This window comes from Phocoena sinus, chromosome 2 (assembly GCF_008692025.1).
Source record: "Phocoena sinus isolate mPhoSin1 chromosome 2, mPhoSin1.pri, whole genome shotgun sequence".
Taxonomy (NCBI): domain Eukaryota; kingdom Metazoa; phylum Chordata; class Mammalia; order Artiodactyla; family Phocoenidae; genus Phocoena; species Phocoena sinus.
Genome location: NC_045764.1, coordinates 89,357,623 through 89,428,152, shown reverse-complemented (window position 1 = coordinate 89,428,152; position 70,530 = coordinate 89,357,623). Strand labels below are relative to the sequence as shown.

At 42.2% G+C, this 70,530-nt stretch overlaps 3 protein-coding genes and 2 non-coding genes across 10 annotated transcripts in view; 4 read left to right on the top strand and 1 right to left on the bottom strand.

The window, feature by feature from the left end:
- The window catches only part of GATM (glycine amidinotransferase), a 15,426-nt gene extending 6,527 nt beyond the window's left edge, over positions 1-8,899 (bottom strand). Inside the window, exons 1-3 of one of the 2 annotated variants that reach the window (XM_032623976.1) lie at positions 8,719-8,899; positions 7,014-7,232; positions 823-1,018 (exon numbers count right to left, since the gene is read on the bottom strand). In XM_032623976.1, coding sequence (XP_032479867.1) covers positions 823-1,018; positions 7,014-7,232; positions 8,719-8,787 — 484 coding nt within the window. In that variant the 5' untranslated portion in view covers positions 8,788-8,899. Of the gene's footprint in view, positions 1-822; positions 1,019-1,112; positions 1,250-7,013; positions 7,233-8,718 lie in introns of those variants that run through there. The other variant, XM_032623978.1, reaches the window with a different exon arrangement.
- An 8,343-nt stretch (positions 8,900-17,242) lies between these two features.
- Positions 17,243-17,346, top strand: LOC116750037. The gene has a single exon (XR_004348783.1). It is a non-coding gene; the product is annotated as a U6 spliceosomal RNA (small nuclear RNA).
- A 12,460-nt stretch (positions 17,347-29,806) lies between these two features.
- On the top strand, positions 29,807-48,664 carry SPATA5L1 (spermatogenesis associated 5 like 1). Of its 4 annotated transcripts, none has more exons than XM_032623470.1 (8): positions 29,811-31,353; positions 32,355-32,540; positions 37,846-38,004; positions 41,528-41,737; positions 42,587-42,811; positions 44,154-44,288; positions 45,178-45,303; positions 46,765-47,118. In XM_032623470.1, the coding sequence occupies exons 1-8, from the start codon at positions 30,259-30,261 to the stop codon at positions 46,930-46,932; spliced, it is 2,304 nt and encodes a 767-aa protein (XP_032479361.1). In that variant the 5' UTR covers positions 29,811-30,258; the 3' UTR covers positions 46,933-47,118. The 4 variants fall into 4 exon arrangements, 3 of the variants coding, with proteins under 3 accessions (XP_032479364.1, XP_032479361.1, XP_032479362.1); XM_032623471.1 differs by having other exon boundaries at positions 30,259-31,353; positions 42,587-42,779; positions 44,200-44,288; positions 46,765-48,664; XM_032623473.1 differs by lacking the exon at positions 41,528-41,737 and having other exon boundaries at positions 29,807-31,353; positions 46,765-48,664.
- Positions 48,665-52,001: 3,337 nt separating this feature from the next.
- Positions 52,002-55,203, top strand: C2H15orf48 (chromosome 2 C15orf48 homolog). 2 transcript variants are annotated; one of them, XM_032623474.1, is made up of 5 exons: positions 52,002-52,100; positions 52,238-52,299; positions 52,740-52,825; positions 53,750-53,810; positions 54,799-55,203. In XM_032623474.1, the coding sequence occupies exons 2-5, from the start codon at positions 52,264-52,266 to the stop codon at positions 54,865-54,867; spliced, it is 252 nt and encodes an 83-aa protein (XP_032479365.1). In that variant the 5' UTR covers positions 52,002-52,100; positions 52,238-52,263; the 3' UTR covers positions 54,868-55,203. The 2 variants fall into 2 exon arrangements, with proteins under 2 accessions (XP_032479365.1, XP_032479366.1); XM_032623475.1 differs by having other exon boundaries at positions 52,059-52,127; positions 54,799-55,194.
- A 4,080-nt stretch (positions 55,204-59,283) lies between these two features.
- LOC116750251 lies at positions 59,284-59,399 on the top strand. The gene has a single exon (XR_004348949.1). It is a non-coding gene; the product is annotated as a small nucleolar RNA SNORA22 (small nucleolar RNA).
- The last annotated feature ends 11,131 nt before the right edge of the window (positions 59,400-70,530 follow it).

Here is a 70,530-nt window from a genome sequence, read left to right as displayed (position 1 = left end):
GCAACTTCAGTGATGCTAATTTCCAAGACAGAAGAGTCTATATCATGTGATTTCATTCTTTGGCAAAAAAAATAAAAATTACAGAAAACCTATACGTGTATATGTACATAATTATACGCAAATGAAAAAATATTAAATGATACATGCTAGACTGTTAACATGAATTCTGTGTGGGGATGATGAAGCCAGGCCAAATAGAAAAAAAAAAAAAAGAAAAGAAAAGAGAAAAAGAAGCATCTCTTGTTCAAAGACATCTTGAACCACCAAGTTTTCACCTTTTGTAACTCCTAACAGAGTTTTTCAGGGAATATCAGTACCACAAGATGAAAATTGGGCCAAGGATCACTTATACAACTGTAAATTAGAACACACCGAACTCCGCAACTAAGGAGCCCACCTGCCACAACTAAGACCCAGCACAACCAAATAAATAAATATTAAAAGAAAAACACACACTGAACTCAGGCACAAAAACAATCCAGCAGCAGTGTCAGTTAAAAATAAGATGGGAATGTTTCTGTTCCTCTTTTAATTTCTGTTCTTGAGGAAAATTAAATGGAATCCACTGGTCTTATGTAAGGAAATGCTCATGAAGTTTAGAAAAAACTGCTTCTTTCAAGGAAATTCTAGATTTACAATGGAGTTTAAAATGTGTACATCTAAGTCTTACCAAAAAGAACCAAACTGTTCCTAAATAATCTTTAAAGTTTTGAAGGATTATTAAAACAAAGGGATCTCTGAGAAATAATCAGAGCTTTCTCCTTACAGATTGAGAGAAATAAAATTAAGACCCTAGCAGTTTAAGTATCCAGTATCACTTACCCGTAGACTCAAAATCAGGAGTTTTATACTTCAAGGACCAGTCAATGGTGTCAGGCCTCCTCACTGTCACTCCTTCCATTTTTAAAATATTGCACATTTCTTCAATTTCGGCAACAGCCTTTTTCAAATGATCTTTGGGAAAATGATGGCCCCCATACTTTTGGTAAAAAGTCCAGTACTTTTCATATGTGTTGGCCTAGAACCAGAAGAAAGTAAGTGAAATACTTACAGGAAAAAATTACAGCTCAAGATAGGTTCATAGGTTGTGAACAATTACTTGTATAACTTACTGGAATTGAGACTGAGACCACATCTGGTGCAGTGTTCGTCCCCAGAACCAAGCACACTGACTCTGGGAAGACACTCAATATTTGTTGAATGAAGATCTCTAAATTCTCTGGATGTTTTGAGACCTTTTGTTCCTTCTGCCTGAGATCTCATGCCTTACCACACACAGCATGTCTGCCCTCACGTGGGCTTGGAACGCTCTTGGGCCACTTTTTACATGCTTCATAGACAAAATAGGACATGGATGCTCCCATTAGACAGTCTCAATGAAATCAAATAAGAGAACAAACAAAACAGCTTAAGAGAATAAAAGTACACCTAAACGAAGATAAAACCATGGGCTACCCAGGCATCCCAGAATTCTGTCTAAAAAACAGCACTTCAAGATACTTTGTAGGAAAATAGGACACTGCTCCCTTAAAGGTTAGGGACATACTCTCAACTATGCTTTGTTTCTCTTAAAAAGCCATTATTGATTATTTTCTCATTCAACAGAATCACCACTTGGCAAACCTGTGCAGCGGTACAAGTCTACCTTTAGTGCTTCCTACACTTCCCTGCCAAAGTGTCTCTCCTCACCAACCTCTCTTCTCCCCAATTCATCTAAGCTTTCATAGTGCTTCAGGTCCTTTCACCATAAAAAGAAGTGATTTGAGGGCTTCCCTGGTGGCGCAGTGGTTGAGAGTCCGCCTGCTGATGCAGGAGACATGGGTTCGTGCCCCGGTCCGGGAAGATCCCACATGCCGTGGAGCAGCTAGGCCCGTGAGCCATGGCCGCTGAGCCTGCACATCCAGAGCCTGTGCTCCGCAACGGGAGAGGCCACAACAGTGAGAGGCCCACGTACCGCAAAAAAAAAAAAAAAAAGTGATTTGATAAGCAAATCCCCAAATTTTTAAGTAGCTGAAAAAAAAATCTTAACATTTAGGAAGTGTCCAAGGGTTATACGCATTTTAAAAGACAACTGAATGGAAAGCGGTTGAATGCTTTAAAAAGTCTCAATCAATTTGCTAAAAATTACTATTGAGTTAAGGTAGGTACAACAACTATAAAATACTGGTTTTCAAAAGTGGAAAAGTCTGGAAGGATTCTTCATTCAGATTGTTTTCCATGTGCAAATTTCTCAAATTAAAAAATACATTGGGAAATGTAGGAGACACACGTGGATATAATTTATTAAGACACATAAAGCAGAATTCCAATCAGAAGATCCAAATGCTAAGAAAAAGCCTTGGACCTTCATCAAAAGATTGGCAAAGCAACGTACATTTATATGTTTTAAGTTTTTAAAAAATGTTTAAAGCAGGTATTTTTATTTTATTCTTATTTTTAACATTATTGAAGTATAATTGCTTTACAATGGTGTGTTAGTTTCTGCTTTATAACAAAGTGAATCAGTTATACATATACATATGTCCCCATATCTCGTCCCTATTGCATCTCCCTCCCACCCTCCCTATCCCACTGCTCTAGGTGGTAACAAAGTACCAAGCTGATCTCCCCGTGCTATGCGGCTGCTTCCCACTAGCTAGCTATTTTACATTTGGTAGTGTATATATGTCCATGACACTCTCTCACTTTGTCCCAGCTTACCCTTCCCCCTCCCTGTATCCTCAAGTCCATTCTCTAGCAGGTCTGTGTTAAAGCAGGTGTTTTTAAAGTGTTTCCTTATATCATTGATTAACCAACCACTAGCCCTAATCATGTCCGATAAGGTTTCCATTATTACAAATCAGATAACTTCAGACAGACTATGGTAAGTGCCATAAAGAAGGGGAAACTGGGTAATGAGACAGGCTATCTAGATGTCTAGCTCTTTAATGTCAAAGACCATGTCTCTCCCAGATTATATGTCTCTACTTCCACTTTCACCTCAGCCTGATAAATATCAAACATATGGAAGCAGACCTGCCTCTTGTTAGTTCAATACCTAGGTTCACATCAATTAGGCTGGAGCTGAGCCTGCTGGGGAGGGAATAAGAATCTGAAAAACAGGTCTTCAGCAAACAGGGAGATGCCAGTGAAGCTCTAAAACAGGGGCTGGCAAACTAAAGTCCATGGGCCAAATCTGGACTGCTGACTGTTTATGCAAATAAAGTTTTATGGAACATAGAAATACTCATTTACATATGGCCTGTGGTGGTTTTGCACTACAGTGGCAGAGTTGAGAGTGGAGTAGTTGTGACAGAGACCTATGGTCTGCAAAGCCTGAAACATTAATTATCTGGCCCTGTAAAGAAAAACCTTGCCAAACCCTGTCTAAATGATCAGTTAGTTGCTTTACTTTTGAAGATCTATAGGTAAACAATAAGCTCGATTTCTGGCCCATGAAAAATGTTATCAGAATTAAAAATTTGATTGCTTGTTAAGATCAATCCACTCTTTTAAAAAGCAGAACAAAACAAGAGCACTCTACTGTTTTCTACTCCTAGGAGGTCCTGCAGTAGCAACCAGAGGAGAGGATAATAATGACTCTTTATATTCCTCTCAGACACATCCTGGTACTACTCATCCATTCACCACTTCCTCCTTCTCATGCCAGGCACATCTCTAACAGTCCACGAGGGGACAAGAAGTCTTTGAAAATTTAACACTGGGTGAAATAGTTTCTGCTGCACAGCCATGTTTTCTTGCTGGACACATTCCAAAGTATCCCATGTGACTATTTGTGAAGCTTGCTTGATAAATATAAACTTCCCTGGGAGAAAAAAGTTATTTGAACAAGTGTGAATTCTCTTGTATAGTTCATACTCTGGCTAAGGGTGGACAAAGTCTGAGTGATCAGGCCAGACTACATTTTCCAAGAGATAGTTGGAAATTATTTACACTTCCTTTACAACCCTGCTAAGTAAGTTAGCAATCATTTACCAAGTGTCTGCAAGATAAAAAAACACTATATTAAATGCTTAGCATGGGATGTTTTTAATAATCTGTTGCAGACATGTGGCTGCACTCCTAGAAACCTGATAGTCTTTCAGAGCCTAAAATCCTTTAGGGGTGTTTGCCAAATGAATTTTAAATACTGTCTTTGGAAGGCTAGGAAATCTCAATAGAAACATTATTTATCCAGCTGCAAACTGATATTACCTTAATGTTGATCGACTTTGTATTTTTTTTATTAATTTTTATTTGAGTATAGTTGCTTTACAATGTTGGGTTAGTTTCTGCTGTACAGAAAGTGAATCAGCTATACGTATACACATATCCCCTCTTTTTTGGATTTCCTTCCCATTTAGGTCACCACGGAGCACTGAGTAGAATTCCCTGTGCTGTACAGTAGGTTCTCATTAGTTATCTATTTTATATATAGTAGTGTGTATATGTCAATCCCAATCTCCCAATTCATCCCACTCGACTTTGTATTTTTAAAAGGTCCTTTTATCAAGGGCTTTAGAAAAAAAAGACAAAAGCAAAACAAAAAGCACGTATTTGATGGAAAGTATTCACCATGTTTGCAGAATAAAAAGCCACATAGCTTTCAAAAGTTGTGCTTCCTGATGACTATGTTCCTCATTCCCATAAAATTTTTCTAGCACTTACGTCTTCCAACATATCTTATGCTCTAATTGCCTATAAATGGTTTACTACACTATTTTATATTTCATTGGTCCCAAACTGATTAATATATCTGTGTCATTTTTCTCCAACTAGAAGGTAAGACCTTCTAGTTGGCCATGCGTGTCTTAGATTTAATTTCCTCTCCCTCGATACCTAGTTTCTTATGTGTCATAAAGCAGAAATAACCAGACAAATGAATGAAAGCAATACTGCTAAAGCTACTATTATCTACAATTATTATACCCTCAAGAGACTTGGCAAATTGCATCCATACAACTATAATGAGTTGTAGTTTTGTCCTTTAAAAATAAGTAACATGTAACTTTTACCTTCCTATTTAATCTCATTAGGTAGATAGCAACCCTCTTAATATCTTCATTTTAGTGAGGCCCAGAAATCTGTGGAATCAAGATCACAAGGTCAAATAGCTGATTAACTGAGATTAGCTAATAAGCTTTTATCAAATACCTAATTCAGTCCTGATCTCCTGACTTCAGCCTGGCACACCTTCCAAAAGTCCATGAAATTTCAAAATCTAAAATCATAAATCAAGTGACAAAGAATTCAAAATAATGTCTTAGAATTCTGATTCCGTAAGATCACATGATATAAAAGTCAATTATTCTCAAGACAAATAGAAGGATAAACTATTGTCTGAATTTGAAATTTAATTCCACCCAACTAAAATGGTTCGGGGATGGGACTTCCTTTCAAGAAAAGACTTCAGGGCTTCCCTGGTGGCGCAGTGGTTAAGAATCCGCTTGCCAATGCAGGGGACACGGGTTCGATCCCTGGTCTGGGAAGATCCTACATGCCACGGAGCAGCTAAGCCCGTGCGCCACAACTGCTGAGCCTGCCCTCTAGAGCCCGCGAGCCACAACTACTGAAGCCCACGCACCTAGGGCCCGTGCTCCACAGCAGGAGAGGCCACCGCAATGGGAGGCCTGCGCACCATAATGAAGAGCGGCCCCTGTTCACCACAACTAGAGGAAGCCTGCGCCCAGCAACGAAGACTCAACACAGCCAAAAATAAACGAATAAAATAAACTTATTAAAAAAAAAAGACTTTAAAAAGATCATGCCTTTTTAAAACATGTGGATGATACATAAATTAATCTGTTCATCAAATTTCAAATATCAAAACCAAAGGTAGTTTCAGAACAACTAGAAGAAGTTATGACTTTTTCTATTACCTTCTCTTCAAGGTCTAACTCAAGAATTATTTTCTTCGTTTAGGAAGAAGACTTCCTAACTATTCAGCATTTGGTCATTGCTTTTCCCTTAGCTCGCCTGGTATTTGAATTCAACTGCCTTGCCAGCTAGTTGCCATAAGATACTTAGTATTAGTCTTCATTTCTACGTAATAAACATCATCCCTCTCCAAATGGAAAACAAGTTCTTTTGTGCTAATAACTCTGGAGCCCTGAGCCCACGTGCCGCAACTACTGAAGCCTGCGTGCCTAGAGCCCATGCTCCGCAACAGGAGAAACCATCACAATGAGAAGCCCATGCACCACGCGAAGAGTAGCCCCTGCTCACCGCAACTAGAGAAAGCCCACATGTAGCAATGAAGACCCAATGCACCAAAAAATAAATAAATAAGTAAATTTATAAAAAAAAAATTACTCTGATAGAAGCTAGAGGTGGTTTAGAGAGTGCAGCAAATAGGGGAGACCAGTTAGGAGTTCACTGCAATAGTCCAGGCAGTAGATGAGATCCTGACCTAAGGCAGTAGCAGAGGGATGGAGGTAAGGTTCATTTTGATAAAAGACTTGTTCGATCTTAGAGAATGGATGTGGAGGATGTGACTGAAGGAGAAATAAATAAAAGTTTTAGCTTGAATAAATAAGAATGCCCAAAACTGAAAGGAAGGAATGAAGAACGTCCCAGTTTTGCAGAGTGGCTGGCACCTGAACTCAAATGTGCCATGTTTGAGGTCCAGTGGCAATATCCAGCAAGGAATTTAACGTGTTCATGTGGACAGAATTCAGGAGAGAGATCTGGACCAGAGTGTAGGGGTGGGAGGAAGCTATGAGAACAGCTACAGTGAAATTCTGTTCAGCCCAACATTACAGACCGTAAAGGAAGAAGATGTGAGGAATAGGGAAAGAACTAATATCCCCCCACCCCCCCCGAAACGGTCTCCCCAAACCTGAAGGAGGGAGTAATCATTGGTGTAGATAGTGTCAAATACTGCAGAGATGCCAAGTAAGATATCATCAGCCACTGGATCTGGGTAGTCTTGGGTAAGCTAAAGTGAACACAGTTACAGAGGAGAGTGGGAGCAGAAGCCAGACTGCAGACCATGAGGAATGAACCCGCTCAGACATGTGAAACCCTGGCTTTACCTTCACCTCCACAGTGAATGGTGGAACACAGGCATTTTCTGCTCTGCCCACTATCACTTCCTCTAAGGGGTCCCATTCGTTGTAAGAGGAGACAGGGCAGTCCTTGGGCAGAGGATCAGTGGCCTTGTCGTCAGCTGCACAGGAATTCCGGGAGGAAGCCGTAGCTGCCTGGGTGCTCTGGAAAGTTCGCTGCACCCATCCCCTTACAGTTCTTCCAAGCTTCCAAGAACAAAGAAAAGATTATTGTGTGGTCCTGCACAGTACTTGGGGGAGGGGGAAGTAGAGGTAGGATGAAAACCCAGGATAACACAGCCAGGCATTTAAAATCTTTTAGGAGAATGTAAACCGAGATGTTAGTGGATAGGTGGGTAGTGGGGTTACAGATTTTACTTCTGTGTTTATTTATACATTATCTTTTTATGTATTATGTTAATTGGTATAACTCTTTAAAACTTCTCAGAAGATTTTGTCCCCAAAGACCATACACCCCCATTTATATCTCGGAATGGTTTTCTGCAATCAAGCCTTAAGCAAGTTTCTGCAGATGATGGGTCACCCTTCTTCCCAGAAAACCACAGAAAGTGGCTCCGGATCTCCCTGCCAAGTCCAGCTGGGGGAGGGAGCCTCCTGTCCCTTTCAGTACCAAAGGTTACTAGTATTAGGATCCTCTTCCCCCGCCCCACGCAAATGAAACTATAGAAGCATTTTAAATGACTTTCTCTTTCAGAATAATCAGCTTCAAACCATCAATTTGTCCTCACTGACACACACTTCACATTATTTGGCACTGCAATTATGAGAGAGTGACCAAGTGCCATAGGCTTATTTTACAGATGGTCCACAGTACCCTAGGCAAGATAAGGATTAACTAACCCAGGTACAAACTTAAACAACTAGGAAGGAGATCTAAGAACTTCAAAAAAGGCTTTTGAAAATCTAGAGCCCATAAACTCTAGATCAGGGAGAGTCCCTCATACACTGGGCAAACCTCAACCCCACAAATCTCTATCCGGTTCTGTTAAAAGCCTTAGGAAGGAGGCAGGAGGGGAGCCAGGGTGGAAACTAAAAAGCAGGAGGGAGTGACAGCTGTTCTGAAGCCAGTTGCTGGCGGAAGCCAAACTGCCTGGCTATTCCCGTCCCAGGAGCTAGGGAGGGTTTGCTGCAGGCGCGTGCTTGCATACCAGGAAAGCGGAGGGCAGGACCGGGCAGAAATCTGGGTACAGACCGAACTCGCTCCAACTCCTCTCGCGACTCAGGACTCCACGTTACACTTGGAATGAGCCTGCTCGCTCCCCCTCCGTCCCCGAGTCCCATTTCGCCCCTTCTCCCGTCTATCCACGGTACACGCAAGCCCAACTCTCTGCCCACCCATAGCGATGAGCCGCCAAAAGGCCGCCCTTTTTCACTAAGCGGTGTTGCTTGTCGCCCTCGCCCCCTCCGGCTGGGGAGGGCCGCGCCCCCCGCGCTGACGGCCAACGCAACCCGAGGCGCGTAGACCGCAGCTGTGCCCACTGGGTGTGGCCCCAACGCACGCCCCCTTCCCCTGGAACACCGCCAAGCTTTCGGCAGCCGGCAAAGGCTCCTGAAGCCGAGCTTCCAAGGGGGCCCAGAAAGGACAGGGTCGTGCAAGGCTGGCGGGGGAAAGCCAGGAAAGGAGAGGGGGAAGAGAGCACGCGGCTGCCCGATGAGGCGGCGGCGCACGCACCCGAGACCCGATGTAGTGCACCGCTTCGGCGCCGCGGCTCCCGCCGCGCAGACACCGCACCCGCAGCATCGTCTCGTGCCCGCCTGGTCCACAAGCCGACTGTGCCCAGCGCTCGGCCACCTCCTTCCGAGTGCCCCGAGAGCGCGCCCGCAGCAGGGTGTCCCGGTGCTCGGCCTTTTGTAGACTCGCCCCGCCCCGGCCGCCCCCTCCTCCTCCCGCGCGCCCCCCCCTCCTCCCGCGCGCCCCATTGGCTGCCGGGAGCAGGTGGCGGGGCCGCGGAGCGCACGGCTGCGCGCGGGGCCGCCCGGGAGTTAGGAACGGCAGGGAGAGCGGGGGACGCGGGGTCAAGTCCCCCGGGCTGGCCCTCTGTTAGTTTGTCAGTCCGCCCACTGGTTTCTGCAGAGCTCCGCCAGCCCCGCCCGGGTCCGCCGAACCAGGCCCCCAGTCTCAGGGACGGGGAGGAGGACGCGATTTCTGACGAGTCAAGTAATGATATATACATGTATGGTTTTAAATTTACATTTATAGATTTAAATATGCAAAGCGTGAGTAGAGTCTCACGTTTAAATTCATCTCTGTGCACTGATCCACTCCCCTCATTTTGCAGTGAACGAAACCACCTCAAGTTTAGGTGGCTTCTTAGGGCAACACTGGGATGGAGGCTGGAGGGGACCAAGTCTGGAACTCAGGTCATCCGCTCCCCGGGGTGCTGCGTGGTCCACCCACTAGCCTGTTACGTGTTCTTCGGAATACTTGTCGTTTCATTGTCTTCGGCCATGTGTCCCTGGCTTGAGAAACTCAGTCATGAAAACAGAGATAAATGTGGGCCAGAAATGAGGGAGGACTACAGGGAATTTTTTCCCTTCTATCTCATGTATTTAAATTTTTGTTTCAATTTGATAAAGATACATTTGTTAGAAAAGTAGTTCCCAAACAGTGCAAAGTTTTAATTGCTGCAGATTTGTGCAAAACTAGAGAACTCGGTTTAACATTTATATTGTTAGAAGGAGAGGGGACAGAGAGTATTTCATGTCTGTGCCTACAATATATGTAATTACTTATTTTTAATAAGTAATTCAGAGCTGTCATTTTTTTTCAGATGGGTTCTTTTTTTTTTTTACACCTTTATTAGAGTACAATTGCTTTACAATGATGTGTTAGTTTCTGCTTTATCACAAAGTGAATCAGTTATACATATACATATGTTCCCATATCTCTTCCCTCTTGCATCTCCCTCCCTCCCACCCGCCCTATCCCACCCCTCCAGGCGGTTAGGAAGCACCAAGCTGATCTCCCTGTGCTATGCGGCTGCTTCCCACTAGCTATCTATTTTACGTTTGGTAGTGTATATATGTCCATGCCTCTCTCTCGCTTTGTCACAGCTTACCCTTCCCCCTCCCCATATCCTCAAGCCCGTTCTCTAGTAGGTCTGTGTCTTTATTCCTGTCTTACCCCTAGGTTCTTCATGACATTTTTTTCCTTAAATTCCATATATGTGTGTTAGCATACGGTATTTGTCTTTCTCTTTCTGACTTACTTCACTCTGTATGACAGACTCTAGGTCCATCCACCTCATTACAAATAGCTCAATTTCGTTTCTTTTTATGGCTGAGTAATATTCCATTGAATACATGTGCCACATCTTCTTTATCCATTCATCTGTTGATGGACACTTAGGTTGCTTCCATGTCTGGGCTATTGTAAATAGAGCTGCAGTGAACATTTTGGTACATGACTCTTTTTGAATTATGGTTTTCTCAGGGTATATGCCCAGTAGTGGGATTACTGGGTCATATGGTAGTTCTATTTGTAGTTTTTTAAGGAACCTCCATACTGTTCTCCATAGTGGCTGTATCAATTCACATTCCCACCAGCAGTGCAAGAGTGTTCCCTTTTCTCCACACCCTCTCCAGCATTTATTGTTTGTAGATTTTTTGATGGTGGCCATTCTGAAAGGTGTGAGATGATATCTCATTGTAGTTTTGATTTGCATTTCTCTAATGATTAACGATGTTGAGCATTCTTTCATGGGTTTGTTGGCAGTCTGTATATCTTCTTTGGAGAAATGTCTATTTAGGTCTTCTGTCCATTTTTGGATTGGGTTGTTTGTTGTTTTCATATTGAGCTGCATGAGCTGCTTATAAGTTTTGGAGATTAATCCTTTGTCAGTTGCTTCATTTGCAAATATTTTCTCCCATTCTGAGGGTTGTCTTTTCATCTTGTTTATGGTTTCCTTTGCTGTGCAAAAGCTTTGAAGTTTCATTGGGTCCCATTTTTTTTTTTTGTTTTTATTTCCATTTCTCTAGGAGGTGGGTCAAAAAGGATCTTGATGTGATTTATGTCATAGAGTGCTCTGCCTATATTTTCCTCTAAGAGTTTGATAGTTTCTGGCCTTACATTTAGGTCTTTAATCCATTTTGAGCTTATTTTTGTGTATGGTGTTAGGGAGTGATCTAATCTCATACTTTTACATGTACCTGTCCAGTTTTCCCAGCACCACTTATTGAACAGGCTGTCCTTTCTCCACCGTACATTCCTGCCTCCTTTATCAAAGATAAGGTGACCATATGTGCGTGGGTTTATCTCTGGGCTTTCTATCTTGTTCCATTGATCTATCTTTCTGTTTTTGTGCCAGTACCATACTGTCTTGATTACTGTAGCTTTGTAGTATAGTCTGAAGTCAGGAAGCCTGATTCCTCCAGCTCCTTTTTTCGTTCTCAAGATTGCTTTGGCTATTCGGGGTCTTTTGTGTTTCCATACAAATTGTGAAATTTTTTGTTCTAGTTCTGTGAAAAATGCCAGTGGTAGTTTGTTAGGGATTGCATTGAATCTGTATATTGCTTTGGGTAGTAGAGTCATTTTCACAATATTGATTCTTCCAATCCAAGAACATGGTATATCTCTCCATCTATTTGTATCATCTTTAATTTCTTTCATCAGTGTCTTATAATTTTCTGCATACAGGTCTTTTGTCTCCTTAGGTAGGTTAATTCCTAGATATTTTATTCTTTTTGCTGCAACCATAAATGGGAGTGTTTTCTTGATTTCACTTTCAGATTTGTCATCATTCGTGTATAGGAATGCCAGAGATTTCTGTGCATTAATTTTGTATCCTGCTACTTTACCAAATTCATTGATTAGCTCTAGTAGTTTTCTGGTAGCATCTTTAGGATTCTCTATGTATAGTATCATGTTATCTGCAAACAGTGACAGCTTTATTTCTTCTTTTCTGATTTGAATTCCTTTTATTTCCTTTTCTTCTCTGATTGCTGTGGCTAAAACTTCCAAAACTATGTTGAATAAGAGCAGTGAGAGTGGGCAACCTTGTCTTGTTCCTGGTCTTAGTGGAAATGCTTTCAGTTTTTCACCATTGAGGACGATGTTGGCTGTGGATTTGTCATATATGGCCTTTATTATGTTGAGGAAAGTTCCCTCTATGCCTACTTTCTGCAGGGTTTTTATCATAAATTGGTGTTGAATTTTGTCAAAAGCTTTCTCTGCATCTATTGAGATGATCATATGGTTTTTCTCCTTCAATTTGTTAATATGGTGTATCACGTTGATTGATTTACATATATTGAAGAATCCTTGCATTCCTGGAATAAACCCCACTTGATCATGGTGTATGATCCTTTTAATGTGCTGTTGGATTCTGTTTGCTAGTATTTTGTGGAGGATTTTTGCATCTATGTTCATCAGTGATATTGGCCTGTAGTTTTTTTACTTTGTGACATCCTTGTCTGGTTTTGGTATCAGGGTGATGGTGGCCTCGTAGAATGAGTTTGGGAGTGTTCCTCCCTCTGCTATATTTTGGAAGAGTTTGAGAAGGATAGGTGTTAGCTCTTCTCTAAATGTTTGATAGAATTCACCTGTGAAGCCATCTGGTCCTGGGATTTTGTCTGTTGGAAGATTTTTAATCACAGTTTCAATTTCAGTGCTTGTGATTGGTCTGTTCATATTTTCTATTTCTTCCTGATTCAGTCTTGGCAGGTTGTGCATTTCTAAGAATTTGTCCATTTCTTCCAGGTTGTCCATTTTATTGGCATAGAGTTGCTTGTAGTAATCTCTCATGATCTTTTGTATTTCTTCAGTGTCAGTTGTTACTTCTCCTTTTTCATTTCTAATTCTATTAATTTGAGTCTTCTCCCTTTTTTTCTTGATGAGTCTGGCTAATGGTTTATCAGTTTTGTTTATCTTCTCAAAGAACCATCTTTTAGTTTTATTGATCTTAGCTATTGTTTCCTTCATTTCTTTTTCATTTATTTCTGATCTGATTTTTATGATTTCTTTCCTTCTGCTGACTTTGGGGGGTTTTTTGTTCTTCTCTCTCTAATTGTGTTAGGTGCAAGGTTAGGTTTTTTATTCGAGATGTTTCCTGTTTCTTAAGGTAGGATGGTATTGCTATAAACTTCCCTCTTAGAACTTCCCTCTTAGAACAGCTTTTGCTGCATCCCATAGGTTTTGGGTCATCGTGTCTCCATTGTCATTTGTTTTTAGGTATTTTTAATTTCCTCTTTGATTTCTTCAGTGATCACTTCGTTATTAAGTAGTGTATTGTTTAGCCTCCATGTGTTTGTATTTTTTACAGGTCTTTTCCTGTAATTGATATCTAGTCTCATAGCATTGTGGTCGGAAAAGATACTTGATACAATTTCAATTTTCTTAAATTTACCAAGGCTTGATTTGTGACCCAAGATATGATCTATCCTGGAGAATGTTCCATGAACACTTGAGAAAAAGTGGATTCTGTTGTTTTTGGATGGAATGTCCTATAAATATCAATTAAGTCCATCTTGTTTAATGTATCATTTAAAGCTTGTGTTTCCTGATTTATTTTCATTTTGGATGATCTGTCCATTGGTGAAAGTGGGGTGTTAAAGTCCCCTACTATGAATGTGTTACTGTCAATTTCCCCTTTTATGGCTTTTAGTATTTGCCCTATGTATTGAGGTGCTCCTATGTTGGGTGCATAAATATTTACAATTGTTATATCTTCTTCTTGGATCGATCCCTTGATCATTATGTAGTGTCCTTCTTTGTCTCTTCTAATAGTCTTTATTTAAAAGTCTACTTGGGGACTTCCCTGGTGGCACAGTGGTTGAGAGTCCGCCTGCCGATGCAGGGGACACGGGTTCGTGCCCCGGTCTGGGAGGATCCCACATGCCACAGAGCGGCTGCGCCCATGAGCCATGGCCACTGAGGCTGCGTGTCCAGAGTCTGTTGCTCCGCAACGGGAGAGGCCACAACAGTGAGAGGCCCACGTACCGCAAAAAAAAAAAAAAAAAAGTCTATTTTGTCTGATATGAGAATGGCTACTCCAGCTTTCTTTTGGTTTCCATTTGCATGGAATATCTTTTTCCAACCCCTTACTTTCAGTCTGTATGTGTCTCTAGGTCTGAAGTGGGTCTCTTGTAGACAGCATACATATGGGTCTTGTTTTTGTATCCATTCAGCCAGCCTGTGTCTTTTGGGTGGAGCCTTTAATCCATTTACATTTAAGGTAATTATTGATATGTATGTTCCTATTCCCATTTTCTTAATTGTTTTGGGTTCGTTATTGTAGGTGTTTTCCTCCTCTTGTGTTTCTTGCCTAGAGAAGTTCCCTTAGCATTTGTTGTAAAGCTGGTTTGGTGGTGCTGAACTCTCTCAGCTTTTGCTTGTCTGTAAAGGTTTTAATTTCTCCATCAAATCGGAATGAGATCCTTGCTGGGTAGAGTAATCTTGGTTGCAGTTTTTTCTCCTTCATCACTTTAAATATATCCTGCCAGTCCCTTCTGGCTTGCAGAGTTTCTGCTGAAAGATCAGCTGTTAACCTTATGGGGATTCCCTTGTGTGTTATTTGTTGTTTTTTCCTTGCTGGTTTTAATATTTTTCCTTTGTATTTAATTTTTGACAGTTTGATTAATATGTGTCTTGGTGTATTTCTCCTTGGATTTATCCTGTATGGGACGCTCTGTGCTTCCTGGACTTGATTAACTATTTCCTTTCCCATATTAGGGAAGTTTTCAACTATAATCTCTTCAAATATTTTCTCAGTCCCTTTCTTTTTCTCTTCTTCTTCTGGAACCCCTATAATTCAAATGTTGCTGTGTTTAATGTTGTCCCAGATGTCTCTGAGACTGTCCTCAGTTCTTTTCATTCTTTTTTCTTCTCTGCAGTAGTTATTTCCACTATTTTATCTTCCAGGTCATTTATCCATTCTTCTGCCTCAGTTATTCTGCTATTGATCCCATCTAGAGTATTTTTAATTTCATTTATTGTGTTATTCATTGTTGCTTGTTTCATCTTTAGTTCTTCTAGGTCCTTGTTAAATGTTTCTTGCATTTTGTCTATTCTATTTCCAATATTTTGGATAATCTTTGCTATCATTATTCTGAATTCTTTTTCAGGTAGACTGCCTATTTCCTCTTCATTTGTTAGGTCTGGTGGGTTTTTATCTTGCTCCTTCATCTGCTGTGTGTTTTTCTGTCTTCTCATTTTGCTTATCTTACTGTGTTTGGGGTCTCCTTTGTGCAGGCTGCAGGTTCGTAGTTCCCATTGTTTTTGGTGTCTGTCCCCAGTGGCTAAAGTTGGTTCAGTACCACATTATATTTATCTATTCATCAGTTGATGGATGTGTATAGTTTTCATTTTGGGCTATTATGAATAATGCTTTTATGAACATTTGCGTACAAGTTTTTTTGTGAATGTATTTTTCATTGATCATGGATGTATATCTAGGAGTCGAATCACTATATCATATGTTAACTCCATGGTTAACATTCTGAGGAACTGGCAAACTGTTTTCCAAAGTGGCTATACGAGTTTTACATTCCCACCAGCAATGTGTGAGGGTTCCAGTTTCTTCACATCCTCATCAACACTTGTAAGTCCATTGTTTTTGATCATATCCATCCTAGTGGGTGTGACATGGTGTCTCACTGTGGTTTTAATTTGCATTGCCCCAGTGACTAATGACGTTGATCATCTTTACATGTGCGTATTGGCCATTTGTACGTCATCTTTGGGTCACCTCAGTCTTAGGACAGATAAAAATTAAAATACCTTTATTTAGAGTGGAACTGATGCCTGTTTATAGGAACCAACAGCATTCTTTCAAGTGAGGCCAAATTAATAGTTGTTTAAAAATGCAAAGGGGAAATACTTCTTTAAATATATAGCATAGGACTCTGGTGTTAAAAACACACTTTTATCTTTAAAAAGTTACAAAAATTAACCTCAAAGCTAAGTGATTTCTCTTAAGGAAAGCTAAGGAAATTTCTCTTTTAGAGCAGAAAAATAAACAGTAACTACTGCTCACATCAAGAATTAAACAATGGGCTTGTAAGAGACATTACCACCAATATTCCTATTTTTGGAGGAGCCTCTGAGACTTGCTTAGGACTTAGTAGATAATGTAACAAATCTGCTGTTTCGAAAAAGATAAAGTTATCATTTTAATATTAATGAACCCACAGAGAAAAACTCAGTTCACATGAAAGATAAAGTATAAGCGGAGGGGGGCTATCATACAGCCCTGCCCCTGACAATGCTCAATTAATATTTGTTGACTGAATTAATTTGAAAATAACTTCCACTCTACTTAATAATAGCTACTATTTACTGAGTGCTTAAATGTGCCAGATTAAGAGCTTCATGTATGTTATCTTATTCACTCATCTATGAGGAAGTATTCTTTTTTTTTTAAATAAGGACAAATTTTATTTATTAATTTATTTTTAAATTTTATTTATTGATTGATTGATTTTTGGCTGAGTTGGGTCTTCGCTGCTGTGCGCAGGCTTCCTCTAATTGCAGCGAGGAGGGCTACACTTCGTGCGCGGGCTTCTTATTGCTGTGGTTTCTCTTGTTGCGGAGCACGGGCTGTAGGCGCACGGGCTTCAGTAGTTGCAGCACGTGGGCTCGGTAGTTGTGGCTCATGGGCTGTAGAGCGCAAGCTCAGTATTTGTGGTGCACGGGCTTAGTTGCTCCGGGCATGTGGGATCTTCCCAGACCAGGGATGTGTCCCCTGCATTGGCAGGCAGATTCTTAACCACTGCGCCACCAGGGAAGTCCTGAGGAGGTATTCTTAAAATAATCTCAAATCTCATGTAGATGAAGAAATTAAGCCTTAGGGAGGTTAAATAAATTGCCCAACGTCAAACAGCTGCCAAGTGACTGACAGAGGCAAATTCAAACGCAAGCACAGACTTCAAAGCCTGTGCCCTTACCTCTCATACCTCTTGATTTTCTCCAGATTCTCAGGGAAATACGTATTGCAACACAAGGTATATGTGTAATCCAACTACTTTCAATATCAGATACTCTCCTGTAAGCTTCATGTTGTGTCACATGCTTCCATTTATCCTTCAGGATATCTGAGTGTTTCTTCTGGGAGTTATTTATCAGATAACTGCCCTTCTTAGGATAACACTGTACCTATAAAGATTGCGTGGTAGAGTCTTTGACAAATTGAACTTCTACAGGTCAGCTATAGCTGAATGCCAAAGACAGGGAAAGACCAGAACATAGTATGAGCACTCCAATGCTTGCTACGGCAGCATGTATACTAAAATTGGAACAATACAGAGATTAGCATGGCCCCTGCACAAGGATGACACGCAAATTCATGAAGTGTTCCATATTTTTATGTAAAAGAATGAAATTAGAACATTCTCTAACACCATACACAAAAATAAACTCAAAATGGATTAAAGACCTAAATGTTAAGACCGGATACTATAAAACTCTTAGGGGAAAACATAGGCAGAACACTCTCTGACATAAATCGCAGCAAGATCTTTTCTGATCCACCTCCTAGAGTAATGAAAATAAAAACAAGGATAAACAAATGGGACCTAATGAAACTTAAAAGCTTTGCACAGCAAAGGAAAGCATAAAGTATGGGCACTCTAAACAAGCACAGGAATGGCTTAGGTGTTTTACTGAGAACTCTACAGAGGCAAGAGAAGGTATTTTAGCGTAGGTGTAGCTGTTGCCCCTGCACTTCAGTCAAAGAGGGGAGAACATCAGGAAGGGGATGGATGCTCCACAAGGGTCTATCCTATGGGGATGGTTCTGGAAATAGACTACATATTCATCCCCACTTGAGTCCACCCTTAAGACTTTTCACAGGGGCTAAAATAGCTCCACTCACCCTGCTGAAAAAGGTGCCTCACATTTCCCTCTGAGTTGGCACTTCCCTTTCCTAACCCCACAGCCGCTAGCACCGGTGGTGCTGGCCAGGGGTGGGCCACATCTAGTCAGCACCCAAGAGTGAGGAAGGCATTTGGCCAATTCCAGAAATGGTGGAGAAGTTACTGAATCGCCATCATTAAGTTATATAATGTCAGTGCCACAAAGATTTCTTTGCCCATGAACAATTCCTGATTTTGCAGGAAATATCCTTGGATGCCTTAGTGGTGGGAGAGCAGCTTTCACTGGACCCTCTCCCTCATCTCATTCATTCAGCCTAAATTCCTCTCCCATTATTTTTTCAACCTTCTTCTTAACTCTGACTCCCTATTTTCACATCTGGCCTAGATCCTCAAAAAAAAAAAAAAAAGCTATGAAATAAGAAAGGGATTGAGTGGCCAACAACTAGCGGATGGGTTAGGAAATTAAAACACATTCAGCATTGGGCTCTTAAGTGAAAAAATAAAAAAATTTGATGAATACTTCTTAAATGAATGAATAAATTTAGGATTTAGAGTAAATAGATTTCATCATAGGATAAAACATGCAGCCACTAAGAAGAATGTTTACAGAGAATTTTAATAATGTAGGGCAATTCCTATGTCGTGATATTAAGAGGAAAAGAACAGAATATGAAATTATACATATAGTATGCTCTCAACCGTGATGAATACCTATGCATGTAAAATCCTGGAAAGAAATTCACTAAAATTTTAATAGTTATCATCCTTGGATAGAGGTATAATGGGTGTTCTTTATAATCTTCTTTCTGCTTTTAGCAACTTGTGCAGTTTTCTCTATGAGCCATTCTTACATTTATAATCAGGAAAAAAACCCATAAATGTCAAATTTTTCTTTAGAAGAAAAGGATTCTGTGTATACTGCAAAGAACTCTCTTACTGTCCCAGATGTTTTCCCTCACAGCCCCAGGAAAACTATAAACCCTGCTCTGGGAGAACACTTCCCATGGCTACCTGGCTCCTCTGTGTCCACACATGTGATGATCTGGCAGGACGCGGGGATTAGCATGGGAAGGCACGTCTGTCTGTTGTGCACTTTGCCCAGCTCTCTCAGATCTGTGCTTGCTGTTTCACTCCCATCTGTCTCACTTGTTGCTGGTGAGGAATTTCCCCAAATTATCACTCCCAGCAGAAGGCATTTCTCTAACTAGGCCCTGGGAAATGGAGACGTAACATTTGCCAGTTTTCTGTACTCCTCTCTCGGATTGGCTTGGGCAACATCCCAGGAGAAAGCACTTATCCCCACCCCCATCAAGATCATTTAAGTGGCAAAGCTCCCCCCACAGTCATGTCACGTTCTCACTAAAGAAAGCCCTGCCTAAATAGAATTATTCAGAATTTGCAAGCTTAGGGTCCAGGTAGGAGCCAATTTTGAATTTTTGCTTAGGAATCCTAAATTTCCATTTCTGCCAGGCTGTTCAGAATTTAAAAGCAAAGCTATATACTAAGACTGAGGATTGTAAGGCCTGAGCCACAGATGTTCAGACTTAAGATGGAAATGAAATGCTCTGAGAGGCATGAATGTTTAATGAGGCCTGATTTAGAAATGACGGGGTATGTAGCCCACACATGGCCTTTTCTAGAAAGTTATCTTGTTCATGTGAACGTTGACGCGTATCAACATTCCCCAGAGAGCGCATCTGCCACCTGAGACAATGTACTTCTCTGGCCCAGCTCTGTAGCAGCCGAGTTACTGAGTCAACAACCAATGTATGGCTGGGAAAATCCAGTAATCCCAAATTCTCATACACAGCCAATTAAAATAAATGTTTACTACCATAGGACAGATTCCTCACTGACTCTGGTTAGATCAACTTGTAATGTTTCATTGTTGTCCTTGTTTCTCAGGTCCAAAGCCGTCTCTAGCCTCCACAGGCAGAGCGAAGCAATTCCTCCCTGAGTACCAGTGCACCTTGTTAATACCTCTTTTATAGCACTTGTTACATGCCTGTAACAGCTTGTTTCCAGATCTGTCTCTATCACCAGACTGAGACCTCTGGAGAGCAAGGGCTATAGGTTCTGTACCAGAGCACAGTGATTGCCACTTAATAAATGTCTGTGGAATTAATTGCCTAATCAAAATGTTCATTTTTTTCCCCTCTCAGAATCGGTACAGCACTTTAAACAATGTTTAACATATTTGAGAGAGGCATATTTATAGAATTTTAGAACCGGGAGGGACCTCACTTTGTCAATGGGATAACCACAGCTCAGAAAAGCCCAATGGCCCATACGAATCCATCAAGTGTTGCTGAGATCAGTGCAATTTTCTTTGCGAGAGTTAAGTGAGCTTTAGGAAAATGGACTTTTATTTTACATTCTGGGAATTCAAATGTGTAAAACTTTAACTTCCAGGTTTAGCAAAATGGTGCTAACAGGCCTCAAGAAGTATTTTAAAGGTGGATAGTATAGGTTGGTGTTTGGCCCAAGTCTGCCCTCTAAACTTGCAGAAGATACTATCAAGAGAAATCTTACTTTAATGTGTTAAAACTATTCTCATGAGTTTGTGGGACATTTTATTTTTAGTTTCCATTACAGGTTTTAGATTTATAGAAAAGTTACAAAGGTAGTACAGAGTTCCTGTATACCTGTCACCCAGTGTCAGTTCTCCCTAATGCTGTCATCTTACATTACCACGGTACATTTGTCAAAACTAAGGAACTGGGCTTCCGTGGTGGCGCAGTGGTTGAGAGTCCGCCTGCTGATGCAGGGGACACGGGTTCGTGCCCCAGTCTGGGAAGATCCCACATGCCGCGGAGCGGCTGGGCCCGTGAGCCATGGCCGCTGAGCCTGCGCGTCCGGAGCCTATGCTCCGCAACAGGAGAGGCCACAACAGTGAGAGGCCCACGTACCGCAAAAAAACACAAAATAACTAAGGAACTAACACTGTGTATTCCTATTAATGAAACTCCAGACTTTATTCAGATTTCACCAGTTTTCCCACCAATGTCCTTTTTCCATTCCAGGATCCCATCCAGGATACCACATTATGTTTAGTTGTTGTGTCTTCTCTGGTCTGTGACAGTTTCTTAGTCTTTGCTCTATGACAGTTTGTTTGTTTTTAGTTTTTATTGGAGTATAGTTGATTTACAATGCTTTGTTCATTTCAGGTATACAGCAAAGTGAATCAGTTATACATATACATATATCCTTTCATTTTTAGATTCTTTTCCCATATAGGCCATTACAGTGTACTGAGCAGAGTTCCCTATGCTATATAATAGGTCCTTATTAGTTATCTATTTTATGTATAGTAGTGTGTATATGTCAATCCCAATCTCCCAATTTATCCCTCCCCCGCTTACCCCCTGGTAAATATAAGTTTATTTTCTACATCTGTGACTCCAGTTCTGTTTTGTAAATAAGTTCATTTGTAGCCTTTTTTTAGATTCCATATATAAGCGATATCATATAGTTGTCTTTCCCTGACTTACTTCACTCAGTTTCTAGGTCCATCCTTGTTGCTGCAAATGACATTATTCTGTTCTTTTTTATGGCTACCATGATAGTTTTGAAGAGTACTGTTGGGTATTTTGTAGATTGTCCCTCAAATTGGTTTGGTCTTATGTTTTCCTTGTGATTAGACTGGGGTTATGTATGTGTTTTTGGAAAGCATACCACAAATGCCAAGTGCCCTTCTCATCACATTACATCAGGAGGTAAATGATATCCCCATGCTATCGCTGGTGAGGTTAACCCTGATCACTTGGTGAAGGTGGTATGTGCCAGGTTTCTCCACTATAAAGTTAGTGTTTTTCCTTTCCATTCTCTATTCTTTAGAAGTGAGTCACTAGGACTGGCCTGGAAGGGAAGAGAGGTTTATCTTCATATAGTATTTGGAATTCTTTCATTAGGGAGATTTATCTCTTATCCTCCCTTTATTTATGGAGATTGTAGATAATAGCAATTCCTTGAATTTGTGGGAAGTTAAACTAAAATTATAACTGTATAAGACAGTAAGTTTGGGCCAATAGAAAGTAAGCATATGGTGTTAGAATATGAATTTAAGAGATAAACACCTCTTTGGGGGACACCACCATGGCTGAGAGAGTTCACATCAATAAACTTTCCAGATTACTGAAATGTATTCCTTCAATCACCAAGAGCTTCTTTTTTTTTAATATATAAATTTCTCCCATTCTTCTGGCTGCCTTTCTACGGTATATCATATGCTTTTATCTTCTTGAACAGAATATCCTGAACAAAAATTTAGCCTTTTTACAAACATTGATCATGATACTGAAATTCACAGCAACGATGATGGTTAAACTTGATGACCGCTAAAGTTTTTTCCAATCCAAGTTTAACAACTATCAGACAAGATTAATAAAGTTACGTCCCCAAATAACCGAAAACTTCTTGTTTTAAACCTAAGGGTTTTACTTTGGGCTGGGGTACAGTGGTCTCAGCCTTACTTCTAGATCAGAGAGAAGCAACAAGTGTTCACACAAGAGCAGGCAGGACAGCTCATACAAATCACGCAGGGAGGTTGTTAAAAGCCAGGTTCTGATTCAGGCCTGAGATTCTGCATTTCTAACAACCTCCCAGGTGATGCCAGTGTTGCTGGTCCATAGATCATTCTTTGAGTGACAAGGACCCAGGGAACCCTACCTACCCAGCTCTGTAGTCTGGCTGTTGGCAAGGCTTTAGGAGGCCAGGAAGTTCCTGGGACGGGGCAGAACTTTTCTCTCATGCTGCAAAGAGCTTTGAATAGACATGGATCATTCACAAAGTACAGTCAGAGCTTAGAAAAAGAAGGAGCTAGGTGACAAAAATAAATAACTCATTCTTCTGAAATAAGCCAAAGGAGGGAAAGAGAATTCTCTTCCTTAAGAGAACTACTTTAGAGGCAAACAGGTCTTGGACTTTCTGGTTCCTTTGATGTTGAAAAGAAGCACCCAGACTACATCAAAAGGGCAATAAGCTAGTTTTTCATAAAGATCAGTTTTGTGGAGAGAGGTCCACTTCTAGAACTTGAGGCTTCTTATCCTAAAATTACACTTGAGGATTTTAGGATGACACTAATGTACATTTTATATGATTGCTTCTGTTTTCTTACAAACACAAGGTGGGTTTGTCTGTCCTTCAAGATCTAAGCCACAGCAGCCAAACCCTTAGTTGCTTTCAAATTAAGCTAATATGACGTATGGAATCTACTTATTTAAATCTAAAGTCATTCCTCACTATCCAAGGGGGATTGGCTTCAGGACCCCTGTGGATTCCAAAATCCATGGATGCTCAAGTCAGGGTTTCTTTCAAGCCCTAGTCTTTCACCACTCCATTTCCATAGCTCAGAAAGATATTTTGCATACATTTCAAAATGCTTATCCCTGTTTACAGTGTCATTAATAAAGCTGATTCTGCCAACTTGTGCCTAACCCTTGAGCAAGTTGCAGCTTTAACGTTATATCAAGTAATCATCAGAGGAAAAATAGCTGAGATTTGACCTCATTTCTTGAGTAGATATGTTTGTGGTTGTCAGCTAGCTAAGCTAGTGGTTTAGTTAATATTATACAGAGTTATTGCTAAACTCTTTTTTTTCCCCAGATAATGACGAAAAATCAAAGTTTATAGCATGAATTATTACCAGTTGATAAGATTCTGAATTTATCATACTAGGTAACAAATATTATATGAGTTGATTTAATTAATTAATTAGTATATTTAAAATTTTTTGGCCACACTGCGAGGCATGTGGGATCTTACTTCCCCGAACAGGGTTCCAACCCGCACCCACTGCAGTGGAAGCACAGAGTCTTAACCACTGGACTACCAGGGAAGTCCCCTGAGTTGATTTTAGATGAAAAAATGACTCTGGTATCATTGACTGAATTATAAAAGGTAAAGAAGAAAAATGTTGACTGCTGCCTGAAGAAATTTAGCTTGGTAAATATATATCTAAGACAGCGGCAGGCACTATGGCAGGATGAGATGCAGTCAGCCTAGTAGTGGGAACATGGGCTCTAGAGCTGTACTTCCAGGTTTGATTCTGACTCTACCATTTGTTGGCTGTATGACCTTGTGAAGTTGTTTAAACCCTCTGGATCTCAGCTTTCTTGAATGTAACAGGAATAATACTAGTACATAACTCACAGAGTTGTTATTATGATTAAATAATATACGTAAAGCACCACTCACTACACGTTCGCTATTGTTATTCTTATTCATAGGAACTGGGGGACTTCCCTGGTGGCGCAGTGGTTAAGAATCCACCTGCCAATGCAAGGCACACAGGTTTGATCCCTGGTCTGGGAAGATCCCACATGCTGTGGAGCAACAAAGACCATGCGCCACAGCTACTGAAGCCCGCACGCCTAGAGTCCGCACTCGGCAACAAGAAAAGCCACCGCAATGAGAAGCACGTGCACCTCAACGAAGAGTAGCCCCCTCTCGCCACAGCTAGAGAAAGCCTGCGAGCAGCAACGAAGACACAGCGCAGCCAAAAATAAATAAATAAAATAAATTTATTTTAAAAAAATAGGAACTGAAATGGGGAGAAGGGGAACTAGTCAAGACAGGAAGGCAAGTGTGGCCACATTAAGAAAAAGATGCTGAGAGCAAGTTCAGAAATGGGGAAGATAATACTTTCCACATCTGCTTCCTACATCAGGTATTCTCTGGACGTGACTACAACACTCTTGTATATAACTCTTCACTATTTGCATGTGTGTTGTGTGTGTGTGTAATATTTCAAAGTGATTTCCTATATATCATTTCATTTGATTATCAGCCATCTAGGGAGGTAAAATCTCTTATGCAATCTAGCAAATACTGCTGACTCTCACAGTATGTGGGTAAGGCAAGCACAGGATGGACCCTCAGGGCACCAAAGTACAGTGCAGGAGAGCACAGTAGAGCATAACAGGCCATCCCTTCCCGTCTGGATTACCAGAGGTGTTGCTGGGCTCTTTATATGTCACTGGAGATGTAATGTGGGGTTATTTTCTTTCCCAAGATGACCTTATTGTACATTTCCTGAAAGCATTATATTTGGTGATCCTCACAGCTTCACATTCATCAAATATATTGGGTTGGCCAAAAAGTTTGTGCGAGTTTTTCTGTAAGATGTTACAGAACGAACTTTTTGGCCACCCCAATACTTCATGTTCCTTGGTAGTATGCATATTGTGCGTGCCTCACCCAGCCTTAGCTATGTATCAGAAAGTAGCCATTTAAAGCACTTTCTCTGTTTAGCCCTGAGAGATACTTGAATTGCTGTTTTGTTTTGTTTGTTTTTGCTATGATAGCAAGGCAATATCCTACAGAACAGTGCCACAAAAATATTTCAAATAGAATTAAGGGAACAGTAGAAATGACAATATGGTGATGATCAGAACATAATCTCTAGCTGAGTAATAGGAAACATGTGTCAGAGAAGTTATTGGCTTATTGTTATTAATTAAAACAATAATTAACATTGGCCACTTACCATGTGCCTGGCAGTATGCCAAGTGTTTTATGTGAATATAATCAACGTGATATTGCAATATGCCCAGCATATAGCAAACAGGAGGAGTTTAATAGATATTTGTTGAGTAAATCTGTGAGATAGGAATTACTTTTATCAATTTTACAAATGATGAAAATTAGGTTTAGAATTTTAAGCTTTGCCTAAGGTCACATAACTAATAAGTAACAAGTGAACCTAGCTGGTAAACTGAAATTTGATTGTAGCATAACATAGTGTAGTGGTTCAGAGTGGGAACCACAGAGCTAGTTTTGAATCCTAGCTCTGCTACTTACTGTGTGACCTTGGGGAAGTTACTTAGCCTTTCTGTGCCTCAGTTCCTTCATCTGTAAATTAGAAGTAATAATCCCAATCTCCCAAGGTTATTGGGAGGATTAAATGAGATCACACATGTAAAGCACTTAGAACTGTGGCCGGCACCCTCTAAATATAGCTATTACTGTTTAGTAGAGCCTTATATTACATACCAATAGAGTTTTCTACTTTTCAAAAGAAATTTTTATACATTATCTCATAACGTCCTTATAAAATGGACAATAATCATTACAATTAAGACAATAGAATCTCATGGAATATAATCAATAAAAATATTGAATCACTATGTTGTACACCTGAAACTAATATTCTAAATCAACTATACTTCAATTTAAAAAATAATATTATCTCACTTAATCCTCATAATAATCCATTTTATAGATTACAAGAATCAGGCTCAGAAAGATTAAATGGATTGCTAAAGATCATACAGCAAGTAGTTAGGCCCTGTTGAGAAAAGGTAGAATGAAAGATTAAAGATAACACAGTGTCAACTCTTAAAATAAGAAGGGAGTAGAGGGAAGACAGGGAGGAAAACAACTAGCTCATTCAAGGCATAATGAAGCCATGTAGTAAAAGGGGTGCAGGGCTTCCCTGGTGGCGCAGTGGTTGAGAGTCCGCCTGCCGATGCAGGGGTCGTGGGTTCGTGCCCCGGTCCGGGAGGATCTCACATGCCGCAGAGCGGCTGGGCCCGTGAGCCATGGCCACTGAGTCTGCGCGTCTGGAGCCTGTGCTCCGCAACGGGAGAGGCCACAACAGTGAGAGGCCCGCGTACTGCAAAATAAATAAATAATAAAAATAAAAGTGGTGCAGGTTACATGCTGAGGAAAGCCAAAGGAAGAATTGATGAATTCTGTCTGGAGGTGGTATGTTTGCCTAGAATCCATCCCAGTGGCACCAAAGCAGGTCAGACACTGTTTCATGGCAATGAAACATATTGAGTCTGCTTGAAGTCAGAAAAGTTTGAGGGTCTGGGAGTAGCAGAGAAACATGGAAAGAAGTTTCCCAAAGAAAACTTTGAAAAATGCCTAAGCATTCATGACCACTCCCACACATTTTTGGACGTGGGAGGGAAACAGTGACCTTCATTTCAAAGGACAAATGAAGTATTCAGTACCGAGGATAACGTGAACAATGTGAGAAGTGAGTTATACATGGCCCGAGGCATGTAGAAATTATGTGAAAATAAGTAACTATATAGTCATCAGATTGTTTCATACACCTGGGTGTGAATCTTGGGAAAACCTAGAACCACAGTTGAGAACACTTCAAACTCAAATTTTACAGCCTTAGGGCTTATATGGTTCTGGACTCCCTCTAGTGGTTCAAACTTTGGTGCTTTAATTGGTACTCTTCAGTTCGTAGAATCATCAAATTTTGGGTCATATTAAAAACAAGCAAAAGGACCACACAACTCCTGAGTGGTTTCCCACAAGAAGAAAACTATGTGATTGAATGGTATGATAATGTGGCTATTAAGGTAGTTGAAATAATAGTGTTTCAAATGGTCTGACCTAAAGGGACACAGTGGATTTCACTGGCTGACTAGAAAAGCCAGTTATAGTTCTGCTGAGAATGTGTGAATAATAGCTGGAGGTCCGGGAACAGGATTTCTGTTTGCTTTTGTTTGCAACCTATGGTGAGAATTCAACCTTTTAGGGATAGAGAGAAGTGACTATTTTCTGGGTATATGGGTCCTACAAGGTCAGAGAATTCTAGCTTGACCTTGTATAAAGTCAACTTTTCAGACCAACCCAAAGCAAGATGTGGTTCCCTTCATATCATATCCCTAATATTACAGCCTATACATCTGTTTTAAACCAAATTCAGAAAATTCTAAGAGTGACTTAACTTTATTTGCTTCCCAATATTGGCTTTGGTTATGCCCCTTGGCTATGTCTCCTACTTCTTGCACATGACCACATGAGGAGGCAGACTCTTGTGTTCACTCCATTAAACTTTCACTTCCTAGCCAGTTCTGCATTATAGATTACATAAATCTGCCAACTCTTTAATATGACAGCCCTTTGCATATTTAGGACAGTTATCATGTCCTGTCTTCTTTCCCTTTTTTGGATCCCCAAAGCTTCTTGGTACCAGAATAAAAGAACCTCTGTGAGGTAGAGGTATCATAATTGAATAACTTAATGGGCATTTTGTTCACATCTTCAGAGGTAAAAACATTGGCTTTTAAAAAAATTTATTGAACTACAGTTGATTTACAATGTTGTGTTAGTTTCAGGTGTACAGCAAAGTGAATCAGTTGTGCATACACACATATTCATTCTTTTTTCGATTCTTTTCCCATATAGGTTATTACAGAATATTGAGTAGAGTTCCCTGTGCTGTACAGTAGGTCCTTATTAGATATCTCTTTTATATATAGTAGTGTGTATACGCTAATCACAATCTCCTAATTTATTCCCCGCCCCCCCCCCCCCCCCCCCCCGCCTTCACCTTTGGTAACCATAAGTTTGTTTTCTCCAGCTGGGACTCTATTTCTGTTTTGTAAATAAGTTCATTTGTACCCTTTTTTTAGATTCCACGTAAAAGAGATATCATATGATATTTATCTTTCTCTCGCTGATTTAGTATGATAATCTCTAGGTCCATCCGTGTTGCTGCAAAAAAAAAAAAACATTGGCTTTTTATTTCAGAAAATACAAAGCTGTTCTTGAAAAGTCTGAGTTTAGAGTCTTTGTTCTCCAAAGAGAATAGAAAGCAATACGATTAAGAGAAAGAAGCAAACAGGATGTAATGGGTGATTTACCCATTTCAGGACCTCCTCCTAGTATGCTACTTTCTAGTTCCTTTTACGTTGTTCCAGCACAGTAGTTGGAAACATACAGCAGAGATCTGATAAGTGACTGTGGACTCCAGAAGTTAGTCATAGTGTCTTCCCTGAGGTTTGGATAGAGTGAGGCCAGGAATGGGCATTAGTCATAAGATCCCAGATCTGACAGTACTTTCCATTGAGAAGAGATCACTATAGAGTCTGCAGCTGATTATTTGCATAAGTAGGAAGAAAAAGCACTCAAACCCCAGTGACTTAAGCATTCCGTCTGCAATCTCAATTTTGTAATCACATAAATTTGGTTTTCAGTGAAAGTGGGAAAAACAGAGGTAGAAAGATATGAGTAGTTTAAAAAAACAAGGCATATTATCTTGACTTTGAATATCTGTAGCTCTCTTTTTTTTTTTTTTTTTTTTTTTTTTGCGGTACGCTGGCCTCTCTCTGTTGTGGCCTCTCCCGTTGCGGAGCACAGGCTCCGGACGCGCAGGCTCAGCAGCCATGGCTCACGGGCCCAGCCGCTTCGTGGCATGTGGGATCTTCCCGGACCGGGCAGGCGGACTCTCAACCACTGGGCCACCAGGGAAGCCCTATAGCTCTTTTTGATGAGTAGAATTTAAAAGTATAGGAGGAAAGAGTAATTCCCGGTGGGGAAGGGAGAGGAGAGGTGGAAAGCGAATATTAGGTGGAGGTCTTAATAATGTAGACAGGCATTGCCTCTAATACAGGACTTAGTACTGTTGTGCCCCAGATAGACAAGAAGGACTTAATCACATGAACAGAAGAGGTTATGATTAAGTTGTTGTCAAAGAACATTCAAAGGAGAAGTCAGGAATATGAACAGAATGTACTGGTGTGCCACAACTACGTCAGATGGCCTGGTTTTCCTTCTTTCCCTTCTTCAAGGGATTTAAAATGCTACACTGTGATTCTCTTTTGCTCGGCTGATTCTTTTGTATACGAAGGACATGCATGGACTTTACAAACAGGTTGGAACCCAGGTTATCGAAGGTGCCAAGGCTGTATTTCTCATCCACTCCAAGTCACCTAAGACATTAGCACGAGAGCACTCCAAAATACTGTGCCCCTGGGCTTCCCTGGTGGCGCAGTGGTTGGGAGTCCGCCGGCCGATGCAGGGGACGCGGGTTCGTGCCCCAGTCCGGGAGGATCCCACATGCCGCGGAGCGGCTGCGCCCGTGGGCCGTGGCCGCTGAGCCTGCGCGTCCGGAGCCTGTTGCTCTGCAGCAGGAGAGGCCGCAACGGTGAGAGGCCCGCGTACGGAAAAAAAAAAAAAAAAAAAAGGCAAAATACTGTGCCCCTGAGGACTGTCGAGGTTTTTTCACAAAATAGCAAAATCTCTAGGCTCCAAAAGCGCAGATGGTGATGCTCGAGTCCGGGAGCCAGGGAAAGAGAGTGCTATGTGGCGACTCCCCAAACCACCAAGGTACATGCTTAATGACCTAGTAAAGGTAGCTTACGCTGCCTCCCAGACACCCGTGACTAAGGCCTTGTTCGTAAAGCTATGGAAAGGACGACTGGAGTTCATCAAACCCAGCACCACAGCAAACTAGCCCCGAGAGCCCGAGCGTTTAACTTCGTCAAACTTCGTCTAACTTTCCGATTGGTCCTTTCTGCCTCCTGTAAGGGAACTGCAACTGATCCCTGGCGCATGCGCGTCACGTGCTTCCGGCAGAGGAGCTCTGTGTTCCAGTCTTTCTGGCCCGGGTGGAATTCTTACCCCACTTTCCTGGGCCTCGCGTCTTCCGTGAGTAATGGCTCCGGACTCAGGCCCCTTTCCAGAAGGGCCGCTCTTAAAGCTGCTACCCGTAGACGCTAGGGACCGGGGCACCCAGCGCTGTCGCCTGGGCCCGGCGGCCCTCCGCGCCTTAGGCGCGCACCTGGGCTCGGCGGTGGAGATCTCGCTGCCTGACGGCGGCTCCTGCCTCTGCACCGCCTGGCCGCGGCGGGATGGAGCGGACGGCTTTGTGCAACTGGATCCGCAGTGCGCGAGCCCGGGGGCGGCAGTGGGGGCGCCGGGGTCCCGGGGGAGTCTGAACCTGAGCCGACTCCGGTTAGTGCCCTGCCCGCCCCTGCGGCTCCTCGCCGTGTGGCCGGTGTTGCGGGAGCTGGCGGGCGTGTCTGGTGCCCCAAATCCAGCCGCGGTGCTGGAGGCGGCGCAGGAGCTGCTGAGGAACCGTCCGGTCTCTCTGGGCCACGTGGTGGCCGCTCCTCCGGGCGCTCCCGGCCCGGTGGCCGCCCTGCACATCGTCAGCGGGGCACCCAACCCGAATCCGGCCGGGCTGGTCACCCCTCGCACCCACATCAGTCTGAGCGGGCTACCTCCGTCGGAAGAGGAGCCGCAGCCCGAGGTGGCCCTGGGGGGCCTTTCCGAGGCGGCCGACTCGCTGCGGGAGCTCCTCGACTTGCCGCTCAGCTACCCCCGCGCCTTGGCCTCGCTGGGGCTAGAAGTGCCACGCGGGGTGCTCCTGGCTGGCCCCCCCGGAGTGGGCAAGACCCAGCTAGTGCGGGCCGTGGCCCGAAAGGCGGGCGCGGAGCTGCTGGCCGTGAGTGCCCCCACGCTGCAGGGCTCCCGGCCCGGGGAGACCGAGGAGAACGTGCGGCGGGTCTTCCAGCGCGCGCAGGAGCTGGCCAGCCGCAGGCCCACCCTTCTCTTCCTGGACGAGGTGGACGCCCTGTGTCCCCGGCGGGGCGGCCCACACCAAGCCCCCGAGAGCCGCGTGGTGGCCCAGGTGTTGACGCTGCTAGACGGCATCAGTGGGGGCCGGGAGGTGGTGGTTGTGGGAGCCACCAACCGGCCGGACGCACTAGACCCAGCGCTGCGTAGACCTGGGAGATTCGACCGAGAGGTAAATAGGCTCAGCCAGCTAGCTCATTGCCCCCTGGAACCCCGGCCTCTTCTGGCCCTGGTTGGCTGCCCCGAGGCGTTTGCCACTTAGGTTTGGAAGTCAGTGAAGCTGGAGTGGGGCTCTGTAAAGCAGAGAACCCATTCTCTGGTCCACAAATGATCTGCGAGCCAGGACCCTTTCCCCCTCCAGAGTCAAATTGTTCTGAGAAGCAAGGGGGCCGTTTGGGATGAGTTGTGCAGGTCCTGAGAATGAGGAGTACTATAATCAGTAGTGTTAGTTTTTAAGGGAACTAGGACTGCTACAAGCATATTAAACTCTTACGAATCTGGAAGGAGAATTTAAAGTAGGATAGCCTCAAGAAACAAATGTATTGAAATAAGGGGGAAGGCAGGGAAGGACTAAATCAGAGCAGACATTTAACTCTTCTAGATTTATTCATTCCTTGTTCGAACGCCAGCCTCCTATCCCACAATTGCTCCCTGAGTTGCCAGGAAGGTTGAATATTCAAAGCTGTCCTATTTTATAAACTTCAGTCCTAAATTGATTCTTGATTTCTACTAAATAGTTTGAATAGTGATTATTTAAATGATGTTTGAACTTTGTGGTAGGTTTCTAAAGAGACAGGTGATAATTGCCCACTTTAGCATAATCTGTTTAGAACTTGAGTGGATTTCTTCCTCACACCATGTAGTACCTGTCCTGAATAAGCTCCATAAGAGCAGGGACATAGACTATCTAGTTTACTGGCTCCTAGAACGTGGTAGGTTCTCAAAAATAACAAAAACTTATTAAATGACATATGTAATTTTAACTGTGCAACTTTCTAGCCAGTGTTACTCCTCTGGAAGATAAAGATTTTCATGTATTCAGAATCTACGGTATGCTTAAGAGTACGCAGTAATAGTTACAAATTTGTTCGCTAAATTATTATACATGTTTGTGAGGATTAAAAAAATAATATTTTAAGCTGTAAACTTTTTCTTTCCTTGCTTTGCACATAGATTGTCATTGGAACTCCCACACTTAGACAAAGAAAGGCGATTCTACAAGTGATTACCTCAAAGATGCCCATCTCCAGTCAAGTCGATTTGAGCCTCCTTGCAGAAATGACGGTTGGCTATGTTGGTGCAGACCTGACCGCACTCTGTAGGGAGGCTGCCATGCACGCTCTGCTTCATTGTGAGAAGGTAAGAAGGATTGATTTATGACCTTCTATGTGAACCCTTTTATTAACATAACAAGTTAATTTGGAGATTTAAAAAAGTGGTAAGTACATTTTCTTCAAACTTTTGATACTTTCGACAGCTGTTTCTTACATATTTTTTTTAAAAATAAATTTATTTATTTATTTATTTTTGGCTGTGTTGGGTCTTTGTTGCTGCGCGCGAGCTTTCTCTAGTTGCGGTGAGCGGGGGCTACTCTTCGTTGCGGTGCGCGGAGTTCTCACTGTGGTGGCTTCTCTTGTTTCAGAGCGTGGGCTCCAGGCGTGCAGGCTTCAGTAGTTGTGGAGCATGGGCTCAGTAGTTGTGGCTCACGGGCTCAGTAGTTGTGGCATGCAGACTCAGTAGTTGTGGCACACGGGCTTAGTTGCTCCACAGCATGTGAGATCTTCCCAGACCAGGGCTCGAACCCGTGTCCCCTGCATTGGCAGGCACATTCTTAACCCCTGCACCACCGGGGAAGTCCTCTTACATATAGTTTTACAACTGAACTCCATAGAAATAGTATATGACTGAAAGTAGGGACAAGAGCTGAGTTCTTCAGGTTTGCCCAGAGCGTTTTCCCCCACTCCCATAGTAACTCTTTAGTGCTGAAGCCCAGAGCAGTCAGGAAAAAGACAGTGTAACCCCAGAAGAAGTAAACCTATATCTTTTTAATTTTTGTTTTATTTTGAATCTATTTCAGACTTAGAAAAAAGTTGCAAAAATAGTACAAAGAATTTTTGTATATCCTTCACACAGATTCGTCAAATGTAACATTTTATCACTTTTGCTTTATCATACTCTCTTAATGTGTATGAATGTTTATGTGTGTGTGTGTGTGTGTGTATATATATATATATATATATATACACTCATACTCTCAAATGCAGCCATGATGCCCCTTTAGCACTGAAAATTTAAGTGTATATTTCCTAAAAACAAGGACTTTAAAACCACAGTACAATTATCAAGATGAGGAAATTAACACTGACATGATACTTCGACCTAATCTATATAGACCTTAACCAAATCTCACCATTTGTCCCACTAGTTTCCTTTGTAGCAAAAATTTTTAAAGGAAAAAAATATATATTTTTTAATCCAGGATTACACCTTGCATTTAGCTGTCATGGCTGCTTAATCTTTAATCTAGAAACATTCTTCAGTCTTTCTTTTACAACTTTAATTTTTTAAAAGTACAGTTCAGTTATTCTATAGAATATTCCTAAGCTTGGGTTTGACTGATGTTTTCTCATGATTTGATTCAGGTTTTGCATTTTTGGCAGAAATATCACAGAAATAATACTGTGTTCTTCTCATTGCATCTGTTCGGTAGCAAATGATATATCTTTGTCCTATTACTGGTGAAATTAACTTTGATTTCTTGGATAAGGTGGTGTCTCTGAGATTTCTCCATTTTCAAGATACTATTTTTTCCCTTTGTTGTTAATAAGCATCTTGAAGGGAAAATAAGCTTTTCTAACTCAGGAGACGATTAGGTGCTTAGGATTTTATTTAAATTCATCTTTGACATTCAAATCCTTAATTCATGACTGCTTTTCTTAAAAATGTTAGGATATTATCTTAAATATAGTAGTTTTCAACACTATAGATTGGAAAATCTGTTCACTTTTATGTAATGTCAACCTGAATCCCTAAACCCCTTCCGAAAAAAATTATTTTCAGCATGCTGAGGATTCTCTTGTAACCTTAAAATTGTTCTTTGACCTTATAATTTTTTAAAACCTAATTCGAGTTTGTTTAAGCTATAAAAGGATGATTTATCATCCTAAATTTTGAAAACCTTTTTACCTAGGTCATTTATATCCTTCCTCATTTTCTTTTCCTTTATTTTTACTCTTACACCAAAGGTGGGGAAGGAGTTATGTGAACTTGTAAGTCCTCATCTTTTCAGTTTAGAACCAAAGCTGCTTGAAGATTTAATGACAAGTCCCATGTGTGAAGATTTGAGGATATATGCCTCTTGAGGGGAGGACAAGAACACCACGGTGTGGGAAAGGAGGTTTACATTTAGAATTCCCTCTGCTTTGAAGTTCCAGGTTTGACCTTAAGCACGTTGGCTTAGGTGGACCATCCAGCTGCAGCCGTCCTAGGGTGGAGCCCACTGCTACTTCAGGAGGGGCCTGCCCAGGCATAGTTACCACAGGTGATGGCTCAGTTCATAAACAACCAGGGGAAGTGGAAGAAAGAAAGGCAAAAAGGAAGAAGGGGCAGAGGCTTCTGGGAAGGTACTGGCTCCATCTTTTTCTTCTTTCCCTCCCCAGGCAGCTGAGGGGCTGCTGCTGCCTCTATCTGTGCCAGGGCAGACAAGGGCACATCACAGTTTGTTCATCTTTTTGTCAAGTATGCCTATTAAAGGGTTAGAAAGACAGTTTAACACACACACATATACACATAGAGGGGAAAGGATTTTTATCTGCCTGAAAGGATTATGAAAATCAAATGAATAGTGTATACACAAGTAATCTGCAAGTGTAAATGGGATTTTCAAATGTCAGTTGGTGTTACCTAAAAATTAATTAGTATTCAGTTACCCAATATCTAATACTGCTAACTAGTTAAAAAAAAAAGCGCTATTTCAAAAAACTATTTAATAGCATTATTTGTGAGAAATTAAACAAGATAAAAATTATAAAGAAAGTAAAAATTGTCTGAAATCTCACCTCCCAGAGATTATAATTATTGACATTTTTTAGGAAAACTGTTCAGAAAAGCTCCACATATACATATTCACTTATTTAATCTTTCATAAGTGGGATAAAATAGTTTGTTATTGAAAATGGGAATTTTGGGATAACTGAATGTTCAGAATTTGATGTATGAGGACAAATACTTAAATATAATACAGATATTACAAATAGAAATATAAGTTTTTAACAGCCAGAAAGGAAATGATTTACTGATTTGGCCATTTTAGAATGGCAAAACAATACTATTAAAAAAAAAAAGAAAGATGACAAGTTCAAAATCAAAACAAACAAACAAACAATACTATAAGCAAAGGCAAGACATGAGACAGACTGGGAAAAATACTTTCAGCCCATGACAAAAGCCCAATTTCCTTGGTGTAGAAAGAACTCTCACAAAGCAATAAGAAAAGACCAACTATCCAAGAGAAAATGGGTAGCAAGATATGAACTGGTAGTTGACAGTAAAAGGATTACAAACGGCTTATACACATGAAAAATCCTCAACTTCCTTTAAAAATTAATCTTTTGGTTCTTTTTCTTTTTTAAAAACTTATTATTTTGAAATAATTAAAACTTCGGGGAGAGTTCTGAGATAGAGAACTCCTGCTAAATCCTTTATCCAAATTCACCAGTTTTTAACATTTTGCCAAATTAGCTTTATCATTCTCTCTTTTCTCTTCTTCTCTCTGTACAGCTGACCTTTGAACAACACAGGTTTGAACTGCACCAGTCCACTTATACATGGATATTTTTCAATAGTAAATACTATAAGTACTGCACGGTCTGGAGTTGGTTGAATCCACACAGACGTGGGGAACGGCAGATATGGGGGGCCACCTCTACTTAAACGAGGATTAACTCCCATGTTGTTCAAGGGTCAACTGCCTAGGTATACACTTTGTTTTTTTCTGAATTATTTGAGAAGGGGTTGCATGCATCTTAACCCATTATCCCTTAATATTTTAATGTCCATTTCCTATGAAAAAGTATGTATAATCTCATTATATTCAGGAAATTTAACATTGATCAAAATTGTTGTCAGATTTATAGTTCCTATTCTAATTTTGCTAACTGTATCCATTTTTGTAGCATTCTTTTCCTCCAGTACAGGATCTAGTCCAGGATAATGTATTGTGTTTAGTTTTTTGTTTCTTTTTATCTTGAACGCTTCCTTAGCACTTTTTTGGTGTGTGTGCGGCATTTGACATTGACATTTTTCAAGGATGCAGGTCAGTGATTTTATAGAACTTCTGTCAGTTTGGGTTTGTCTGTTTCTTCATAGTCAGATTCAGGTTATGCATTCCCATTGGGGATACTACATAAGTGATAGTGTGTCCTTCTTATGATGTCACATGTGAAGGCACAATATGTCCACCTGCCCCTCATTGGTGATGTCCCTAATGGTGACTGATGTGATCAATCAATCAAGGTTTTGTCCAGTTTATTTACTGTATAGCTGCTATTTTTCCCTTTGCAACTAATAAGAAATCTGTGAGGAAATGCTCTGAGACAATGCAGACATACTGTTCCTCATCAAACTTTCCCTCCCCTAGATTAGCATCCATTGATTCTTGCCCTAAACAGCCTTTACTGTGATGGTTGCAAAATTGATTTTCTAATTCCATTATTTTCCTCTACCTCACTCTTGATTAAAGAAATTTAATTAACACAATAGTGAGCACCATTTCCTCTCTCATACTGGCCAAAATTTAAGGTTTGGTAATGTCCATTGTTGGAGAGGTGTGGGGAGAACAGCTTCATATATTGGTGCAGCTTTGAGGACAGTTTAGTAGTAGCTGTGAAAATTGTAAGTGTACATACTCTTAAGCACAATAATTCTACTTTGAGGAAATTATTATATAAAATACTTGAGCATGTGCACAAGGACTTTCAGTTGCTGCTTTGTTTTTAATAACAAAAGACTGGAAACAACCTACGTTCAACAGAAGGATGTTGTTAAAATACTCATACAATATGCAGTTGTCAAAAAGAATGAGGTAGAGGGCTTCCCTGGTGGCGCAGTGGTTGGGAGTCTGCCTGCCAATGCAGGAGACATGGGTTCGTGCCCCGGTCCGGGAAGATCCCACATGCCGCGGAGAGGCTGGGCCCGTGAGCCATGGCCGCTGAGCCTGTGCGTCCGGAGCCTGTGCTCTGCAGCGGGAGAGCCCACAACAGTGAGAGGCCCGCGTACAGGAAAAAAAAAAAAAAAAAAAGAATGAGGTAGAGATGTATTAGTTGACATGAAAAGATTTCTAAGATAAATGAAAAAGTACAAATTAATATGTATGGTATGGTCACATTTGTGTATCTTTTTGAAAGCATATACGTATGTCATAAAACATACTGGAAGAATACACAGGAAACTGTTGACATTCTCTGGGGATGAATATTGGTGGAGTTGAGGGGGGGACATTTAATTTTTTTATACCATGTGTTACAAATTTCTTTATAGTGATAACAAAATAGATGTATAAATTCAAAAGAGGATTTACAATTAAAAAGTAATTGTGTTTGTGTACCACAAAAAAGGCCCACCTGATTTTTGGTTTGATTTTGCTTTTTGGGGTGGATTTCTTCAGAACCAGGACAATCCAATGATTGATGAAACAGACTTCCTTGAAGCTTTTAAAAAGATCCAGCCCTCATCATTTCGAAGTGTCATTGGACTGATGGACATCAAGCCTGTTGGCTGGGAGCAGATTGGTGGCCTTGAAGATGTAAAACTGAAGTTAAAACAGGTGAGATAGAGAATCTGCTTAAGCCAGTAGAATATAACAGTCTAAGTGTAATGCTTTATGGTGAAAACAAGCTACACTGAAACTTCTTGCCGTCATCACTAATGCGATCCTAACATCTAGATCTAATGGTCGATTTTCAATCCTTATTTAACCGGACTCTATAGGCATCAAATATTATTTTTCATACTTTCCTGCCTCACCCTCTTTTTGTTTGCTTTTTGCTCTAAAGAGTTTTTAATTTAGAGCAAAAAGCATTTCCTTTTGCTCTAAAGAGTTTATAATTTAGACCGGGATTAGTAAACTCTTTTCTGTAGAGGGCCAGAGTAAATATTTTAGGCTTTGTGGTCTCTGTTGCAACCACTCAACCCTGCCATTGTAGCACGAAAACAGTCATAGACAGTATGCAATGAGTATCTGTGTTCTGATGGAACTTTATTTATGGACACCGAAGTCATATAATTTTCACGTCACAAAACAGTATTCTTTTGAATTTTTAAAAAAATTTTATTTATTTATTTTTGGCTGTGTTGGGTCTTCGTTTCTGTGTGAGGGCTTTCTCTAGTTGGGGCGAGCGGGGGCCACTCTTCATTGCGGTGCGCGGGCCTCTTACTGTTGCGGCCTCTCGTTGCGGAGCACAGGCTCCAGACGCGCAGGCTCAGTAGTTGTGGCTCACAGGCCCAGCTGCTCCGTGGCATGTGGGATCTTCCCAGACCAGGGCTCGAACCCATGTCCCCTGCATTGGCAGGCAGATTCTCAACCACTGCACCACCAGGGAAGCCCTGAATTATTTATTTATTTATTGAGCATTTGGAAATGTAAAAACGATTCTTATTAGTTCATGGACTATACAAATACAGATTCTTTGTTCATAGTCCTGAGTTTGCCCTGGGACTGGTAAAAACACAAAATTATAATAAACAGTCAGTATGGCCTGAGTGGCTACTTGATACTGGTTCTCACAGTGGCTGTTGAGGGACACAGCTCTTCAGTCCTTCTTACCTGCATTGCAGGTTCAGCAGTTGATTTTGCCAATACCCCTTTGGGTGATCCTGCCATAAGGAAGTAGGTTTCTCTAATTGCACACACACAAGACTGATTTATAAGTATCAATTATAATTTATTTGTCTTAACTGGAAGCTATATCTACAGTGAACCCTGGAATCCTTGTGTCCATGGATAAGCACGTTTATAATATGCCCTAATTATTTATTTATTTTTGGCTGCGTTGGGACTTCGTTGCTGCATGTGGGCTTTCTCTCGTTGCAGCGAGCGGGGGCCACTCTTCGTTGCGGTATGCAGGCTTCTCACTGCGGTGGCCTCTCGTTGTGGTGCACAGGCTCCAGGCATGTGGGCCTCAGCAGTTGTGGCACACGGGCTCAGTAGTAGTGGCTTGCGGGCTCTAGAGTGCAGGCTCAGTAGTTGTGGCTCATGGGCCTAGTTGCTCTGCAGCATGTGGGATCTTCCCTGACCAGGGATCGAACCTGCATTGGCAGGCAGACTCCTATCCACTGCGCCACCACGGAAGTCCCCCTAATTTTTTACATGCTTTGTCTCATTTAATCTTCACAAAATACATGTGGGAGATGAGTAACACCTTCCTGTTAGAAACACTGTTTCTTTAGCTCTGAATATTAAGCTTTCCTGCCTTTCTGAGCACTCGTCTCCCCTACCTTAAATGTTAGTTCTCCAAGCTCCTGAGAGTTTTCTTTTTGCATTTTCTGAGTGAGCCTTTGATCTCCTCAATGTCCCAGGCCTCAGCTGTCCCCTGAAAAATGCTAACTCAGAAATCTTTATATCCAGCACAGATAGTTCTTTTGATCATTAGAACTACTTAAATGCCTGCCTACTGGATAACTTCCAGGGATCTCAAACTCAGCATGTCCAAAGTTCAGCTAATCAATTCCACCTCTACACCTGGATTCCCTCCCTCAGTGAATGCAGCCAGTCACCCCATCCCCTCACTCAGAAACCTGTCTTCTGAATGCATGGAGTCATGTCATACATCACGTAACTTCCCCTCTGGATTTCCCCTGCGTAAAATACAGTTACATTTTATGTTTCATATACATCCCTCCCATACCACCTCTGCTGCCTGTGACACATCAAGCCTTATTATTTTTGTAGTCTGAATCCTTGCAAGAGACTGCTAAGTGGTCTGCCTCCCTCTAGTTTCATTTCCTTCTATCCATTCTCTATACTGCTTCCTCATTGTTGACTAAAACTGTCAAGGCCCAATGTGATCTGAATCCTACTTCCACTTCAGCTCTATCTCGTCTCGCCTCCCTCATCCTCCCCTCTGTTCCTGCTTACTGTTGGGAGATGAATTGGATGCTTTCATGTGTCTCTGTATATATTGTTCCTTGTCTGTGGAATGCCCTTCTCTGGTCTGCTTGTTAGTTTACAAGCCTGTCTCCCCAACTAAAATAGGAGTTTCTAGGTACAGGGGTCTTGTCTATCCTTTTCTGTAGAGGCAATATATCAGTAGTTAAGAGTTTGTGCTCTTGATCTACACTGTCTGGGTTTAGTCTTAGTTCTGCTGCCTCACTAGCAGTAAGATCAGATCTGGGCGGGTTACTTCACTTTTTTAGCCCGAGTTTCTGCAACTGTGAAGTTATGATGATAACAGAACCATCTACCTCAGAGGTAGTGAGGATTTACTTACTATTATGAGTGCCTACTTTGTGAAGGTGTCACTCTAGGTGATGGGGATTTAGAGGTGAACTTCGCTTACATTCTAGCAGGAGCAGAATGACTAACTCAACATGGAAAAATAGTAGTTTCTGACAGCAAATGAATAAGTGCTTCAAAAGTAGAAGATGGGGGCTTCCCTGGTGGCGCAGTGGTTGAGAGTCCGCCTGCCGATGCAGGGGATACCGGTTCGTGCCCCGGTCCGGGAGGATCCCGCATGCCACGGAGTGGCTGGGCCCGTGAACCATGGCCGCTGGGGCTGCGCGTCCGGAGCCTGTGCTCCGCAATGGGAGAGGCCACAACAGTGAGAGGCCCACATACCGCAAAAAAAAAAAAAAAAAGTAGAAGATGGGTAGCAGCGTAGACTGCCTAGGAGGAGGAGGATCTGCTTTAACTACAGTGGTTAGGGAAGACCTCTCCAAGGAAATGACATATGAGTGGAGACATGTATGATGAGGGATAGCACACAAAGATCTTAAGGGAGTGTTCAGGCAGAGAGAGACTAGCAGGTAAAGGCCATGAGATGGGAACAAACTGGAGTGTTTGGGCGATGGGTTATGTGAGGCCTTGTAAGCAGTGGTAAGTTAGGAGTTTGGATTTGGATTTTATTCTAATTCTGATGAGAAGTCATGGAAAGATTTTAAGCAGCAAGTGATGTGACCTCACTTAGGTCATAAGGTCACTGGCTGCTGTGTGGAGATCGGACCACATTTCCAGCTCATAGCAGGTACCTGAGGGTTGTGGAACGCGTGAATTTACTGAATTTTTTGATGTTCATCATTATACTAAAACAACTCTCTCTTTTTGTGTCCTGTCTCTTTTTGTGTACTTTTAGAGCATTGAATGGCCTCTGAAATTCCCTCGGGAATTTGTTAGGATGGGCCTGACAGAGCCAAAGGGAGTTCTCCTGTATGGTCCCCCTGGGTGTGCTAAAACCACCCTGGTGAGGGCCCTGGCCACGAGCTGTCATTGCTCTTTTGTTTCAGTGAGCGGAGCTGATCTCTTTTCACCTTTTGTTGGCGATTCAGAAAAAATCTTGTCTCAGGTTTGTTTTTTTATTTTCCCTCATGCAGTTAAGTTTACTTTTGAATTTTTGTTTCATGCCTTAAGGATAAACCTTATTTTTTAAAATATAACTGGCTTTTTTTCCTATTAAGAAAGTTATACCTGATTGTGTATAGAAAATTTAGAAAATATAGAAAAGTGTAAATAAGAAATCCTCCATAATTCCTCTACCTACCGTTAACATTTTGGTGAATTTCCTTTGCTTTTCAGTTTCCTTGGGCAGGGAATGGGTGGATGGTAATATATATCTGTGATTTTTTTTAACTTAATATTATCACTTTTAAAATTCAATAATATTAAATATTCTTTGAAAATATGATTTTAACCCCCATATAATACTATTATTCCTTATTTATTCATTCCCTAGTTCTTAGACATTAGAATCTTTCTCTTCTTTTTTTTTTTTTTTTTTTATTTATTGTTTATTTTTGGCTGCATTGGGGTCTTCGTTGCTGCACGTGGCTTTCTCTAGTTGCGGCGAGTGGGGGCTACTCTTCGTTGCGGTGCCCGGGCTTCTCTTGTTGCGGAGCTCGGGCTCTAGGCACGTGGGCTTCAGTAGGTGTGGCTTATGGGCTCTAGAGTGCAGGCTCAGTAGTTATGGCACACGGGCTTAGTTGCTCCATGGCATGTGGGATCTTCCCGGACCAGGGCTCAAACCCGTGTCCCCTGCATTGGCAGGTGGATTCTTAACTACTGAGCCACCAGGGAAGCCCTTTCTCTTCTTTTTATATTTTAAAAATTATAAATACAGAGTAATGCAGAAAACATACATTCATATGAATAAGGCATGATGTATAGCTTTTAAATATTTCCGTTTTTCGAACAAAAGGTATTTCGACAAGCAAGAGCAAATACTCCAGCAATTGTGTTTTTGGATGAAATTGATTCAATCTTGGGCTCTCGATCAATCAGCAGAACAGGATGTAATGTTCAAGAACGTGTTCTTTCTGTTCTCCTAAATGAACTAGATGGTGTTGGATTGAAGACTATAGAGAGAAGAGGAAGTAAATCAGATCAACATGGTAAATACAAGGAGCTGGAAAAAAACGAAGAGGTATTTATTAGCCAGAATACACCAAAAATCCAGGCCAGCATTAAGTAGAATGCATCTGCACTAGCTTTCCCTATGCTGGATTCATCTCATAGAATTATGTAATTTCAGTGTGACTCTTAGGACTTTTACAGAGCTGGTAAAATAGTGATTTACCTGGGAAAGGTGAGGCAAATTTTATAATAAAATATCTTCGATATGAATGTGAATTTTTTCCTAAGATTAGAAACATAACTACATATTGCTAGTGGAGAAGGGAGTTTCTTCTTATTTTTATACCCTGAAAAACTAGTGTTCATCCCTTTCTAAAATTGTTTATGTGAAATGAAACATAACCCATGTTTGGGTTACTGATCATTGGAAATAATGATCAGTAATTGAAATTTTTCAGTTTTCTTAAGGAATGGGTTTCCTTGGTTATAACAAAGTTAAAGTGACCTTGGAAATCCTCTTCCTCTCTTCTGAGCCTTCTCCAGATAGAGTTTGGTATCCTTAAGTAATTCCTGACAGATAATTTTTTTTCTTTTATTTTTTTCTTGTTCTTACTTGTTTCCCATTTTTTAAATTGTTCCATGGAAAGAGAGTCTTAACAGCACCTTAGGAACATATGCCACTAGAATTTGATGGGACCCATCAGGTTTTCTAATCAGATCTCCTCATCATGCAGGATTTCCTTGTATAGCCTCTGACTGGTGTTTACCCAGCCTCTGCTAAAATACTTGCAGATATAGGGAACTCATTGCTTTGAGAGATCACATCACTGGAGAACTGCTCTGATAATAAAGTTCAACAATTTTGAATGCGTAAGGCCTTGTTCTGGTTGCTCTTAGATATTTCTTATCTTCAGGATTTATATAAATGCAGCTTATGTTAATTGTCATATTTCTGCCTTCGGAAAGAAAACAAAGAGGTAAAATAAATCTCCCTCTTCAAGAACATGAGAGCCAAGACTTTTCATAGCCATACATGTGTTAGTCAGATGCTTCTGTCTTTTGAAGTCGTCCATTTAAGTTGTAATCATTCACTGGGGCTCAGGTGCATTTAGGTCAACAGATAGATGTACTCTGCTGTGGTGTAAAGCTTTTCATCAGTTCTCACACTGAGAGATGCCCCATCAGGATTGATCACTCCCTTCACTGGGTACACACAGTAACTCTTTGATAATAATTTGTTTCTGGAGTACCTTGATATTAAGAAGGTGGTCTGGAAAGGAAATGTAAGTATTCTAGTCCCAAGAAATTCTATTTAGAAACAAATGGACCTTCTGATTTGTAATTTAAAAAAAAAATACATTTAATAATTAACAACTTATTGACATTACTTTGTGTTGTATGTTTTCCCTCAGCTAGAGTTTCAGGAAGTTTTTAATAGCAATGTCATGATTGTTGCAGCAACAAATAGACCTGACGTGTTAGATGATGCCTTGTTACGGCCTGGAAGATTAGACAAGATTATTTATATTCCACCTCCAGATGAAAAGGTAATCATTGTGCACATTTACTCTGTGTGCATTTCTAACAACACATCAGTGTCTGAGCTCTAAGAAGACGGCAGAATTGAATCCCTTACTGGGTGTAGGTGTACATGGTATGTGTCCTATATTGAATTCCGCATTTTTCCTTATCTGGGCCCGTCATAAGTCATCATTTTCATCTGCTTTTGCTGGGTTCTCTGGCCCTGTTTTCAGAGAAACATAAGCCTAAAAGCAAGGTAGTAATTTCCTTTTTGTGGAAGACTCAAAATACTGAGTTTATCGAGTCTACTCAACATTATTTTGCAACTAGAATGGAGGAATCCTAAAGTGTTAAAAGGGTTTTGGAGGTTATCTGGGTCAGCATTCTTATTTTTCAGTGGAGAAATCTGAGGTTACAGAGATTATACAATGTATCCACAGCCAAAGAATCAGTAAATCTGTTGCCCTTCACATCCAGAGCCACTGGCAGTGAGTGGTGAAAGACACAGAAAATGAATTTTTTTCCTTCCTTAGGCTTTTACCAGATTTTGAAGGGATGGAAAAAAAATTATATCTATTTTATTTTTAAATTGTGTCTGATAATTTATGTATTTGCTTTTGAACCATGTCTGATGGGACTGTTTGTACCCAAAAGAGAGATTCATCAAGTCTCTTAAAGATTATATCTATGGTTGGTTGTTTTTTAAATTAATCATAAAAATATTAAAATATATCATGATGTCACATTTACTTTCTTACGTCTTGAGAAGAAGTGATTCTTTCTTATTGTTTCTGAAATATATATACTTTCTCTGTAATATGATAGAAAACTCTAACTTGAAATGTTTTAATACAGCATTGTATCAGACATAAATGTTGTAAGGTTATAAACATATTATTTTTTATTTTGTTCCAGGGCAGGCTTTCTATTCTGAAAGTCTGTACAAAAAACATGCCAATGGGGCCTGATATTTCCTTAGAAAACGTAGCAGCAGATACCTGTTTTTTCTCTGGAGCTGATCTTGGAAACCTCTGCAAAGAAGTAAGTTAGTTAATGAAGAAAACCTATAGTTCAAAACATTTTTTCAGAACTCCATTCACTTGGCAGTATTTACTGAAAGGGAGGTACCATGTGAGGTGAAAAAGACCACTGTGGTCCCTTACCTTCTCTTCAGAGCTTACAGGTTGATGGGGCAGTGGGGGAGGTGCAGAGAGGTAATACTGAATTAAAACATGTAGTGAGTCAGGGAAGTTCAGGGTGCTGTGGGAGTACCTAGGAAGGACACCAGTCCAGACCTGGGGGCATCAGAGAAGGCTATCTGAGAGAGGGTGTGTGTACATTGAAACTGGAAGGATGATTAGAGAGTTAGCTAGGCTAAGGGAGAGAAGCGGAGTGTTTGAGGCAGAAGGAATAAAATGTGCAGCAACTGGAGGTGAGAAATGACATTATTGAAGAGGTGGAGTGGACAGTGGCCAGATCACACAGGTTCTTGTAGGTCACTTTAAGGCATTTAGTCTTTATGTTGGCTGCCAAAAAAGGCAGCCACTGTTGGGTTTTTCCTTTCTATAAGCTTGTGTTAAATATAACATTCAGAAAAATGCACAGATCAGAAGGATATGGTGCACTGAATTAACATAAAGTGAACACACTTGTATAACCACCTCTCCAGAAGCTTCCCGTGGGCCTTCCCACTCTATCCCAAAAGAGAACCACTCTCCTGACTTCCAGCACTGGGGAGATTAGTTTTGCCTGCTTTTGCACTTTATATAGATGGAACCCATACGGTATGCTTTTCTGTCTGCTTCTTTAACTCAAGATTATGTCTGTGAAGTTCATCCGTTGTTTTGTGTGTAGCAGTAGTTCATTTCCATTGCTTATAATATTCTAATATATGAATGTGCTGCATTTATATACGCATTTTATCTTTGAACATTTGTGTTACAACTTTTTTGCTATTATGAATTATGCTGCTATGAACAATCTTGTACGCGTCTATTGGTATACGTGTGTGTGTGTATGTCTGTTTCGTATACAAAGAGAATTGGTGGGTCATCTAGTATGTGTTGATCTGTTCCTTTATGATCAGTGCTGTTTCCTGTTTAAAAACTCCTACTCTGAGGTCAGGAATATAGTCTCTCTTTTTTAACTTAATTTTTTTTTTTATTGGCCTATAGTTGATTTAAAAAATTTTTATTTTATACCAGAGTATAGTTGATCTCGTCTTTAAAATATATGCACTCACAATGTCTATATTATTCTGCAGTCTGCTTTCCCCCCAGCCCCCCACCCACTTAAGGCTAGAATTTAATGTAGAAGAAAAGATGGTCTACTGAGAGGACTTTTAATCACTTTAACTTTTTAGCTTAATGTTTCTAGCATCATGAATATTGAAATTCTATGAAGTGAGACTGAGATTCTTGTGTTCAGATTTTAAAGTATTACCATATATTATAAAATAACAATGAAGCATATTTATTATTTCCTATTGTTTGTCTCTTATAGGCCGCCTTGCTGGCTCTGCAAGAAAATGGACTGGAAGCGACCACAGTGAAACAAGAGCACTTTCTAGAATCACTTAAGACTGTAAAACCATCCTTAAGTCACAAGGATTTGACTTTATATAAAAACTTATTTCAGAAACAAGGATTTTCTAACTTAGAAGATATTTAAAAATTATTTTACATACCTGCTTAAGGATTAACTTAAACGTGAACGTGCGTTATAATTTGCAACTTCACACTTTGTGTGTGTTATTTCCTATAAATAAAAAAGCTTGTGCCTAATAAGCTAAGATTTCATACTTACAGAAAAGTTAAAAGAATAATACAAAGAACTCTTATATACTCTTAACCCAGATTCTCCAATTTTTAACATTTTCCTACATTTGTCTCCTTTCTCTCTCTCCCTCTCCCTCCTCCCCACCACAGTATTTTTCTGAACTATTTAAAAGTAGATTTTACACATCATGCCCCTTTATCCCTTTAATACTTCAGTGTACATTTCTTATAAATGAGGTTATTTTCTTACATGACCACAGTGCAGTTACCAAATTCAAGAAATTTAACATTGATACAACATTTTAATCTATTGACAATGAATTTCATCCATTTTTCCAATAGTAACTGTTTTCCCATTACAAGATCCAGTTTAGGAGCATACACTGCACTTAGTTGTCATGTCTCTTTAGCCTCTTTGCCTTTTTTAATCTGAAACAGTTCCTCAGTCTTTCTTGACCTTGACACTTTTGAAGCGTACAGACTAAGTATTTTATAGAACAGTTGGTTCCTAATTAGTGTTTGTCTGATGTGCATCATGATAGGTTCAGGTTATGCATCACCAGTGGAGCATATGTATGTGCTGTCATGTCCTCAGATCACAGCTGGAGGCACGTGACGTCTGCACATTATTGGTGATGTTAATTTTGATCACTTGTTTATGATCTTGTCCATCTTCTCCACTGTATAGCTGCTAGTTTTCCTTTTGTAATTGTGAGTATTTTTTAAGGAGATAGGTTATGTATAAGTTTTTATTTTCCTTTATTAAAAGAGTAATAATGCTAGAAAATGTAGATAAACATGAAGAAAACATGTGGGTATTTAACTTTCCAGTCCCTTACACATGTATAGATAACTTTTCAAAACCAAAAGCATGGTACTGTGTAGCTCTTGTTTTTCTCACCTAACAGTATCTGGTAAGCATCTTACTGAGCCTTTCTTCACTCTCAAGGTGCCATACAGGGTGCAGGAGTGTTCGTGAAGGAGACAGACATGGCACTGATAGGGCAGCTGGGAGCGGAGACCTCCAACAAATCATGCAGTGTGAATTAAACACAGGAGACGAGCTTCAAAGGAAGTATAGGTACAGTCAGGACATGGTGCGTGAACTATATGAAGTCATAAATGTCAAGCAGTTGGAAAGTTTTCTATATCTGACGGGAGCCAGTACTGTTATTAAGCAAAACCTCACTATTGGGGAACAATTAAGGAAAAGGCCTGTCTTATTTATAGGTATAAAATGTAATCCAGTTAAAATTATTCTAACAACCTGACTCTTGCTTTTGAGTAGTAGGGAAAATACCTAGAAACTTTTTTAGAATTCTGAATATTTTCATTCATGTTCTGTCCATTATTGATTTCAGAGGAAAAGGCAGCCATTAGGCCTTTGCCATCCCTAGGCCTGAACCCCTTAACTCAGATTCTAGCTGTATGCTCCTTGTTTTTTCCTAGAGAAAGTTTCTAGGGGTCAGCCAGGAAATTTAGTACCCACACTTTGGTTAGAGGCTGAGTTTTTATTTGAAAATGTCTTTTTAAACTGTAACTTTGCAACAGAACTTTGGAAGCCTCCTGAGGACAAAAACCATGTTTCTTCTCTCATTGAAATAAATCAGTAAATGATGAAGTCAGATCAAGGATTTCTTTTGACTCAACTTCAGTGTGATTAGAGGATGGCTCTGGGAAATTTCCAAAAGCTGTGTTCGTAATCGGTGAGAAAACACTTCAGCTTCTAAGTATTATACCTGGGAAGTGTGAACAGCTTTACATTAAGCTCAAACTCCTTTCTGAGCCACATTACAGCATTAAACAATGTATCAATAGTACACTCCCAGACCATCTGGAATTTAGCAAATCCATATTTGCTAAACCTGGTAACTAGGCAGCCACTGAAGGGTGGGCAGAAAGAATTCCAACACAAAATATTTAATGAAAGGATATTCTATTTTTCTTATAAAGCCTGAGCTGGGCTGATTAAAATCTAAGTTTAAATTCCTAACGTGGGAACCAAGTAGCTGTGGTTCCATGCTCCTGCAAGCCCGGGTTGCAGCAGCTAGAGAAGGTTCTGGAAGTTTCTGGCAATTGGGGTGGGGAGGAGAAGCTCCCCCAAGGGATTTTGGGCTTTGGAGCAGCCACAGAGGGTAATGCTGGTGAGTATCCTGAGTGGGTTCCTTTGGGGCACTGCCAAGATTTGAAGGGTGAGAACTGTGCCTGCTAGTTAGTCATTCTGGGAAAGACTAAACACAAGCTCAGTAAACCTGGGCATTAACCGAAAGGGGGAAAGTATGGCTTTCAGGGTCTAGTTCTCATTGTGAGCTTTAGAACAGCCAGTCTAAAATTTCCTGATCAACAGTAGCGAGGTAATCTGCATGATAAAGACCCCTCTGGTTCCTTCCCACCCACCCCCTCCTCCCACCCCATTCTGGCCCCCAAAAGAAGACAGTCTGGCTTGAAATGAGCATTTTCTTTTGCTACTACTTCTTGCCCCACCCTCCTCCCTTTATAAAAGCTTTCTGTTTGTACTACCCCTTGGAGCACCCTGCTAGTTCATGAATCATTGAATGAAGCCAATTAGATCTTCAAATTGACTCAGTTGAATATATACAATTTATACAATTGTATACATACAATTTATAAATTTTTTAATCATTTTATTCTGAACATTTTCACACACAATAATATAACAAACTCCCACATATCTGTCACCTAGATTGAATAATTAGTATTTTGCTAAATTTGCTTCATTTTCTACTGAAAAACAAGTATTTTCAGGTAAATCCCAAACATAATGATATTTCTTAATTATTTCCACATATAATCTCTTTAAAAATGTGTTTTTAAAAAAAAAAACCATAATACCATTATCACACCTGAAAAAATCAACAGTACTCCCTTTAATATCATTTCATATCTGGTCTGTAAATTTCTCTAGTTGCCCCCAAAATGTCTTTACAGTTGGTTTGTCTATTTCTATGTTCAAATAAATATCCTCACCTTTGGTAAGATTTCTCAGAGCCCATTAGTCAGAATTAATCATCGGTCTTTGGCACCAGATCATGACAGAGCGTGTTAGAGTTACTTACAGGCGCTAAATTGTAAGAAACGTGAAGTAAGGGACTTGTGTTTTATTCTTTTAAATTTACCATGCCCCATTCCGAGAATAATGCCTAGGCTATTACAAAACTGCATTTTGAAAAGAAATGACATTGGCAAAGCAGGGCTCTAAGTTTAAGGTCATTACTAGGCATGAGCTACACGCCCCCCGCCCCACCCCCCCCCACCCCCCACCCCCCGCCCCGGGGCGCGCCACGTGGCTTGCAGGATCTTACTTGCCCCACCAGGGATGGAACCCGGGCCCCCAGCAGTGGAATCATGGAGTCCTAACTACTGGACCGCCAGGGAATTCCCAAGGGCTACACATTTTAATTTTAATTTGTGGGCCATGATATATTCCTATAAGATTTCCTTTTTCTCCTTGTATCCTAGAAAAAACAATTTATCTTTAATTAACAAATTGAGGCTTTTCTTAGAACCTTCTGACAAAAGAAGCTTTAGAGATTCTGCAGAAGGAGCATTAAAAGGCTCCTTCTTTGATTCTATTCAATACAAACCACGGAAAATGTTGAATTTTCTCTGAAGTAATCAACAAACGTCTCCAGCTACAGCTCGAGTTACACAGTAAGAACCCTTGTCAGTGACTGGGTGAGAAGTTATATTTATGATCTCCCTTATATAAAACAAATCTTTGCAAATAATAATTACTATTTATTGAATGCCTACTACAGGCAAGGCAGACTGCTACATGCTTTGCATACATTCTAACGTTTTTTCCAACTCTCTGCCGAGCCAGGTTTGTCCCCATTTTACAGATATATAAACTGAGAGTCATCATGAAGGTTAAGTAGTTTCCTCGAAGTCAATCAGCTAATAAAGTATGTCAGGGGTGGGCTCTGAACTCACGTCAGTTTGAATGCAAAGCCCATGACTAGAAATAAAATGGGGCTGAAACAGAGCTGGGTCTGGCCGTTTAGAAAACATTAAGATGTTTTCGTTTTTATGCTAACTCATAGCTTGAACTTCAAACAGTTTTAAAATAATTGTTTTAAAATAACTATTTTTAGATAACTGAGCTTGCACTCTTGACTTAATCGCAGTTGCTAAGAGCAGGGTGCAGAAAGAACAGTGCTGCCTGGTTGCCGGACAGACCGGGCTTCTAATTCCATCTCCGCCGCTTACTGGCTATGTGCCTAGAGCATCTCTGAGCCTAAATAACATACCTTGCAAAAATGTCGAGAAGATTCCAGTACAGTGCCTGACACACAGATACTGATTTAATTATTATTCCCGTGGTTCTGCAGCCGCCTTCATGCTCCGTGAAAGGCTAGGCTGCTAGCTTAGGGGCGAGTTCCTTCAGGGTCGTCTCAGAGATATTCTCCTGGAAACCTCTCCGGTTGATTCTTTTTGTTTCTTCTCCCTCATCTCCTGATTTTTTTTTTTAATGGAAAAAATCAGGACAACAAGGAATTATTCTGAAAGGAAATTTACAACTTAAATTATCTCCATAAGTGCGCCACATCACATTTTTGGAGCTTTTAAAGTGACTTGGATTAATTCTAGTTTACCTGCCTGCACCAAGGAGCCTCCCATGGGACCCCCGGATCAGCGGCTCCTTTTCCGGACCTCCTTTTAGACGGGCTGTTTTTCACCTGTTCTTGGCCATCCAAGCGCCCCTAGTTCTCAGTTCCACCCCCTTGCAGACCCGCCAACGCCCAGCCTGGGCTCGCTCCGAGCGGCGGGTAAGAACCGCGGCAGGCGGCAGGGAGCGCTAGCGTCCTGCTGCGCGGAATTTGAAGGCCCGGCGTCCCGCAGGGGGCGCCCGGTTGCCGGGCGCCCGGCATGGAAAGCGAGTCAAGCCCCGCACGCCCCCTGCGCGGCCCGCGTGACCAGAATGCGCCGGCCGGCCTTCCGGAGAGGGTGGGGTTGGTATATAATGCGCGGAGGTCGAGGTCGGCGTTCGGTTCTGGGCGTTAGCATCGTCCTCTCGCGGCGCCCCGCCAGGTCTCCCAGGTGAGCTGCCCTCGGGCGGAGGCTCTGGTGAGCGGTCTCGAGGCTGGCTTTGGGATACGTTGGCCGGTTTGGAGCCCAACGGGCTTCGTCCTAGTAGCTGAGTTTTGATCAGTATCTTGGATTTTTTTTTCTTCTAGATTTGGCATTCTACACTGAAGTCATCATGAGCTTTTTCCAACTCCTGATGAAAAGGAAGGAAGTAAGGTTTTATTTATTTGTTTATTTATGGCTGCTTTGGGTCTTCGTTACTGCGGGTGGGCTTTCTCTAGTTGCGGTGAGCAGGGGCTACTCTTCGTTGCGGTGCACGGGCTTCTCAGTGCGGTGGCTTTTCTTGCGGAGCATGGGCTCTAGGCGCGCGGGCTTTAGTAGCTGTGGCGCAGGGGCGTAGTTGCTCTGCGGCATGTGGGATCTTCCGGACCAGGGCTTGAACCCGTGTCCCCTGTATTGGCAGGCGGACTCTTAACCACTGCGCCACCAGGGAAGTCCAAAAGAAGAAAGTAAATTTTTAAAGCAACTGAAAATCTGACTAAAAATATTAACTTTTAAAGATGTTGAAGAAAGTATAAAATGACATAGAGCTATTCTGTTATATTTCAAGTGTTTCACATTGAAACGTCCGAGTATTTTGTTCTCTGTTAGCTTATTCCTTTGGTGCTTTTCACGACCGTGGCAGCGACTGGAGCTTTGTCTTTTGCTCTGTATTCCCTTCGAAAAACCGATGTGATGTAAGTAGGCATTCATCATTTATAAAAACGTTTTTAGCTGTGTTAGGTTGACCTTCAGTTTATGAAATGCATAGTATCAGTTTCCTGGTTCTCCCCCCGGGATAAGAATGTCGAATTATGAACTTGGTTAGAGTCAGGGCCAGAAAGCATCCAGGTATCAGAAGACTATCAAATGATGATTAGTGATAAAATAAGTTTACTAATATAAGTTCCTTGTATCTAAATACCCTTTCATCCACTGGCCCTCCTCCTCTTCTGCTGCAGCAAAATAAAGCTTGTTGGTTTTTTTTTTTTAACTTAAGTTTTGAGATTTAAAGTTCTTAGACGGTCTTTTGGGATATACATCATCAATCTTAATCATTTTAATAACATTTTAAAATGTCAATTCATTAGAAAGGTCTTTCCTAATGTGGTAGAGTTTATAGATTCAGCTGTCTACAATGAATCTAATCTTAGCCCTGGATATAAGGTAAAATACCATGTATCCTGGAATATGAGGAAGAGAAAAACCTGACTCTGATATTGACCGGGTGCAGGGCTCCGTAGAGCCGTAATGCTAGGGTGTGGCAGTTCATCACCTACCGGTTTCAAGCCCAGCCCTTCTGCCTCTTCCAGAAACTGGGGTAAGAGCATATTTGCTTGCTCTTAGCCTGGCACTTCCACCCTAATTGCTCTTCAGCTTATGAGAACATTCTCCAGTCTAGGCCAGTAAAGGGAATACAGACCTCCTACTCTGCAGAGGAATTGATCCTTGATGTTTGAGCCAAACTGTGAAGCTTTTTAAAGGAATGTTCCATCAATTTCAATTAACCCAATGCCTAAGTATGCACTCTGAGTCTGTCCCTAGCATATTTATAAACCCAATATCAGACTTAGTTTAAATGCACTTACTTTAATGTTTAATCAGCTTTCTTTTATTTTTAGCATTGATCGAAAAAGAAATCCAGAACCTTGGGAAACTGTGGATCCTACTGCACCTAGAAAGGTATCGCTGCATTAAAACGTGATTTATACTTAGCCGAAAGCTTAGCACATTTGTCAGCAAAATAGACGTAATACCTTTTAACCTTTAGGGTGCCATTTAATGTGTAGTGCAAAGGGAGTGCTGTAGGGTTATGGAGATTTAGTTCAAATCTTTGCTCCATTAGTCACAGGTGATTTTAGATAATTTGGCCTCTCTGAGGCTCTCAGAATCTATAAAATGGGCACAATAATAGGGCTCTTCCTCAGAGTTTAGAGGATTAAAGAAGATAAAATAGAGCCCTTTAGCACAGTGCCTGGCCCATAGTCAGCACTCAAATATTAACTTTTATCATTATTGTGACACATCATCTCCTTTTTTAATTTAATTTTTATTTAATATTGGAGTATAGTTGAGTTACAATATTGTGTTAGTTTCAGGGGTACAGCAAAGTGAATCAGTTATACATATACATATATCCATTCTTTTTCAGGTTCTTTTCCCAAATAGGTTGTTACAGAATATTGAGTAGAGTTACCTGTGCTTACTAGTTATCTTGTCCACAGCTCTGTGCCTTTTCCCTTATTGTATAACTTGGATCATTTGTACCTTTGTTGAGTAATTACAGTGAGGAAATTTTAAGAGCCTACTATGTGCCTAGCTCTGTGCTGCGAGCATCATACCTCCACTCAGACGTAGCAGACACACTTTTTGAGCTTCTAGTTCACATAAAACCATAGGAAATTTAAAAATCTAGAACCTCTTAAGTGAAAGTAGGGTAAATGGATGTGACCTTTCTCTCTGATCCTGTAACACTCAGGAACCCAAAGGCTCTTTAGAGGGATAGAGGGATAGAACCAGCCCATATTACTGTTTTAGAGATGGGAAGAGGTGATTCGTTGACTACAAATGTTATGGTGATGCTTTTTACAAAGGGAGCTGTGTACAACTCCCAGAAGGGGGCCTGAGGATGGACAGATCCTAACAAAACATTTTTATTCTTTTTTTAAAGCTTATAACAATCAACCAAGAATGGAAGCCTATTGAAGAGTTGCAGCAGGTCCGAAAGGCAACCAGGTGACCAGTCTTCGCCATTTTCTTCCAAAGAGTACTCTATGAATCTAGTGGAAACATTTCTGCACAAACTAGATTATGGATACCAGTGTGCGGAAATGCTTCTGCTACATTTTTAGGGCTTGCCTACATTTTCAGACTCTGGATAAAGAATTATAAAGGTAGTGCAACAATAACCACGTAGTCCCAAAATAAGATTCTATGTTTATTTTCTTGTTGTAAATTTGTTTTGTGTATTGAAATTTTTGTGTTTATGATGCCTGAATGTTCTCCTTAAAATGTATAAAGATTTGTTAAATTTGATTGTCTCCAATAAAATACCACTTGTGCGAGATTTCTTAAAGTTCAGGTACATATTTAAATCGAGGAGAAAGTCTTTTTATGGGAGATAAACACATTCTGAAGCATGGAACTTCATCTTTTTAAATAACACCCAGTGCAAATTTCTGTATAAACTTTTTTTCCAAGTTCACTCATTCATCAGAAATCTATTGAGTAACTACTGTTATCCAGGCACTGTTTTTGTGCAGCTGAGATAAAGCAATGAACAAAACCACATTTTGGAGGGAGAGGAATAAAAGATGGTAAGTACGGTGAGGAAAATGAAGACAAGATGGGGTATGAGACTTGCATGGGGATTGGTCTTGGAGGAAGTACTGGGATTCTGGCAGTGATGGGAATGTGGGGCATGCGAGAGTAGCCCTCCAGATGCCAAGGCTAACAGTGGTGCTCCTGTGAGGCTTGGGGAGGGGAGGGTGGAGAGCACCCCACAGAGTCTGGGGCTCCTCTTCACTGTGGCCAATGGTCCCTTGGAGATCAAAGGTACGATCAAACGCAGCATGCCCCTCGGCTCCCCCGTGACTGTTCTTGAAAGTGGGACCACATAGAAAATAGCTTTTCATTAACTTTTTAAAAAAATTGAGATACAATTCACAGAACATAGTATTCATCCATTTAAAGTGCACAGTTCGGTGGTTTTTAGTATATTCACAAAGTTTTACAACCATCTCTACCATCTAATTCCAGAACATTTTTATCACCCCAAAACAACACTGTGCCCATTAGCAGTCATTCCCCCATTTCTGACCCCTCTGCCCCCAGCCTAGGGAAACACTAATAAAGTTTATTTCTATAGATCTGCCTATTCTGGGCATTTCAGATAAATGGGATCACACATTATGTGGCCTTGGTGCCTGGCTCTAACTTAGTATAATGTTATCATGATTCGTCCGTGTTGTAACACGTATCAGTATTTCATTCCTCTTTATGACTAATATTCCATTGTATGGATATGCCGTATTTTGTTTATCCATCAGTTGACAGACATTTGGATTGTTTCTACCATTTGGCTGTTGTGAATAATGCTGTTGTGGACAGCCATGTATAAGTTTTTGTATAGCCATATCTTTTCAGTTCTCTTGGGTGTATACCTAGGTTCATTAACTCTTTTAAATAAATATCATAAATCCCTTTTTCTTAATTTCCATCTGAACATAATAGAAATTTAAGAGAAGGGCTAAATTCTAATCACCTTCACGGCAATAAGAATTAACTAGATCTTTCTAGAGACTTGGCAGTTCTGAAGGGATTAAAGCAAGACTACTTCTGCAACTTCTATTTTCCTTATCACCTCAAATTTTCCCAGGTGAAAATCTCCAATTATTGATTTCAAGGAATTACATGTACCAGTTAGGAAGTACAATTTTATTTGCTTAAGCTTCTAAAGGGCAATGTGGTACCATATAGGCAAATAAAAATGAACAGCCCTGTGTTGCTTGGCCAATTAGGAGAGCAAATTGTAGTGTTTGGGAGGGGACTGTGCCTTTCAACTTTAAAACACAAACCTGATTGAAATACAGTGGCTTTATGGGGTGAACAAGGCAGTGGAAGGTACCATGCAGCAGGTTTGGGAGGGAGAAAGGCCAACAGCAATATTGAAACTCAAATTTCAAAAGATTTATTGATTTTATTTTTGATAGTATTCTTAGCATTTTCCACACGTTTTATTTTGAAAATTTTCAAATATTCAGAGAAGTTGAAAAACTAGCACAAAAAATACACTTTTTATCACTTAATATTTTGCCACATTTGCTGTATCTCTCTGTATATTATGCTCTTTTAAAATGAACTCTGATAATAAGTTACAGACATCATAAAACTATTCATGCCTAAGAGAAAGGACATTCTAGCTGTTATACCATTATCATTCCTGAGAAGATTACCATTAATTCAATACTATCACCTAACATATAATCCATTTCCATTTCCTCTGACTGTAATGCCCTTTATAACTGTAGTTTTAAGTCCAGAATCCAATCCAAGTTTCACTTGTTGCATTTGGTTGTTAGGTTATTGTACTGAGTACTTGATGGGTATGTGGTCATGGAAGTGACTTCCAAGGAGCTTGTATAGAACTCTCTCTGCAGAGTTTGATCTGGATAAGATTCTCTTGAAAGTGGACTTTGAAGTTTTAAAATTTGAGACATATTAAAGACATTTTCAAGTAATTTAAATATTTAAGAAAGTGTACAATTGTTAAGCGTTCACTATGTGGTAGGTGGTGTGCTGGCCTCAAGGATCTGACTGACATAGGAAAGGTAGATACATCTGTGAACAAATCCAAGCAATACAGTGACAATAAGGCAAGGATAGAAACAAGCACATGGTACAAAGGAAGGTTCCGAAGAAGATGGGTCCCTGAAAGCCTAGTTTCTTCAAAAACCATTAATTAGGGTAAGATAGGGAGGGTGGGAGGGAGACACGAGAGGGAGGGGATATGGGGATATATGTATATGTATAGCTGATTCCCTTTGTTATAAAGCAGAAACTAACACACCATTGTAAAGCAATTATACTCCAATAAAGATGTTAAAAAAACAGCCAATAATTAGAAGTCAGAAAGGCAATTGAAGTAGAGGCATGTATTTACCTAGCCATAGAGAGCTAAGACAGCATCTCTTCAGAAACTTGGAGCAATTTAGTACATGAAATTTAATATTGGAGTGTAGAGTGGGATAGGTGAAATGCTTAGGGCCTTTTATGCTATTATCCTGCAGGCACAAAGGAACCAGAATAGGATTTTAAGATGGGGAAGGAGATAATACAGTTTGTTTGGTTTTTTTTTTAACATCTTTATTGGGGTATAATTGCTTTACAATGGTGTGTTAGTTTCTGCTTTATAACAAAGTGAATCAGTTATACATATACATCTGTTCCCATATCTCTTCCCTCTTGCGTCTCCCTCTCTCCCACCCTCCTTATCCCACCCCTCTAGGTGGTCACAAAGCACTGAGCCGATATCCCTGTGCCATGCGGCTGCTTCCCACTAGCTATCTACCTTACGTTTGATAATACAGTTTTCTCAAGGGAGTGTTGGCTATATCATCTAGAGTGTTATATCATCTAGGGTGAAACTCACTGGAGGGGCATAACTGATCAAGGCAGTGGCAGAGGGAATGGAAAAAGGAGGATGCGTTTGAACGTGATTGAAGAGAAGGCATCAAGGCTTATTGGATGTGGCTGGGAGTCCAAAATGACTCCCAGATTTCTCGCCCAAGTAGTTGGGTGCGCGGTGGTGCCAAGACAGAGAATACAGGAGGAAAATAAAATGGAATGTTCAAGGGAAGTGTAGATGAGGAATGAGTTGGGCTTTGGAACTGAACGTTGGAGAGCCCAGTAAGCTATCTAGGTAAATTACTTCTCGAGAACTGCCAAGAAGTGTGACTTGGAGACAGTTGAAGGGGTGGTTAAAGCCAGGGCATGGGTAAAACTGCCTACAGAGGCAGTTCTAAAGTGATACGAAGCCTGAACAGAGAGGAATGTCATCATGAAGGACGTGGGCAGGGGAGAGGATTTGGTCCCTGATGGGGATTGAGAGAAATGGGGAAGGAGAACCAGAGGATGCATCCTGGAGCCCAGAGAAGAAGGAAGGCTCTTCCATTGTTGGTTTCAGTTTGCGATTAAACCAAAGCCCAGAGTCCGTCAGTTTTATGGCCTTGAGCCTTAAGCAAACACCTATAATTCTCTCATATAAAAAGAAGATGTGAAGTAAACTTTCTGAATAAAAAAGTTAAAGTCACACACCATATCACTGAAAACGAGTGAGGTCTGATTAAATACTCATTCATCATCATTTTCAATTTTCTTGGGGAAATTCTCACACATTTTAGTTGAGACTTTGTCGGAGAATGAAACTACAGGCTCCGAAATCAGACCACTTTGCCACTTTACTACCCATGTTGCTTTGTACCTCAGATTCCTGGTCTATGAAATTGGGTTAATCTGTTACTTGCTTGGGTTAGTTGTGAAGATTTTGTGAGATAATAAAAGTTTCTGACATGGTGTTTAACATGCACTAGTTGTTCAATAAGTATTCCCTTTTTGCTTTTTAAAAAATGATTATCACTATAAAAGAGAAAGCTCTTTGCACGGTGAACACCCAAGTGTGCTTTATAATTCCCTTGGCTTTGACTCTGTGCTAGAGCAATGTCTGTTCTTTTCCTCCGCATTGAAAGGAGTATTCAGAAAGTCAGCCCATTATATTAATTGTGTTTAAGGGTATGAATGATCTAGCATATCCCTTCATAAATTTGCTTTGTCATGAACTATATTTGCATCGAACTGGAAAAAAAGAATAGAAAGCTCTTAATGTGTATAAAATTATGTTCTTCCATGAGTGAGAACATTGCCTGTTTGAGATTCACACACGCCTACTTCTGGTAGCTGGTCTACCTTTGGTTCACAGCGCCCCGGTTATAAACCTTTGCCAGAGCATGACCACACCTGAAGATAAACACATCTCACCTTTACTCTCACCTACTCAGACACCGAGCTAGAAATAAGAACCCCCGCATATGTGCCCACCTAGATGGCCTCACATCTAGAAAAGACATAGTAGCAAAAATAATTATTTTTATGTGTATAATATAAAAATTTGTCCTTAGCAACCACTGTCTACATTTTAGTAATCACTATATTCTACAAGTACACTACACATATTCTTACATTCAGAGATGATGGTATGGAGCTTCCCTGGTGGCGCAGTGGTTAAGAATTGGTCTGCCAATATAGGGAACATGGGTTCGAGCCCTGGCCTGGGAAGATCCCACATGCCGCGGGGCAACTAATAAGCCGGTGCGCCACAACTACTGCAAATAATAAGCCCGTGCACCACAACTGCTGCAGCCCACGAGCCTAGAGCCTGTGCTCCGCGACAAGAGAAGCCACTGCAAGGAGAAGCCCGCACACGGCAACCAAGAGTAGCCCCTGCTCGACGCAACCAAAGAAAGCCCATCTGCAGCAATGAAGAACTAATGCAGCCAAAAATAAATAAATAAATAAATTTATTTTTAAAAAATGATGGTATGTGGTTTGAATAAGGAAGGGGGATGAAGCTGAGTATATGTACCTAAGAGAGCAATAGGAATTTTTAAAATTTTATTTATTCATTTTTAGGATTAAAATAGTAACGAAGTTTTCCTGGCATAAAAAATAGTATCTTCTGTAGTTCCAAGGGTTTCTTATTAATTGGTTGTTTCAATGGCTGAACAGTAGTTTCACACATTCATGATAAATTCTGTTTCCCTTCCTAAAATATAGCTTTAGGCTGTTGCAAATTTAGTTCAAGAGATCTTTTTCACCTGAGTGAAAAAGATGAGGAACCTTTGAGATACCTGTTTAGGGTATCAATGTTTTTTAAATGTAAACTTGTTAGAAGGGAAACGCAAGCTCCACTATTGATTAACAATAATTCTATTTGTGGAGCCCTAACTACAAGCCTGGCATTAGCTCTTTAGCAAGGATTGCCTCTTTTAATCCTCTCAACAAACCCCAGAGGTAACTTTTACCACCCTCATTTTACAGAAGGAGAAACTAAGGCTTGGAGAGGTTAAGTGAGAGCAATAGGAATTGAATTCGTTTTTCTGGTAATTCTCCCTTATAATATCTTTTCCTCATGCTTAGAAAGTTGCATCAGTAATTATGTAATTTCTCCCTAGAAACTAAGGCTTGGTTTTGGTAGTGTTTTATTTGCTTGTGGGCACACTACTTAGTTTTAAAATGAAAACTAGAATAAAATCAAGGAAAACACTAAATTTGATAACTCTTGATGACATGCTGAAAGCAACTTGCTGATTCACTTGGTATGACTTATGATACATATACAATAAAATATTGCTTATTTGGAGAGTGGGCATACTATGTAAAAAATCAAACTCTACTTTTTTGTATTTACATCAAGTAATATATGTGATTTTTCCTTTACTTGGTTGTGTGTAATCATGAAGTTGATACTGTTCTCTTGGTGTTTATGTTCTAAAGGTTATGTTGCCTCGGGCAAGTTAACCTGATTATTTTATTTTCTAAAATATTTTGCTTATCTGAATTCTCCTTATCAACATTAATGAGAAATGGATTCATATTGCAAGACAAATGTGACCTGTTGTTGGCTTGTTATTTTCTAGGCAAGTTCATTGAGTCAACCACTGGACACTTCTCATATTTTGTTTCAGATTATTTTTTGAAGTAGCACCATTTATTTTACTTTTATTTGACTCTTTTTTTTTTTTTTTTAAACTGAATTTATTCCCGGGCCATAGTTTTTGCTTCTTCAGTTTCTTCTGGGATATCTTTTTCTTCTATGCAACCTCCTCTTCTGGTTTAGGAACAATCTGCTCTTTTTCAGTAAGAATCATCTCAATGTGGCAGGGAGAACACATGTACGGGTTGATCCCACCATGAGCTCTCTAAGTCCTGCGCTGCATCTTGGGAGCTGTGTTCACCTGGATGTGTTCAATGACCAGAGGATCGACACCTAAGCCCTTCAGTTCAGCATTACTCTCTGCATTTTTGAGCATGTGCAGTAGAAATTCAGCACTCTTTTGGGGCCATTGACCCTGCATCCAGCCCCACTGTTTGGCCTGGGCACACCTACGAACTCTACCATTGTAACAACAGAATGGCACGCGTTACTTCTGTAAAGTGATATCCTTCAGATACTTGGCGGATTTTTGGCTCTGCATACCCTTAATGGCACAAAGATTTGAACCTCTTGATTTGCATGATTTTTGTGGGTTTTCTGGGTCAAGAGAATAGCGAACCATTTTCAGAGGCCACCTTGGGCTGCTTACCGGGAAACTGCACCATTTATTATACTTTTTAAATTATTTTTTAAATTGAGGTATAGTTTAGACAGAATAAAATGAACAGGTCTTAATGGTTCAGTTAGAGGAGTTTTGAAAATTATATGCACCCAGGAAAGCATCATGCAAAACATGCTATTGAACATTCTTATCACCCGAGAAAGTTCTTGTGGCACAATTTACTTTTTAAATTAAACCCCACTAAATTGTACACTTTAAAAGGGTGAATTTTATGGTATGTGAATTACATCATCAAAAAAAAACCTGCTCCACATTTACTTGCTATCTCACCTCAAGAACTAACAGAGGTTTCCACCATATGTAGTAATCCGTCCCAGTCCCCCGCATATATTACATTTTATTTGCTTTCTTTTTCGAAAACAAATTGGAGGTTACTGAAGATTGTAAGAAGCACATCAACAAGACCAGCTGGGCCAGAGCTTGTAGTTTAGGCTGTCCCTGTAGTGACAACAAATAGGTTTCCCTGGGCTCTGGTGTGGAAAGACCCGGAAGCAGAGTTCAGACACTGGGTTTACCTTGTGTCTCAATGTTGTAAATATTACCACCCACAGAGTAAGGGCCCAGGAAGAGTACAAGAGTTACTGTAGCGGAACGAAGACGTGGAGAATGGACTTGAGGACACGGGGAGGGGTAAGGGTAAGTTGGGACGAAGTGAGAGAGTGGCATCGACATATATACACTACCAAATGAAAAATATATAGCTAGTGGGAAGCAGCTGCATAGCACAGGGAGATCAGCTCGGTGCTTTGTGACCACCTAGAGGGGTGGGATAAGGAAAGTGGGAGGGAGACGCAAGAGGGAGGAGATATGGGGATATATGTATATGTATAGCGGATTCACTTCATTGTATAGCAGAAACTGGCACACCACTGTAAAGCAATTATATTCCAATAAAGATGTTAAAAAAATAAAGGCTATCCCGGCAATAAATCCTCTCCAGGGCAAGGCTGTAACCAAGCTAAGCAAGAGAAGTTACAGTTGACTTCACAACTGGATTAGTATATGTTTCCCCAACTCTTCTATCATCGTGTGTGTCAGAGCTTGCCCAGAGAGCAGGGAACCCTCTGTGTCGCCAAACCAAATCCTCCCAAACCGCACTAGGAATCTGGCTCATCCATTCAGTAAAAATGGCTGTTCTCAAACTTTAGCTGTGCATCAGACTCTCCTGAAAGGCACGTTAAGATGTGGATTGCTGGGCCCCAAACGCAGAGATTCTGCTTTAGTAGTTCTGGGGTGGGATCTAAGTATTTGGGTTTCTAATGAGTTTCCAGGTGAATCTGATGCTTCTGGTTCGGGGACCACACTTTGAGAAGTACTATGCTGAAACTGCCCCTATAACATTTGGTAATCAGTGGGGAATTTCACCCAGTTGTTAATACCCTAGACCAGCCTTGAGATGTCAGTTGAACTCTTGCTAACAGGAGAGCAGGGTCAGGCCAGGCATGGAACACTAAAAGGGTGGGAGTGCCTCTCCTGGCCAGGCTGCCCCGGCTGCCTGTTCAGTCACATTGATCCCAGCACCCTAAACCGAGGAGTGGTGGGTCTAGCAGGTATCAGTGGGAGTAGATGTGGATGCATTTGTGAACGTCTTCATTTCTCTGCAGAGATGACACTACTGACCACCCATGTCAGGACAGATGGCAGTGGTTCTGCCAGTAACAATCAAATCTGACATTAATTCAGCTTCATGGTGGGCACAGTGGGCAGGGAGCAAGCAGACAGGTCAGCACCGGACTCTAGGCTCTGCAAGTCAAGAGCTGGGTGACCTGGGTGGGTTTCCTAACTTCTCAAAACCTTGCTTGGCAAAGGGGGATTCATCTCAGGGGTAAACCAGTGAGGTAGGTTAATATTTAGAAATGTCTTCACGGAGATATCTCATCCCTGCACTGTTTCCTCATCGCTCTTCTTCCCTCCAGTGTTAAGCCCAAGTAACTTTTGCTTCAGGGTGAGGACCGATGCAAGAACAGTCCCCCTCCAAGTGCAGCTGGGTGGGCTGGCAGAATCCGCCTCACCTGGGTCTGCACCCCAGACCTGCTGAATCTGAATCTCTGGCAGGGAGGCCCAGGATTCTGGGTTTCAATACACAGAATTTTCAGGTTATTGCATGGCTAAAGTTTGAGAAGCTCTGGTCTAGAGCAAATAAATATTAATGTAGTGGCTTCAAAATCCATAGCTGAGACCACAGCCCTCCCCAAAGCCAATATGCATATATGTGTGGCAAGTTGGGAGAGAAAGGGTTTTGTTTGGAAGACAAAGCTCGGGAAACTGAGCCCAGAGGTTATGTTCTAAGCCACGGTATCTGGAAGATTTTATGATGGCCTCGTAGCCCTCTTTACATCCAAAAGGAAGACCAGTTTGATCAGCAGCAAGGAGAGAGGATGAGAAAGGGCTGAGATTAGATCTTAAAGGATCTACAGGGTTTTCAGTCTTCTTCTGAGTGGCCTCACGAGGCCCCAGCTTGAAAAGGCTTATTATGTCGGTCAGACTCTCTCAGAAGCTTAAAGTGAGAGACAAGGGTGACAGCCAGCAGAGAAGTCAGGGCCGTCATAGGGCCACTTACACCCCGAGTTACTGAGGGAGTAGAGATGGAAAGAAGCTAGTCAGGAGAGAGAAAGGGGACCTGAGCAGAAAGCCAGGAAGAAGCCGAGGTGTGGGCGACAGCTTGTGTCCAGAGCCAGTGGGATTACTGTTATGAGCTCAGAGCCCTGGGAAGGGGTGAGGGCAGCTCAGAGGCAAAGCATCAGAGGGCACAGTCATCATCCATCTCCTGATCGTGGGCAGACAGTTTGGTCTGTGCCTCATCCGACTGGTCTGAGGGTCCCTCCTTCAGGCCTCCCCTTGACCGTGCCCCGAGCAGACCCTGGAGAAGGTTCATTTGGGGTGGTCCCCTGTGGACCTCTGGCTACAGAGGAGCTGGCACTAAGGAGGGGAAGGGGCTGGGAGGTGTCTGGGCTGCACTGCCCTGCAGTGTTGGGCAATCTGGGTGTGTCCCGAGGTTCCTGGAAAGTTGGCTCATTACCTTCACCAAAAACAACCTGAGACACCCACGGTGAGGTCAGCTTCAGTTTAAGCTGCTTCGCACACATGCACACACAAAAATGCTTTTTCCTCTTGACCGGAAAACTTACACTTAAAAACTTGAGCGTGTTGTTGGGTGAGGCCTATGCAGCCAGGAGATGTGGGTTTCCTCTTGCTCTGAAGGACCTTGGGGAAATGACCCGTGAACAGTCAGTATGTGCTGGCACCTTGTTCAGCAAACCCTGGAATGTGGTCCATAATGTATGGGTGGGTGGGTGGATTGATGTGCAAACCTCTTCCTCAAAGGAGCCTTCCCGGATCCCCAGACAGGCCCTCTTGCCTGCACTTCCATAGTCCTGTGACCCTCTCCTTTAATAACTTTTTCACGGTGTCATTCTATACGCATTTAATTTCTTCCTGAACAAATCTGGAGCGCCACCCGGATTTTTCACTCATCCTTGGATCACTAACTGCTGGTGTGTGCCTGGCGTGTAGGAGGCACTCATCATATCTATTTGTTGGTAAAAGTATGCCAGAGTTCAGTAACGGCATGAGTCTTTGTGAAAGGATTCATCACTGGGTTGAATCATCCAGAAAACATTTAAGGAGCATCCGTCCCATGCCACGTACCATGCTAGGTGATACGGGGAGAGGGCTTATACAAAGGTAAAGAAAACAGGGGCTCTGCCCTTAAAAATAAGCACAGGCTGGGGGTAAGGCCCACCCTCCACTGTGGCTGCTCTGGTGTCTTACCCTGTTGTTCTCCTTGAGGAGGAAGCTCTTTCCCACCTGGTCACGGTGGGGGGTTAGTCACAGAGCATATCCTAGCCCCCCAAATTAGAGGAACAGATGTGGCCATCCTAAGTGAGGGCCTTGCATGGTCAGACAGTCCATGAATCATCTAGATCTAGGATTAGAGAGGCAAGGAAGTTGGGCACTGGGACACACTTCAGAGGTGGCCCACAAGTCTGCTCACCCTGGACCCCCAGACACAAACCAGTGCTTTGCACATAGCCATACTCAATAAATATTTGTTAAATAAAGGAGTTGGAAGGGGATCCTTGGGCAATGTTAAGACTTGTTTCCTAATTTAGCTCTGGAGTAAATCCAGAGTCCATATACTGATTTTGTTTAGCAATTTATGGCTTTTTTTTTTTTTTTTTTTTTTTTTTTTTATGCGTTACGCGGGCCTCTCACTGTTGTGGCCTCTCCCGTTGCGGAGGACAGGCTCCGGACGCGCAGGCTCAGCGGCCATGGCTCACGGGCCCAGCCGCTCCGCGGCATGTGGGATCCTCCCAGACCGGGGCACGAACCCGTGTCCCCTGCATCGGCAGGCGGACTCTCAACCACTGCGCCACCAGGGAAGCCCTATGGCTTTTTTGAGTGTCTACTTATGTGCAGGGCTCTATGAATTTGAAGATAAAGACATAATTGCTGTCATTGAGGAGTTGAGAGTATGGTGGGGACACAGATTCATGACCTTGTATTTTCTTTATTATCTATAAAGTTAGCACAGAAGCACTCCAGGCGTGAGGAGGAGGGAGGGTGGGGAGGGGGAGGAGGGGGAGGTGGGAGGGGGAGGAGGGAGGGGAGGGGGAGGAGGGGGAAGAGGGGAGGAGGGGGAGGAGGGGAGGAGGGGGAGGAGGGGAGGAGGGGAGAAGGGGAGGAGGGGAGGAGGGGAGGAGGGGAGGAGGGGAGGAGGGGGAAGAGGAGGAAAGCATCCGCACAGAGGATGGGAGATGACCTCTGAGGTGGAGAAGCAGGGAAGGGTGTTCAAGGCAAAGGGAACAGCACCTGTAAAGCCAAAGAGGGCTGGAGGGTGTGGTGCAGTCTGAGAATGGTGTGACAACGCAGGAAGGAGCGTGGGGTCCACGGTGGTGGGAGATGAGGCTGGACAGGCAGGTTGTAGCCCGACTGGGAAGGGCTTCAGGGCCGGGCTAAGAGGCTGGAGCTTTATCCTGTCAGGTGGGTAGAGACCCATCATATCTGTGAGCCAGGAAGGCAAACAGGGCACAACTGTGCTTGGTTTCCTTCCTTAAGGTAGTAAGGCAGCCACTCCCCGTCCAGGTGAGTCCTGCCTCAGAGTCACTGTCACTCAGAGTCACTCAGCCCCTGCTCTAGGTCCCTACCTGGGAGAGCCTGTCAGGTTGGGTCCAGCTTTGCCCCACTTCCGGGTCAGAGGGCCAGATGAACAGGTGGGTGTGGAGGAAGGTGCGGGGCGGGGGCGGGGGTTGGCCATGAGGCTTGTGAGTTTCATTCACTGGAGGCATAACTTTCAGGTTCAAACCAGCTGGAGAAGCTGGGGCAGCCTACCCCAGACAGGTGGGCAGCAGGGCTTAGCGAAGAAGGGGCCCCAGGCTGAGTGAGGGCCAGGAGACTGCCTTTCTTATTCGTTTGTTTGAAAGCACGCTTGCCCTTACCGGCTGTGGTACCTTGGTCATTAATTCCCTCAGGAGCTCAGCTTCCTCAGCTGTTAAGTGAAGGGGGCTGACCAGGTGATCTTCCAGATCCGTGATTCCGAGGGAGGAGGAAGCTGCGGGAGCAGCGTGGGACTCTGAGCATAAGCTGCTGGAGGTGGGCGACTCCCAGGCAGAACAAAGCCTCTTCTAGAGGGACAGGCGGGTTTCGCAAGCGGGTGAGTGACAGGGCTCGCCTCCCTACCCTACCTCGGCTGCTCCTGGACCGGCTGCCACCACGGGACTTCGGCGGTGGGAATGGAGTTCCTCCCCAAGACGCAGCAGAGGGGAGTCCAGCCGGCTCGGCCAGGCTGCTCCGGGGTGCAAGAGCGCTAGGTTGCAAGAGGGTCCAGCTGCTCCAGCCCCCTTGGGGTTCCCCTCCTTTCCCGGCGCTCCTCTCTCCCCGGGGCAATGAGTAGCCCCCAGGAGCTAAGCCCAGGGGCAGACACCGGGCTCCGGGGCAGGATGGTGGGTGACAGCAGGAAGTTAGCAGGGGCTTCGGGGCCAAGAGCCCGCGGGAAAGATGGGGACGCCCCCTCCCCCCACCCCGGAAAAGCCAGCTTGACCGAGGGCGCCCCTCGCCCTACAGCCGCCCTCACCACGCCGCCCCGCCTCCTCCGCAGCCCACCCCTCTCACTCTCACAGTCGCCTGAAAGCTCTCATCTTCACAAGCGTCCTTGTTTTAAAAAACATTTCTGTTTCCTTTATTTGCACTCAGCTCCAGCCTTCATAAATATGCGAATTCGATGTAAATAATTTTTTTTTTTTTTTTTGCGGTACTTGGGCCTCTCACCGCTGTGGCCTCTCCCGTTGCCGAGCACAGGCTCCGGACGCGCAGGCTCAGCGGCCATGGCTCACGGGCTCAGCCGCTCCGCGGCATGTGGGATCTTCCCGGGCCGGGGCACGAACCCGCGTCCCCTGCATCGGCAGGCGGACTCTCAACCACTGCGCCACCAGGGAAGGCCGATGTAAATAATTTTATAATGAAAAAAATTTTAAATGCATTCACACGTGGATCAAGAGAGACCTAGTGGTCATTCACAGGAGCCCTGTGCTGGGCCTGGGGGACACAGGCCTGTACTCAGCGTCCTCACAGGTGTGAGACCCGCCACAGAACCACAAGGGGGTTCAGGGAAGACTCCCAAGAGGAGGGAACCTTGACCTAAGACCTGGGGGGTTACAGAGATCTGGCCAGTTGAAGGAGAGAGGGCATCTCAGGAGAGGGAATGGCGTAGGCAAGGCCGGCAGGCAGGCCCCGCGAGGAGTCGTGGTCAAAGCAGGGAGCTGAGGAGGAAATGTTCCTTTTCCTGCCCTCATCACAATTGTAATCAATTATTTGTATAGGTATCTGCTTGAGATCTGTATCCCCTGCGAGGTTACAAGCTCCAGGAGAGGAAATGCTGTACGTTATATCTCTCAGGATTCTGGTGCCCAGCACAATGCCTGACACACAGTAAGTGTTCAATTAAATTGGCGTTAAGTGAACGAGTAAATGAGAATTCTCATGTTAATGTGGGTTGTGTCAGTAAGGGCTGAGAAGCCAAGCTAACTAGAGTTTGGGTGTTATCCTAAGGGCAATAGGGATCCACTAAAAGTTTTACATAAGGGCATGACTTGGTCGGCTGTGTGTCCCAGGAATCCCTTTTTGGCTTTGGTCTGGAGAATGGCTGGAGACAGAGTCCAGGTGGCAGAGACAGTGTCCTTACCTCGGGGCATTGTTATGATTTTATTACTTCTTTATGTGACTCTCCCCTAAGTAAGCCATGAGGCCTGAAGGGCCGGGGCCGGGGCCGGGTCCTGTTCACCTCTGCATCCCCGTACCCAGTACACTGGCCAGCACGGCATGTGGTAACTGCTCAGTGGGTGTTTAATGGCTGAAATTCTGATTGGAAGTTGCTTATGCAACTTTAAGGGTAGGTGATGTTGTTTAATACATGCAATGTCATAGGCAACTTTCAAAACATGAGGAACATGAAAGAAAAAGTCATTTAAGTTTGGGAAGCAGGGGTCAGAGGTCTGGGAGGCAGGGTGGGGGAGGAGGAGGGGTGTAGGGTGATGGAGAGGCTCCTCTGAGCTGTGACAGTTGTTGGACCTATGAGGCCTTCTAGGTTTGGCATCTGCCTGAGATGGGAGCCCGTGGAGAGCAGCAGGTTTGGAGGACTAGGTGAAAAGTTGGGTGCCTGTGGGACATCCAGCTCCAGATTGGGGTGTCTCCAGCAATAGAAGATTCTGGAAGCCTTAGGGGTGAATGTATGGCAGGATATGGGGAGGAGGGCTGGGATGCCCTGGAGAGAAGAACTTTTAAGTAGGGAGCCGAGGACTGAGGGAGTCAGGGGGGATGGAGAAGCACTGGGAGCTCCTACCTCAGGACTGTGAGCCTGTGACTTCTCTGTTCCCTCCAGCCTTGTTCTTACCATCCCATTATAACAGCCCCGGACAGGCATCAGCACTGCAGAGCCTTCGGTGAAACCCAGCTCCACGGGGCTCAACTTCTGTGTGTTCTGGGCTCACCTCCCTTTTTTTTTTTTTTTTTTTTTTTTGCGGTACGCGGGCCTCTCACTGTTGTGGCCTCTCCCGTTGCGGAGCACAGGCTCCAGACGCGCAGGCTCAGCGGCCACGGCTTACGGGCCCAGCCGCTCCGCGGCATGTGGGACCTTCCCGGACCGGGGCACAAACCCGTGTCCCCTGCATTGGCAGAAGGACTCTCAACCACTGCGCCACCAGGGAAGCCCCTCCCCTCCCTTTTGTGGTCACAAGAATGCCACATTCTGTGTTTCCCCTTTGTCTTCACAAGGCCCGCCTCCTGGACATTACACTTTCCTCCACTCAGTGGCTTATCTCATTTCTGCTTGTCACCTTCCTCATGCTCTTGGCTTTCCTCCCCTGAGTTCCTCCAGATAGTCCTGCCCACCCCCCAGTGAGCCAGGCTCTCCACCGCTGTGTCCTGGGGGAACCAAGGGTGTTTTCCAGTTTCTATCCGCTTCCGCCCCTTCCCTCCTCCCTCATCTGCCTGAGAAAAGGTCCTGCACTGGCAGC

What these genes read in the sequence shown, in the direction of transcription:
- SPATA5L1 (XM_032623470.1), top strand. Translation starts at nt 30,259, where the DNA reads ATGGCTCCGGACTCAGGCCCCTTTCCAGAAGGGCCGCTCTTAAAGCTG. An exon ending in CTGGGAGATTCGACCGAGAG is followed by an intron (nt 31,354 to 32,354) that starts GTAAATAGGCTC and finishes CTTTGCACATAG; the next exon opens with ATTGTCATTGGAACTCCCAC. An exon ending in CAGAAAAAATCTTGTCTCAG is followed by an intron (nt 41,738 to 42,586) that starts GTTTGTTTTTTT and finishes TTCGAACAAAAG; the next exon opens with GTATTTCGACAAGCAAGAGC.
- C2H15orf48 (XM_032623474.1), top strand. Translation starts at nt 52,264, where the DNA reads ATGAGCTTTTTCCAACTCCTGATGAAAAGGAAGGAA. An exon ending in TCCTGATGAAAAGGAAGGAA is followed by an intron (nt 52,300 to 52,739) that starts GTAAGGTTTTAT and finishes GTTCTCTGTTAG; the next exon opens with CTTATTCCTTTGGTGCTTTT. An exon ending in CTTCGAAAAACCGATGTGAT is followed by an intron (nt 52,826 to 53,749) that starts GTAAGTAGGCAT and finishes TTTTATTTTTAG; the next exon opens with CATTGATCGAAAAAGAAATC.